The sequence below is a fragment of the Alosa pseudoharengus genome, unplaced genomic scaffold, assembly GCF_046254945.1.
Source record: "Alosa pseudoharengus isolate Yale_2024_CS ecotype anadromous, Long Island Sound unplaced genomic scaffold, YU_APseudo_1.1 YU_APseudo_1.1_scf_10, whole genome shotgun sequence".
Lineage (NCBI taxonomy): Eukaryota > Metazoa > Chordata > Actinopteri > Clupeiformes > Clupeidae > Alosa > Alosa pseudoharengus.
Genome location: NW_027468565.1, coordinates 35124128 through 35194291, shown reverse-complemented (window position 1 = coordinate 35194291; position 70164 = coordinate 35124128). Strand labels below are relative to the sequence as shown.

Below are 70164 nucleotides of genomic sequence, written 5' to 3'. Positions count from 1 at the left end.
ACAAATGATAGGCTACTCGTGGTAATGTGGAAAACATTTGTTTTCTTGCAGATCTATTGGTCCCGTGTATCTGTGCTGACCGCTGTTTGTTTTAGGCTTGTTTTGTTGCATTGATTTTATTTGCGAACTGCTCAAGGGGTTTGGTGTAACTTTTCTAGCTGGCCAGCTACGTATGGGAAGTTAAGAGTGATTCGCGGGTTGGCTGGCTAGTTAAGATTTCCTTCTTTTTGTTTGTTTGTTTGTTTTTGTGTTTATGCCCATGTAACAGCCAGCCACTAATCAGCCAGGGGAAAGGGGTGTGTTACAATTAGTAAGCTCTTCATTCACTGCGTGCTGTGGGGTTTCCCGTGATGAATTGAAGTGTGTTGTGCGAGCGTTGTGCAATATCTTAGGACACATTGTGTGTGACTACAATCACTTTACTATGTTTGCTTATTATTAGTAGAGCTGTGGTGACTGTAATAGTTTTCTTTTGCTCTGCGGCTGAGTAACAGCAATGGGCTGTGTTTTGGGTTATCAATGTTTGTCCTTATGGAGTTTTATGTCGTCCATGTCTGTCATATCGTTGTGCTAAATTATGAGAAATAAAAGTATTTCTTTTTATATGAGATATGCACTGATATCTAGTCCGTTTTTCCGGGAAAATAGATTATGTAACTATCAGAGCTCCCCTGCGCTCTAGGTTGAAACCCAGGGGTGGCGTAGTCTCTCTCACTCTCTCTCCTTAGAGGGTGCCACACAGATACCTCAATCTCTAGCTCGTATATGCACTTAGGGCGCGTGGAAAGCCCACCACAACCGATGAGAACAATATTGCTGGGAACTGGTTGTGGACAGGGGAGAACACCAGAAGTTCTTAACCGCATTTCACCCTCCTCACTCAGCATACATGACATGGATCCTGAATCCAACATGCCCTTCAACGAAACAAGGCAGCTGACTACAACTGGAGTGTAAAAGAGGTCACTGGCGCCCACAAGCCGCTGTGAATTGAGGTAAATGGCTGTAGTGTTGGCTGGCAAAAGAGTGCAACTATTTACATAAACAGATTCAAATGGTGGAATATCCCTTTAAAGCGCAAAACTGCCTTTCGCGGGAGCTGAAAATGGCACATTGCGTTTTTCGTGTCATGTATATGCATTCATGGGAGGATCCAGGGAAAAGTGGGAATTTAGCGTAAAGAGATGGGAGGGGAAGCGCAAAGAGCACCTAATTATGTATTCCGCGGTATGTACAAAGACTGCTTGTGAAAGCGCACGTCTATTCTGTGCCTAAGTACTTCCTTTTACCTTGTAAAAGCAGGTGTTAATCCAAATTGCAGTTCAATGTGTCAATAAGAGAACCTTTCAAAGAAAACAGAATCGCTATTTAGAGCACCAGTTTTGTATTGTACTATCAAAAGCAACCTTAACATTCATTGGCCTTTCGAATGTCTTACTTTCACTTTCACGTCATTCACTTAAACTTTTTTACTTACTAGATTTGACCAATCTTCCATAGCCTATGTGCACAAGTAGTTTGAGTAGAACTACTGATCTTCATTATCTCCCTGCTTGTTGCCATCTTATTATGTATGGTATTATTTCATGATCGCTAAACGTTTGATTCTTTTAATGTTGTCATCAGTTAACTTCATTCACCTGCGCTATGTAGGCTCTGCCGTTCAGTTGTGGACATTCATAAATTGCGGTAATGGGCGGAGAAAGGCACAGTTTTGAGCAGCCAGGTTAGCACTTCGGACTTGTAACCGGAGGGTTGCCGGTTCGAACCCCGACCAGTAGGCACGGCTGAAGTGCCCTTGAGCAAGGCACCTAACCCCTCACTGCTCCCCGAGCACCGCTGTTGTTGCAGGCAGCTCACTGCGCCGGGATTAGTGTGTGCTTCACCTCACTGTGTGTGTGCTGTGTGTGTTTCACTAATTCACGGATTGGGATAAATGCAGAGACCAAATTTCCCTCACGGGATCAAGAGTATATATATATACATATACTTACTTACTTATACTTACTTATACTTATTAGAGAAACATAGAACCAAGTCAGCTAAAACGAAAAAAAAAAAACTAAGATGCATATGTTCTGATTCCACTCAGAATTATTTTATTTTACAACTATTTTACACACAAATAAGGACCTACCCGTATTGAGATACAAGTTATGGTGACCCACTGGTTGTTTCTGGAGGGAAATTTCAAAATGGCAATGGGAGAAGCAGAAGGCTCACATTGATGACATCAAGGCTGTGATTGGTTAAAGAGTTGTTGGTCCAGGACCGTCTTTAGTATGTTGGTCCAGGAACAACTCTTACTTGAAATCACGATCACCGTAAGCCTTTCATAGAGCTGAATTGTATCGTTCGCTTGTTTCATTACTAGTTTGCGCTCTGCCTAGATTCATATTGAGGTAACATAATCTATTAGCCGCTGGGCTATCGTTTATCACCGTGATGGATACTCCATGCTGTAGCCTAATATGTGCTTGGCGCCGCTGGAGGTAGAGGACGGCCAGTTGGAATGTTCGTCCTGCCTTAGCGTGGAACACCTCAGGGCAGCCTTCTCAGACCCTGGCGTGAACTGTGCGGTTCTACCTCTGGCTGTGCGGGAGCACCGGCTCACAAACTTTATAGTGAATGACGCTATGCGTCCACTGGTTGGAACTTCGGCTCCCAGCAAAGTTTCCAAGCTCACAGCTAGGGATAGCAATGCAGAGCACCCTCCAAAGAAAAGAGTGAAGGCAAACGCTGAATCAGTCCTCAATAAAAGGGTGGATGATCTCTCCACAGCAGTAACACGCATCAAGGCACTACTGCTGCAGCTCCAGGCCCAGCTGGATTGCTCACAGCCCACTTTACCGCCATCTGGTGTCTCTCCCCCTAGCGAGGAGCTCATAGATAGATAGATAGATAGATAGATAGATACTTGATAGAGGATGATGCGGTGTCTACAGCAGCCCTTTTTGTTTTTTTCGCCCCTGCCCTTCAAAACAGTCCGAGTCCACCACTGCCCAACAGGGTAAGTCTTTATTCAACTTTGACACACACATAAATCGTCAGCATCATGATATGCTCATTCACTATATGCAACACCCAATTGGGTACGTGTAAACACGGTGTAAGAACCCTCCAGGAAGAGCCTGCCATGTAGATTAGATTAGATTGAACTTTGTCATTGTGCAGAGTACAAGTAGGCCATTCAAGCCAGTTTTAAAAAAATCACAGAAATCCCACTAACCAATCACAACCATTCATCCGGCAAGGAGTGAGCTTTATATGATGAAAGACAGTGGAGGATGGTTGCCACTGCTTTTGTACAAAATTCAAGGTCAGCTTGGACAGATAGCCTACGTCTCTGCAAATGGTGCTTGATGGGGACCCAGTTCTTATCGCATAAGATATCTTATACCACTGAGTTTCATCATAAAGTGCAAAGTACATGGTACAACCTTAATAGGACAATGATGACACTGCAGAGTAACCTAACGTTGATGATAAACCATAACATCAAACATTAATTTAACAACAGCTGTGTAGTAGGGGTGTAGCCGGGGTAATTATGCTTCCCTGAATTTCCCCATCTTTCCCACAGGTTCTGTGCATGTTTATACTGTTATACTGTTTTAGACTTGATTTAGATTTAGTGTTATTTAGTATAATTTGTATTTTAGTATATTCTTCTTGGGGATTAGTGTGTGCTTCACCTCACTGTGTGTACACTGTGTGCTGTGTGTGTTTCACTAATTCACGGATTGGGATAAATGCAGAGACCAAATTTCCCTCACGGAATCAAAAGAGTATATATACTTTTTTTATACTCTTTATCTTCTACTGTCCTTATGTGTTGTGAGTTGTGTTTTTTATATTATATACTTTTATTACTTTTTCTGCTGTTAGTGCATGTTGTCTGTATGCCACTTGAGACCTTGAATTTTCCCTTGGGGATCAATAAAGTATCTAAGTATCTATCTATCTGTTTTGCAGTTTCCCACGCCTCTGGGGTCATACTGTAGATATTAGAAAGCTAGATACCGCATTGGGCTCCAGAACGTATGTAAATAGCGCCGCCATCTTGGTGGGGGCAACAATCCCTGGAGGCCAATGGAGAAGCATGTGACTCTGATTGGAAATCAGACAGGTGTCTCTGATTGCCGGCAAGTGTTGCCATGGACAGTAAACGTGTTGCCCCAAGCAATATGGCAGCCGCGGACACTGCGGTATCTCTAATATCTATGTCTGGGCTACAGTAGGTAGTTAGTTCCCACGCTGGGGACCCCTTAAGTTCTATTTCAGGCCTCTTGACCACCAGAGGCGGCATAGCTTTTGAATCATACCCTTACGCGTAGCGTGGATCGAGTCTTCATACCAACAAAGTCGTGTGACGTACCTCATGCTTAAGTAGCCGTGTTGCACGTCACACGTCCTCTTATTCTTCTCGTGTTCTGGATCGATTTCTGCAGATTCCTGGGCTAGAGTTATCACAGTTCAAGGCTGGGACACACCAACCCGACGGGCCGAGCTCCGGCAGAAAGATAAGATAATCCTTTAATTGTCTCCCAAAGAAGAAATTTGCATTGTTACAGCGTCCAAGACAGTGAAGGAAAAAGACTTACAGACAACCCCCCCCCCCCCACATACATCGTTAGTAAGACATGCAACAAATACACATTCCTTGGGCATGCTCCTACCATACCTATGTACCTATACCTACATGTGTTCGAGCACATGTGGGGAAAGCACAACCACTGTGTACAGCCATTTATCACAGTAACAGTCTCATCATCCCACAATGGGATAACCTGTTATAACCCAACACGGATAACCTGTTCTAATGGGAAACCACAGTTCTTAAGAATAGTTACATTGTCCTGTAATGTATAAAAACTGTACAAAAAAGTAGTCAGTAATCTGTAAGCAATCAGGCAAGCCTGATGCTTTTTCTCTACGAAACTCCCCCTTGCTCGTTCTGAAGCTCTTTTCCTTTTCTTTGCATCTTCCGTCAAGGGTTTTCGCTGCTTCTTCGCCGGCTCTGCCATTATACACACGTTTGCAACAATCTCTAGCGTTTCGTTAGCCTGCCTCTGTGCTGTAAACTGATCCTGCTTCGGTCGGCGGGTAGGATACACCGAACTTGCAAGTGGGATATTCTTCCTACAGGCAGTAGGGGCGGGCGAGAGAGCCTTCATTCGCCCCGTAATGAGTCATTTAACCATATACCGACTTACGAAGATGATTAATTAACACGAAAACGTTGCCTGGTGTCCCTTTAATAGGGGTGGTGCTTATTGTACAATCTAACTGCAGTAGGTAGGAAGGACCGACAATGTCTCTCCTTTATACACACAGGGTGTAGCAGCCTGTCACTGAAACAACTGTTCAGTGTTGTCAGAGTGACATGCATTCAGGGGCGCAGCTACCCATTTTTTGAGGGGTATGCAACAACAAATTGCCCCCCCCCCCCCAAAAAAAAATAAAATAAAAAAACCACAAACAACTAAAGTAAACTTAGTGCAAATTATTATTTTTTAAGAAATTCTGCCAATTTGAACTTGAAGTATTGTTAAATGGTGCATTGTCACTTTAAAACTTTAAGAGAGTCTAAACGGTTCTCATAACGTCCTTTTGCCAGCTGTTGCTCACAAAGGATAACGCTGAACTCTAGCCTTTGTTTGCCACATTATCAGCACAATATTAAGCTATTAATATTAGGATTGTTAGGAAATGGAAACATGTAATGAGTTGTTGCTAGCGTGACATTTCTGTTTGCAGTTTTCCATTAAAAGTTCAATATGAGCAAAGAGCATGGTAGCCACCTAGCTATCTTAATGGAATAGGTTATGTTTCAATCGTCACATGCTTAGCAAACGCTAGTCTGTTAACATGAATATTTGCAAGCCTCCAAGCACAGACGTCACACTTTAAATCCTACCTGTTGCTTTTCACCATCCACTTATTTAACTACTGTCGCATCCCTTGACATCCCATCTCATTTTTCTCTTTCTTTTTCTATGTTTAGCCCCCGACAGCTTTTTTTGCTGTATCCATCTTTTTCCATAGACGAAAACTGCTCTCTCAGCGCTCACGGCGTCCCCACTCCCTTTTTATGTCAAAATTCTATGATGGAATCTTATGAGATAGGACGCCTACTCTAGCCTGTTAGTCCCTAAAATGTTACCAAGACCGTTCCCTGTGGCGCCCCAGTACTAGAGACAACAGTGTCTGACACACAGTCCTTTGTCCTCACATATTGGTAGTCCAAAATCCAGTGTGTCAGGCCTTATGGTATTGAAAGCACTGGAGAAATCAAAAAACATGATTCTCACAGTGCTCCCAGGCTTGTCCAGGTGAGAAAAAGATTGGTGCAGGATGTGGATGAGAGCATCCTCGACTCCAATGCCAGGCTGGTAAGCAAACTGCAGTGGGTCTAAAGTTGCTTTCACCACGGGGCGGAGCTGGGCAAGGACCAGCCTCTCAAGGGTCTTCATGAGGTGAGATGTCAGTACAACTAGTCTATAGTGGTTAAGTTCTTTGGGATGTGGGATTTTTGGCACTGGAACTACACATGATGTCTTCCAGAGCTGCGGGACTTTCCCCAGTTCCAGGCTCATGTTGAATAGGTGCCCCACTATCCTGCCCAGTTGATCCGCACAGGTCTTTAGGAGCCTGGGGCTAATGCCATCCGGGCCACCACCTTTCCACACTTCGCTACCTGTCCTGGTGTGCAAGACCAAGTGGAGCTGGAAAGTTGCATATTGGGGGCTATTGGTAAGAGGTAGAGGGGGCAATGCAATAATAATAATAACTTGGACTTATATAGCGGCTTTCATGGTACCCAAGGTCACTTAACAATGGAGGGGGGGTGTTAGGGGTCAAAGGACTTGAAAAGAAGATGTTTTGAGGTGCTTTTTGAACATGGGCAGGGACGGGGCAGAGCGGACATGGAGTGGTAGACTGTTCCAGAGTGTGGGAGCGTTGACAGAGAAAGCCCTGCCCCCAAAAGTCCGCAACCTGGTGCGGGGGGTGGCCAGCAGGTCCTTGTCAGAGGACCGCAGGGAGCGTGACTGAGTGTAGGGGTGGAGGAGATCTGTGAGGTATTGTGGTGAGGGTCCATGGAGAGATTTGTAGGTGAGCAGGAGGATCTTGTAGGCGATGCGTGACTTGACTGGCAACCAGTGGAGCTGTTGGAGAATGGGAGTCAAGGCCGTAGCCATGATGTCAACATTGGGGGGGACCAAATCTGTGGTACGGTGTGAATTTCAATAACAGAATTTCAATACATTTCCTGCCATGCAAAAATATTATTAAAATCACAAACAAGTCATTAGTTAAGTCAGTCAATTAGGATATACCAAACTTTTGGCGGACATAGGCATGGATGGATTATGAACCCCTGGGCATAGATGCAAAAAAACCCTCCCCTGTTAAGATAGGGGGGCCCGGGGGCATACTTCCCCGGAAGACTTAAAAAAAAAAAAAGACCCTTTATATTGAGTTGTGAGTTTTGTGGAAATAGAAGAAAAGGGCGGAGAAGCAACTTCACACAGTCTTAGGCTTCAGGGCCCCCTGAGCTCTTGGTCCCAGTAGGCCCATTCAATAATCCATCCCTGGATATAGACCTGTGGTATGACTCCATTTGTCTCCAAAATTAATATTTTAAAAGAAAATACAAACTAGAGTATCTTTGATAACCTCTATATTACACTGAATGCTTACTCATAGGTTTGGACCTAGCCCAATCATATTTTGTATTTTGATTTTATTATTCTGGCGGCTAATCACACAATTTTAAGGTTGTTTGAAAGGGATGGGATTCAATATAGGCTAGTAAGACAGGTCTCTTTTCTGTCTGACTCACCTCAAGTTACCCTATGCATTATAGGCTGGTTTCTGACAGAAATTATGTTTTGTATTAAAATGTAGAAACACAGCCTTTATTTGGTGAATGGAGGTGGAAATTCCTTTCTTTGGTTAATGTCCGCGATTCACATTAACTGTAGGCTATCACCGACATTGTAAAAGTTTTTTCAACTTTTGTGCCGTCGCCACATTTGAGTGCTACGTTTTGCCTGCATGGATGCGCGATTGAGTGTGCATCTAAATGTAACATGCAAGATACAACAGCCATTTCTAAGAGGCTTATAAACCTGCTCATTTCTGACATTAGGCCTACTACTAGCATATGAATGCATTATTTATGTTGTAAGACATGTGAAAGAAATGAATGACACAGGCACGCACAAATTCAAATGAAAGGACACTACGTTTCACTTTCGCTATCATTGCGAGAAAATAGGCTACAATATGGAAAATGCTTCAAAGTTACCTTTGAGTCTGATCAGCTTCAAAAATTAATGGGGTTTCCTTAGACAGTGCTACACCTTTCCAACAAGTTTTGTGAGAATTGTACCGGTATCTTTTGCGATATTGTTGACAGCCTGCACCGCAGTAGGGTGCAAGAAGCTTTTGATAGCGCACGCCTCAAATGATAAACGCAAAACCTCCAGGACAAACCACTCACAGTGTACTCTCTGAAACTATGAATAGGTCACTAATTAGTGTGTTATTTACGTTTGATTGCATTTCAGATGGCGGGACTTGTTGGTTTCCTGTAATAGCCTATAGCGTTTTTTTCTTTATTTTTTTGTATGTCCGAATATTGGGGGGGACATTTTGGTCACATCTGAATATTGGGGGGGGGGACACGTCCCCCCCAAAGTGTATGGTGACTACGGCCCTGATGGGAGTGATATGCTGCCAGGGCTTTGTGTGGGTTAAAACCCTGGCAGCTGAGTTCTGGACATACTGGAGTCTGCTAAGGGCCTTGGTGGGCAGTCCAGACAGGACACCATTGCAGTAGTCCAAACGGGAGGTGATGAAGGCGTGGTGAGTATCTCAGTTACTGAAGGTGTGAGTGAAGGCCGGAGTCGTGAGATGCTTCTGAGGTGGTAGAAGGCAGACATGGTGACATTGTTGATGTGAGACCGGAAGGAGAGAGTGGAGTCCAGAATAACACCCAGGTTGCGCACCTCAGTAGATGGGGAAATGGAGCAGCCATCCACAACCAGGGCCAGGTCTCCAATTTTCCTGAGCAGTGGTGCAGGGGCCACCACCATGAGCTGTCTTATTACTGTTGAGTTTGAGTAGGTTTGTGGTCATCCATGATTTCAGTTCCTGCAAACAGTTGACAAGTTGTATGGGTGGGAGATGGGAGGAGGGGTTTGTGCTGATATAAAGCTGAGTGTCATCGGCATAGCAGTGGAAGTTGAGTCCATGTTTAGGGATAATGTGACCCAGGGGTAACATGTAGATGGTGAATAGCAGAGGACCAAGCACAGAGCCCTGGGGCACGCCATGGCTGACGAGTGCTGGATCAGAGTTGGAGCCATTAAGGGTGATGAACTGTTTCCGGCCTGTAAGGTAGGACCAGAACCAGGACAGTACTGTGCCACTGAGTCCGATGAGCTCAGAGAGGCGACGGAGGAGGATGGTGTGGGAAACTGTATCAAAAGCTGCAGAAAGAAATGCAGGGGGCCCTCTGGGGAGTGACTGAGAAATAGCGGTCTGTATGTGGGAGGGGGTGGAAGATATAGTAGTAGAGGACATGGGAGGCTGCTCAAATCTGTTAAAAAAACATATTGAAGTCATTTGCCCACTTCTGCCCCCCCATGTCCAAGGAGACTGCCTTGCCGTGCCCTGACATGGTTTTGAGGCCCTTCCAAACTCCACTGATGTTCTCCTGTAGGAGCTGCTCCTCCATCTTCTTCCTAGTTGTTCTTCCCCTGTCGTATCTCCCTCTGCACAGTTCTGAGCTCATCCTTATTTCCTGTCCTAAAGGCCCTCTTTTTTTCTTCAAGGAGAGCATTAAAGTGTAAGCTCAGTGTAAATTGACTCATAGTCCTGTTGTTCAAGCTCATCGCATGCAGCCCATAGGAAAAAGAATGAGACAATTTGGGACAACATAGGCCAGGTTTATAAAAAGGCAATGCAGCGTTTAAATCTACTTAGGAAGTTGAACTCATATGGGGTCAGCAAGGACATTTTAGAGATTGTGTATAGGAGCTGATTGAGAGTGTGCCGACATTTGATATGTATACTTGGTTTGGAAACCTGGGGAACAAGCTATCCAGAATTGTTAAGCTGGGCAGTAAAATAGTTGGTAAAGGCCAGACATATATACTACACACATTAGACGTAAGGCCCAGCACATTGTGTTTGACACAGTGCATCCTCTGTTTACAGAATTCAGGAAATTGCCATCAGGAAGGAGGTACTTTTAGGAGTTTGCATCCATCTCACCTCTCCACTACAATTCCCCATCCCCACAGCTTGGATTGGTCTCCAGCTCACTCATACCATTCCTGAGTTGAGGGGAAACTGACCACACCTTTAGAGTGAGCTACCTGACGCTGTGCATGTTTAAAATAGTGCACACTGGAAGTTGTGCACATTTGGATCAGTGACGAATACAAATCCCATGACCTAATCATCTCTATTATGATTGCATGATCTTGCAATTGTAAACACATAAAAGTTTATGGTTTCTGTGTAAATTGGTTTTGTATGGCTGCTAATGACTAGCCTGGGTGCCATTCCGAACTTAGTGACTAGAATTGAGTATGACTACGTCAGGCTAGCTAATGACTGCTCCATTCTGTATTATTGTGATGATGCAATAATGGGATAATAAATCTCTTTCCGTGTCCAACGGCTTTCAGAGCCGCTCGTTTTCCTCCATAGACAGCAAAATAAACTATTTTGTCTGCTATTCAGAGCAGCCTTTAAGAAAACTGCCATTCTACTACTCCCTTGTTGCCTCAACCTAATAAAATCCTATTTTACGCAGAAGCCTGGACGTTACCCTGAGCTTTCCCCCTTTTTTCTAATAGGACACTGAAGAGAATGACAGGAAATGGGAGAGAAAGAATGTGATGGGATCGGGAATTGACCACATGTTGTATTTACCCGTGGACACTTGGACCCGACTGTGGTACGGACACCCCGCCACCTGCGCCCCAACTCCCTCCACAATCCTTTTTTTTACACTTTTTTTGCACAGCTGTGGTGCATCCTTTCCTTTTAACCTTGGATTAAATAGATGTGCACACACCCTGTCTACGAGATGCTCTGTGCAGACACCACAGAAGGCATTACGTAACACATACAAGTTTACTTATTGTTATTTATTGTGCAAGATTCGTCTTCAGGCAGAGAAATGGACGACTGAGAGAGAGCTGACCAGAGTCACTCTAAGCATTCAAGTCTTCAACAGGACGTCTCCACACAAACACACACATACATACATACATCCCCCACATACAGTCTATGTACAGCAATGCACATGCACAGAGAAAGACACTAGAAGCTGAAGCTTTAAAAAAAAAAAAAAAAAAAAAAAAAAAAAAAACCCTTGGTGTGAATAAAATCAGTTTCAAACTGATTCTGTGGCACCTAGACTAAAAGACACAATAAAAAAACAAATCCAGCATTTACACACCATTTGAAGGATGTCAGTAGTACAGCAGACCTGTGCTTGCATGCATGTCTGGGGTTATATGGAGGTGAGATATCAGTCGAAGGGGATGGTCAGAGAAAATGGTGTGTTTGAGAGGACAGTGAACAATATGGCTTCTTCAAAAATATGTGTGGTTCATTTTGAGATGACTGGCTGGCACACACACACAGGCCAGGGTTGTTACTGGTCAGTGGGTTACAATATGTAGTATAGTGGGCTACATAGTGACCCCTCCCACCACCACCACATTAGGACTACTGGCACTGTGCTAAACTGTACCATTTCAGACTCACACACTGACACAGACAGACAGTTCATCAAGTACCTTTCAACCCCCCCAGAAAAACACAGAGTTCTTAAGCCCCTCACAGCTGAGACTGACAAGCCACTACAGCTGAGAGAGTGTGCGGGCATTGAAAACACTGCTCAAGGAAAGGAGGGCTCTTCACCATCAAAACACCCTCACCCCCCACCGAGATCCCACAAGCTTCTAGAGCCTCAGAAGGATTCTCATCCTGACAAGAGGCATGTCGACTCTGCCGAGCCGGTTCTGTCCCCTTACAGCAGGGGTCTGGACTGCTCAAAGACGGCTCTTCACCTTGACGGCAGGGTCACCCCTGACACACACATACAGACAGACACACACACACACACACACAGCCCTGCTGCTGTGGGCAGAAAGGCCACACACACACACACACACACACACACACACACACACACACACACAACCCTGGTGCTGTGAGCAAAGGGGTTGCACAAGTGTGGTAATGTGGCTGGACACAAGTGACCCGGTGTGTGTGTGGCTCTTTGGGAGGCGGCCACTGCAGGGAAACTCATGACCTTTCCAAGCGCAGTTTGGCCCCTGGAAGGAAACTTGATGAATAGATTCATACGCTAGAGCTTTGTCTTGATTGTCCGTGAGCAACACGCTAGCTAAACAAATCATAATTGGATTCAAACAACAAAGGCTAGACAGACTTACTTTGGCCAAAGCATATCCTGTTGCAGACACACACGTCTGTACATCCATTCACACACACACGTCTGTACATCCATTCACACACACACACACATACACCTCTTCCTACACCCTAGCTGCCTCTTCCAGTGGAATGTACATTTTGAGAAAAAAACAGGTCCTCAGCATGCAGAAACAAAGGAACCCAGAGCAAGTGTGTGCGAGTGAGTTTATGCGGGCGTGTCTTCATTGGATTGTGTATTAGCAGTCTGTGGTTGTGTAGAAGATGCCTCCAGTTCTGTTTCTCGGGTGAAGATGACCGCATCACCACTGACGTTGATCAGACACTGCGCCTGAAGAAAACAAGAGCACACACACACAATTACAGTGTATTTAATGTATCTATGCAGCACTTATAACACTGAATTTATCCCTGGCCGCTAAACAAAGCCTAGAGCCTGATCCCTGGTCTGGAGCAAGAAGGCATATTCCCTTCTAACAGGAAGACACCTTGAGCAGAACCCAGATCATTAGAGGTGTGTGTGTGTGTGTGTGTGTGTGTGTGGCCTGCTGGCCATTCTGGTGCCCTAAGCAGAATTGCTTTGTGGTGCCACCATCATGATTGTGATAACGGCCCCCGAGGAGTCCTGTTATACGGAATTAATGGACAAGGAGGAGGCAAAAAACGTTCCTCCGCCCGAGTCCATTAATTCCGTATAACAGCACACCTCGAAGGCAATAGTCGGTTGCCACTATAGGCAATAGTCATGCCTTTACAGTATAGCACGCAAAAAAAAAAACAAGCGGTTCCGTTTAAAAAGAAGCTGACTTGTTCAGTTTGTTGTACAACTTTCTTTGGCCCTAACAGTGATAGCGGTGGACAGTTAGCTTGTTTACAGTTGATTTCATTGTTGCGAAGCCTGCTTCCAGGTTCCATTTCCCTGCTTCCATTTGTTCACGTCGCTATAAGGTTTTACGGTAGAGCTAAAATGTAGCCTACCTCATTAGGCTACTCGTTACTCAATGTGTAGGCTAAGCTCCTTATCGTTCTTGGCAGATGTAACCGAATATGAATGTGAAAGACTTGCCTTTCAGGGCACAAACGGTCAAAAGCACAAAGTTTTAGAAATATCCTGGCGTCTATTTACAGACTAGGAGAAGTTTTCCATTGTCGTAGCAGTAGCACATTTTAAAAGTGGGCCTATAGCCTACACAATCTGTGTACATAGAACTTCTTCTCCCTTTACTTCCCCCGAATACATTAATTATATGCTATAGTGACACCTTATGACCGTCACAGATATTAACTAGGGGGCAGAAAAAGACACTCACTCGGTTGATAAAACTGGACATAGTAGGCCTAAGTCATCCGTTTCAAAGTCACGCTATTGTAAGGCTAATAATAGCTGTGTCCTCACACTATCGCACGTGACAATTTATTAAAAAGGTGATTTTCTCCTCTTCTGGCGTATCGCGACAGGAGAACCATGCCAACTTTGGATGCGGTTATCTTAGCAATACTTTTTGCAATACCCTTGATATACATATAGTTTGAAAGCTTAGTCAATGACCGTTCATGTGAGCACATTAACTTAATTTTGTAAATTTTACCAAAACCACTGGTTTCGCCTTGCAGGGTCACATTTAAACTATTTGACTACACTTCTCTTTAATGTCATTACATTGGTGGTGTACGTCTAATTGACTGCCTGCCCCTTTAAGGACGCGAGATAGCCTAATTACATTTCTGAGTGGATTGGAAGGCTTGCATCTCACTGTGTTCGGCTACGAGTGTAAATCACTTTTTGCATAGTGCATTACGATATGTGGATGCAATTAGGAATGTCTTCTATGTCATTAGTTAAAATAAATGTTAAAAAACAACTCAAATTAAATAATTCTTGGATCATAGAAGAGGTAAATGTCTTGCCATTTTATTAACTGTGATTTTGGTAGCACTACTCAAACTAAGCCCACAAGCTAGCAAACATGACATAAGCTACTGTAAAAGGACATCTCCAGGTAAACGTTTGCCAATCGGTTGCATAGCCTACTCAAATGTCTTAAGGCCTTAATTAACTTACTTTCATAGCCTAGGTAGGTTAGCAACACCAGGTTGAGAACTGCAAGTAAGCAGATCATTAACGTTAGCCTTTTATTTATCGTCATCAAAACTGCAGAGGAACGAACACGTTTTTCGCAAATTTGACCAATCATCGTAGTTTCCCCGTGAAATTTCACCTACCACAACAGTCCCTCGCGCAGAATATTGAGCCAGATGCCACACTTAGTTCTGCAGACACCAAAGACTGCTAATCGATGCCTTGCTAAGTGATGAAAACAATCGTCTTCGTGAACAGCTGTGCACTAGGCTACTTTGTTTGTTAGCTTTTTAAAAAGAGAGAATACGCTCATCCCTATACATAATGCAAGTGGTAAATTAATGTAATTATAGTTCGCCTTTTATTTGTGGATTTATTTAATGTAGACTATTTAGTGTTATTTCTTCCCCAAGCTCATAAAATAAATTTGGGTCGCACATAAATTGAAGGGTCGGTCGGAAACCGGAACCCAAGAATTTTTTTTTTATGCCCAGGTAGCCTATGTGGCAAGTTCATGTTGCATCGATTGAAGTCATTTAGCCAATGATGTCTTTGAAAAATAATGAGTTCAATATCGGTGTTAGCCTTCTCATTATATTTTTTAAAAATATATTTTATTTATTTTAACTGACCTGCCTGGAAATGACCCAAATATTATTAAAAATATGTTTTGTTTGACCGTGGTGACCACGGGTGTTCGTATGTTTGTGTGAGCCTGAGGCTGGCCATATGTTATGTTAACACAGCATTGCAATCTTTCTACTGACAAACTAATACATCTGGTAGATTGGGGACTCACTATATGTGTGTGTGTGTGTGTGTGTGTGTGTGTGTGTGTGTGTGTGTGTGTGTGTGTGTGTGTGTGTGTGTGTGTGTGTGTGTGTGTGTGTGTGCTGACCTGGTTCTTGTTTGGGTTCTCCATGAACACACACTCCTTCATGCTGTAGGACACCACGGCGTTCCCCCCCAGTGCCGCCACATGAGCACGGACCATGGCAAACACCTCCGCTATGAACGAGTGCAGAAACCCACTCACGCCGCCCTCCTACACACACACACACACACACACATGCACAACACACACACAGGCCAAACAAACAAAACACACATAAACATAACAAGCACAGATCATCAGTGGTAAAATAGTGTAGTTCAAAACGATGGTTACGTATGTAACCGCTGTTCTATGAATTTGAGAATTGGAGAAATGAAATAGAACTGAATGTAATATTTGAAATTGAATTCATTTGCTCTGATACATCAATGATCCTCTCTGAAAATCCCACTCTGCACTTTCACTTCTCACAATTCAGTTGTGAATGATTTGGTAACAAACAGGAATTCAGACTGTAATTTTTTGGCAAAACACCAGCAGCAGCCAATTGAAACCATTTGAAACTACAGGCTGTTTCCGGTGCGTAAAATTGGTGGGAATTTTCTTTTTAGCTTTCGCAATGCCTACTGGACTGTCGGAATTCTTTATTTCATTTTTCTGCTTGTTTGTGAGTTTTGTTCAGTCTATGGTTTTGTTACATGTGTCTTTTTTATTTGTTTAATTTGTTTAAAATTAATAGTGTACATATTTGGTTAAAATCGAATCGATTTTAGTTTTCGAAACTTGTGTTGGTTGGTCCAATCGTGTGTGTGTGTGTGTGTGCGTGTGTGTGCTGACCTCTCTGAGGGAGGTGGTCTCCCTGATGAAGAACATGTTGATGATGCCCAGGTACTTGACAATCTTGGCTCCGGGGATGAAGGACAGTGGAGTCATTTTCACCACGGCAACGGTGCTTCCAGGAAATGAGCGAGTAGAGCGCAGTGAGCGCGAGCGGCCATCAGGCAGCGGACTTGCCCTTTCCGCCGACGAGGCTAGAGAAGAGAGAGAAGCAGGGACAGAGACAGAGGAGGGGAGGAGGAGAGGATGCAGAGAGAGAGAGAGAAAGAGAGAGGAGGGAGGGGGGGCAAGAAGAGTTGGAGGGGAGGATGGGGGGGAAGAGAGGGATAACAAGAGGGTGAGAGAAGAGATAGAATAGAGAGTGATAGGAGAGAGGCAGGAGGAGAGAGAAAGAGAGAAGGATAAAGACAGAGATAGAGAGAGGAGAGAAAAGAAATGAGGGGGGGGGGGTGGCAGAGAGGAAAACAGGGGGGGGGGGGGGATAGCGGACACAGCCTTCAGAGGCGCTACACACAACCAGCTGTAAGGGACATACAGTGTGTGTGTTACACAGACAGAAACTCAGCTAGCAAACAAACCAAAGTGTGTGCCTATGGCTATGAAGGAAGGGTTGTATACATGCCTCTGTGTGTGTGTGTGTGTTATGTGTCTGTGAGAGTGCTTCTGTGTGTATACGGACGTGTGTTAGAGAGAGAGAGAGAGAGAGAGAGAGAGAGACCGTGTGTGTGTGTGTGTGTGTGTGAGCATGAATAAATGCATCCGTTTTTAGGAAAGCTAATTAATGCCCGCTAGAAGCACAGGTGGCCATGCAGCGCAGCTCAGTGCATGCGAACACACACACACACTCTCACACAGAGCCAGGAGGAGAGAAAAAAGAAACGAGATTAGTGAGAGATAGAAAGAGACACACAGTCACAGAGACAGCTAGAGCAAAAAAAGTGCAAAGCAGAGTGACTGATTGGGTGACAAGATGGAAAGACAGTAAGACAGAGAGAGAGAGAGAGAGAGAGAGAGAGACAGACGGACAGGGCAGACAAGAGGACAGTCCGATACACTCTGTCTGTGAGGGGAGGGGAGGGGAGGCAGACAGGCCTTTGCAGCGCTTCAGTACAAATTACGCCCAGCCAGAAAAATGTCACAGCTTGCTGTATCCACTCAGACACACGCACGCAGGCGCACACACATATGCACGCACACACACACACACACGCACACGCACACGCACACACACACACTTGAGTGTTTGCTGTTGTTAGCTGGACACCCTGATGTCTGATGCGTTGTGACTGTGTAAACTTAATGTCCGTGCTCTCTATAAAATGAAGACACTACGACAATGCTACATTTTGGGCTGACAACTAACACAACAATTGTTCTGTCTGATAACACCCTAAAAAATAAATACTAATATTATCCTCAAGACTAATATAACTTAGTTTACACTTATTATAACTAATAAAACTGTTAGAGATGCACAGATATGGAATTTTAGTGCCGATAACAATAACCGATATTTGTTGGTTTGTTGTATCCGATACCGATATGATAACCGATAATATTACTCTTGAAAAAAAATGTGAAAAAAGTGATTTGGGGAAAGCATTTAATAAGCATAATTTTATTGCAGTAATTTTACCTACCACCAAATGATGGACAGAACTCATAATAGTCCTCAATAGTACGGCAGTCAACAAAATAACAGTAGCCTAGCCTTACAGTATGTGTGGCTCCTTTAAGTGAACCTGACGTCAGTGAATTGCGAGTGAGTGGCTAGAGAGTTTGAATCGTTTTCATTTAGGACTAAACGCTCATAAACGGCTCAGCTTGGAATAAGCTACAGTATAGCGACCAAATCAGAGTTTAGGGAAACTTAGGTTTAGTTTCAACTGCGGGTAACTGAATAAAGCTGCAACTCCTCAGACTGTATCTTATGTCCGTCTACTCTGTTGCGCACAACCTGCTGCAGCAGAAATGAAAGGCGTTAGCCCCGAAGGTTTTAATAACTTATTATGGTGACCTGTCTGGAACTGAAGCACGAATGGTTAGCATATTTCTAGGTAATAATACAAAACCCAAGCTAAAGTAATGCAAATATAATACTAAAACACAACTTAGAACTAGGCCTACTTATGTACTCATCCCACTAACAAGTTTGTTTATTTGTTTCCCCGACCAGCGCGGTAAAGTGCAAACACACCAGCACAAGACGGCTCTAGATAGGGCTGAGCTCCGCTCTGGTAAGGTTAAATGGCGGATCATTCACGAGAGGATTTTGAGTTGCACAGATTCCCAAATGAACGCATATCCACAGATTTTGTTAGAGTGGTGAAATACATTCACACCGCTGACATTATATTGAGGAGAAAGTATAGCCAACCAAGCTCAAGTAGCTCAGTGTAGCCAGACGGACCTTACGTAGGCCTAAATTAGGACTATCGGAGCAAATATCGGAGCAAATTATCGGCCAGAATTCTCGGACCGATAATAATATTTTAATTTTTTCACTTATCGGCCAATAATATATCGGCCGCCGATATATCGTGCATCCCTAAAAACTGTTGACTGTTATTTTTAACTATTGTATTGTTTTTATTTGTAAGTCACTTTTGACAAAAGGGTCTGCCCAATCCCATAATTATAATATCTAATATTCTAAATGAATGACTGATTCATGCAGAGCCCACACTAGTAATGTGGATAGATCTGAGTGTGGCTACAGTAACAAAAAGGAATGAGGAAAGTTGAATCAGAACTGCAGTAGGTATTCAACCAAACAGGCCCTCGGGGCGAACAATGTGCTTGGCAGATACCTCCATTCACTGCGCTATGGAATAAGGGGGCTCTGTGGGATCAACACACAGGCTGCATTACGACGACTCCTGTTTCCACAGGCTTACAATCACCCTTCATTACCCTGGAAAATCTAGGAGTTCTCGCAAGAGCACAATTTGGATTGTCTCTGCAAGACACTCTGGCAATAAGTAATGATGCACGTTACTTTTGCCACTTGTATCGCGGGGAGCCAATCACATCGGTGTATCTGATATAGGCGGGCCAAAGGCGAGCTAAACAGATGACAGTCACAGTGTTATCCAATTGTGTCAAAGTCCGGAATCAGTCAGTAAACATTGGTCGTATAGTCTTATCCAATTGCGTGCAGTGAGATTTTCAAATGCATGCTTGGTGCTGCCCCTTGAGTTGGGCCATTACATTATTCGTGGCCAGACCCTTAATCTTTCTAGATTACCAGGGTCTGGAATCTCCAGGCTAACCCTTTATATCGACATGCACAAATGGCTGCCTTCTGCGGAGTTGCTCCACAAGCATGGCTTTGGGTTCAGTTAATGCCAATTCAGCAGTGTCACCCACTAAATGCTACACAATGTCTGACCATTTATTGAACTGACAAACATGCTGAATAACAAGTTTGTTTCGTTCTCATTGTGTCACGCGGCATATAGACTCCACATGTAGATTTGCTCCGTTTAGCCAATTGGAAACAAACCTACACAAATCATAATGTCCGAAGCATACCAGGATAAAGGTAAGAATTCCCCAAAATATCAGACGTAATTGCGCACACTTTAAATCGATTAGTTTAGACCCTCATTTCTCCAATTCTACTTCTTCCTCCCACCTGCTATAGAACACTCAGACACCATGTTCAAAACATGTAGCCTAACTTGCTAAACGACACGGTAACAATTTTAAAGCAACACCAAAGAGTTTTTTGTACCTTAAAATAATGTTTCCAAAATCGTTTCAGTGGTTCATCAACTCGTAACAGGGTGAACGGCAATTCTGCATTCGTTTCGCGGCCCTCTATCGGCTATAACCGCACTATGTAAGAGATCGGGTAGCGGATCTGTAGTTCGATGGAGTGAGACATAAGAAACTACAAATTTGACTTGCATCTGATGTCGCAATACATCGTACTTTTTTTATAAGTCATGCAAAATATTCTACCTTGTCTGTGGACATCGTTATTTGCAAAGCCGGTGCTGGATAAACAAATAGCGTGCGTGCGACAGAGGGAAAGTTCTTTGGTGTTGCTTTAAATCCTGGCCACACCTAAAGGGAATGCAAATTACTGCCGAGTCATGAGCTACCTCATCTCTACAGTATCCAGAGAACTTTGGTAAGAATCATAAGTCCCATTCAGACTGCAAGCAACTAGGGACAAGTGCCCATGGAATAAATTGCAGTACACAGGGAAACCAAATCCTCGACCAATCTGGTGATGAATATGGACAATATTATAAAGCTTGCCTTGTCATGATCTCATAACTGCTTATTATGATGTGTTATTTACGATAGTCTCATTTCAATTGTACAGCCAAATGATCCACAGACTAGAAAATCTGGGAAGGTCATTACATTCATAGCTTTGGCGATGAATAGACCTCATTATAAGACAGCCAGGACAGCTGGGTGTGGTAACAATGGAGTGGGGCTGGGCACTGGTGTGGGTGAAAGTGATGGAGCAATGCACAGGGCTACGGTTGAGAGGAAAAACACTCAGCAAGTTATCAAAGAGACCTACACGCCAAAAAGTCGTTTTACTTTAGTAGTGTAAGCTCTATTTTAAATATGGCTGAGGGGTAAAACACTCAGGGAGTTTTCAAAGATAACGGCTTGAACATGCAAAGAAGTTGTTTTGCTCTGGGCCTGTTTGCCAGAGACCTGTACAAGCAGTACAAGCTGGAAGGGCCTTCTGCCATCAGGACTGAAGTACGTCCTACACTAGGTGGTTGGAAAGCCTGTGGCATTAACGGTAAAAGGCTCTGCTGACAGAAGCTGCTAAGCATGCAAAACTCCCTGATTGATTGACAGCGTCGTCCGCATACGAAGAGAGCAGTGGAACAGCAGGAAGATCGGAGAAGGAGCAGGTGCCATCATGCCAGGTGCAGCTGTGCTCCTTTAAAACTGGGATCTCAATGCTACAGTCCTGTTGCAGTATGTTTGGAGACTAGGATCTCAATGCTACAGTCCGGTTGCAGTATGTTTGGAGACTAGGATCTCAATGCTACAGTCCCGTTGCAGTATGTTTGGAGACTGGGATCTCAATGCTACAGTCCCGCTGCAGTATGTTTGGAGCATGAAGAATGGAGAAGAGTGGAGGGAGCAGGAACCAGCACAGATGGAATCATAGGAGCTCTGCCGAACGGCACCGTGGGACAATCAAGTTAATTGTTGCAGAATGGCAAGTTACGGTACTTGCTGTATACTGCATGTTATGAACGAGCTACAACATAAATATTTGGCGGCAGGCAGTCCAAATTATGTCTGTTTTATGCATATTTAGTAAAGACAGGGACATTTTGAAGGAGCCACTGTAGACTGTTTTTTTTTTATTTGCTTTGAGTTTAATTTTAAACTTTCTGTTTAAACTTTCTGTCAGGAGGAAAGCCACCATTCATCATTTTAGACCTACATATTATCCAAACACAAACATCACAAATGAATGAGCGATTTGTTGACTCGTTTAAGTCATGTAACAGCAAATTCCTGAGCAACTTTTTTTTTACCAGTCCACCCCTGCCCTCTACCCAATCAGTGCACTGTTTATGAGGTCCGCTGGCCAATCAGTGCACTGTTTATGAGGTCCGCTGGCCAATCAGTGCACTGTTTGTGGGGTCCGCTGGCTTTACACCAATCAACACATGCACAGGAAATGGCATATTCAACCCAGCCCAACCAAACCAAAACAAGCTCAAAGCAAAGAGACATCTTAATGAAATCTCAGTCAATAGAAAGATCTTTTAGAGCCACTAAAATGAAATAATTCTAAAGAGATGAAAAACAGAATATGGCTATGAAGACTATGTGTTTAAAAGTCTTTAGGATTAATTTAATGCACTTAAGTATGGATTAATTTCCTGAACAGTGGACCGTGAGAACGTATTTCACTTTAGAATTACATCATTATTGTAGCTCTAGGGGGGTTTATATTTGTGTTCTGACTACAAAAGCTCTACAAATCATCCTCAAAACTGCATGGCAAAAGATTCTGAATTAACCCACGACGCACACAGTGTTGTACTAACCCAGTGGATTAGACCAAACATCCACTCCTTCACATGCACTTTCACAACAATGAGAATATAGAATACCAGCAAAAGTTGATGCCTACTCACTGTCCAAATCACAAAAAGCTGATAAAATCAAGACTCTTTTCATGTCTCAAGATGCGTCAGGACTAGGCAACACTCCAGTGTTGTTGTAACTTTGCTGATAGAATATCACACAGGATGTGTCATATTCACAGCATATTCCATTATATTGCATTCCTGTGCAGTTTATGTAAGTCATTTTAGATAGCAGCATCTGCAGGAATCAAGACTAGAGTTGTAGTTGTAGTAAGTGGCAGTAGGTAGGCATGCTAACGCACCAGGCAACATCTCAGTCATGCTAACGTTCTGATGAGAGTGCCCATGCATTCCCATTCACAAGTGGATCTATTCACCCTCAACACTCCCACACCACAACACACACCACCCAAAATCAAACCTACACACACCACCCAAAATCAAACCTACACACACACACACACACACACACACACACACTCACTACGCCAGCAGAAGTCACACGCTTTCTTCAGTCTTCCAAACATGCATACCAGACCTACCTTTACACACTGATACTCAAAAGTCTCTCGTATACACACACGCACACACACACACACACACACACACAAATATACACAGCTCCCCCCACCTGAATACATACACAACTGTATGTTTGAAAACTTCTCTGTTCCAATTCCGAGCCCATCAATGTCCTGATGTGGCTCACTGTGGGGGTTGTGTGTATGAATGTGTGTGTGTGTGTGTAAGGCTACAGGGATGACACACTTCTGTCCAGCTGCCACAATAGAATGCTAGGCAACACCTTCAAAATGAAAATCAAATGGCTATTGATACCATCACACACACACACACACACACACACACACAATGAGTAACTGCTAGATGTAATAAAGGTCAAGGCCTTGTGACATGTGTGTAAGAACCCACACATGGACACTGTGAAGACTATGACACATTCCAGTGCCCCTGCGTGCTGTTCCGGAGAGTCCCACTGGAGTTAAAAGCTGCACCAAACAGTGAGGGCTCAACACCACCATCTAGTTGAGACCTTATGAGTGCATGGTCTAATCTGTATGCCTGGTCAGATGGGTAATGTGAACTGGAATTAGGAGGTCAATTCAACAGTATCCTGCACTGTTGTACATTTTGTAGCAAGTACTCACTGTAGCAGTACATGTGTGTGTGTGGGGTTGGACTTCTGCATCAGCCGTGAAGGTGTTGCACAGCACCCTGTTCTGGAAGGTGGATCTACTTATCACAATCTCCACCAACCAATCACACTGTCATAACCTGCATGTGCCACAAAAAGGCATCGAGACTCCAGTCCCAGCAGCAGAGGAGAGAAAGAGTGCGATAATCAGTGTGTGCTTGTGTGTGTGTGTGTGTGTGTAAGACAGAGGGACAGCATGTGTGCTAAGAATAGATTAGTGAGTACATGTGTGGGAGTGTGCAGACATGAGAGTGATGGGGGTGAACTGACGAATGAATAGGATATACGAGAACCAATTGTTAAATCGAGAGAGAGTGAGTGACATTGAGTGCTCCCACACATCTTCGTGCTCATGGTGTGAGCTCTGTGTGTGTGTGTGTGTGTGTGTGTGTGTGTGTGTGTGTGTGTGTGTGTGTGTGTGTGTGTGTGTTTGTGTGTTTAACTACAGTGCTCCTACTTGTCTTTATTGATCCGCGTCTTATGGTGTGAGCTTTCAGTCTAAGCTGCTCTATCCACGAGCTGCATCTGTCTGCAAAGGAACTGTAATCAACTGAGGGAGCTGGAAAAACACACACGCACGCACGCACGCACACATACATACACACGCACACACACATACACACACACACGCGCACGCACAGAGGCCCACACACACAGGGAGACAAACAGAAGAGAATAGGACAGGACAGACGACAGAGGAACAGGAAGAGAACAGAAAAAACACAGGAGGGTAAAATGGCTGCCGCCGCTCTCAAGCCCAAACTACCTCCAAATAAACACACCAGCGTCTCTATGGAAACGCACCGTACCACACCAGCTCGCACCGGACACACTTACCTCTAGCCAGGCCACCAGCCGAGCCGTCTGAGGGCCCTGTGGAACACACACACACACACACAATAAAGTGCAAAAACAAGATCAGCTCAAGGTATTATGGACAAGAAGGAAAACGGCTGTCAACCCAGGTAACATATGGTGATGGTGATGGGTAAAAGAATATGCGTTACATCTGTGTGTGTGTGTGTCAATATGTGTGTACTGTGCTGTAGGGATTTGTATAACTCTGTGTGTGAGTCTGTTACCTGAGTTCTTGGCGGAGCTGAGGGGCTGAGGGTTCTCTGCACTGAGCTCCAGAGGAAACTGAAGCTGATCCTCATTTTCAGTAATGACTGTTGGAGCAAGAGCAGCGCACACACACATGCACACACACACACACCCAAACACACCCACCCACAACCACGCACAAACACACAAAGTAAACACCTCAACCTCAATGTAAACCTCATTTACTCTGGATCTCCCAAAAAGCTTAACGAGTTCTCCCAGCCCGAGAACAGACACACAACCAAACACACAGCATTACCTTTCATTGGAGCGCGATCATCACCAGACTTGTTGCTGTCCTGAATCTGATCTTTGTGAAAGCTCATTGCTACAGCAGTCACAGCAACCTGCCAACAACAACCAATCAACACTCAGATCTGGCCCCCCTAACTTCTCATAAACAACCAATCAACACTCAAATCTCACACACAACTTGCCATACACAGCCATTAAAGACTGAGATGTCACCCACAACCAGGGGCCTATTGCACAAAACTAGGATAAGGGATTAAGCCGGGATATCTTGGTTATCCTGGCTCAATTTATCCGTGATCTGGTAGCACAAAAGGGGGATAGTGGGCAGCAGAATATGTTATGGTATACTGTAAGTCACCATGGCGATTTATTCTGTGGAGCTAGCCTGCTCCAGACCAGGCTAAGTTCAAGGATCTATTTAATCTCATCCCTTATCTCAGTCAGCAGTCACCACAAACGGAAATCAATAGTTATTCCACTGCCCACTACACATTGTTATCACATATAACTAGACCCACTGTCATTATTTAAACCTTTGTGATCATTAATTAACTTTTACAGGATCGGTTTCACCTGGCTTGATGAATCCGTGTCGGCTCATCCTGGCTTGCTCGTTGTGCAACCAATTAAGCCTGTACGCTCTTGTTTTGGATTCATTGAGCGCAGTTCAGTAACTTATCCCGGATGTCTTAATTCTGCTTTTGTGCAATAGGCCCCAGACAGCAAAATTCATGTACAACATATACATATATTGTTGTCATGGTCACCAAAGCACAACATGCACAGATACAAACACAGACACACATAGCACAGGCTGCTGGCATCTGCAGGCCTTTGTTCCCAGACCTGAATAAGTTCGTCTTCTGGTACGGCAACGGTGAAGTTGAGATGGCACAGACAGCAGGGAACCATCGAGCGCAGCTTGAAGTAGAGACTCTACAGGGAGGCATCCGCACAAACAGTTCAAAACAAAATCAAAGCACCTCTAAAAGAGACACAAAGTTGGAGAGATCGGTGGAGATGTAAAGAGCGCTCACTCACCTTGAGCAAATTCTCACACAACTCACTGAAGATTTTGTTGAGTCCCTGATTGGTCAGGTTGACATTGCTCAGGCGGAACACCCTCACGGAGGAAAACATCTATGAAGGGCAGGAATGTGTTTACATTTCAGTTATACAGTAAAACACTATGACAACAAGGCAACATTTGCTGAACACAGTTCCAGTTGGTTAAGTCCCGTAGGTGACCATGTGAGAGAGAGTGCAGTAGAGTGGAGGGAGAGGGGCTTGTGCTTGTGTTTGTAGGGTGTGTTGTCCAGTGTGTGAGGACCTCACCTGGAGTCCTGACGTCCAGTTGTATATCCCAGGCATGATCTCTGTGTTACAACTGAAGAATCCTGAGAGAGAACACAAACACTTACTGAAACATGGATGAAACCAGAGAACACTGCCACGCCTGCAGCACTGTCAACTAACGATGCCTTTTCATATACTAGTTGTTTAGGAGATTAAACAGAATTTCTTATCTCTAACAACTGGAACTTGACAAAGTCGCTTCCTGCATACAATTAGGACTCATTTGAATAGCACACAAACATGACAAGTGAACTTTTCTGATAACTGAACCGGCAACCCGGTTACAAGCCCGAAGACCTAACCAGTAGGCCACTGCTGCCTCCATTGAGAGAGAGTGTGTGTGTGTGTTTGTTTGTGTCCACATGTGTGTGTGTGTTTGTGTGTGTCCACATGTGTGTGTGTGTGAGTGTGAGTGTGTGTGCACATGCGTGTGTGTGTGAGTGTGAGTGTGTGTGCACATGCGTGTGTGTGTACCTGGAGGAGTATGGGCATCAGTCAGGAGGGAGTGGATGTCTTCCACAGCATCAGTGTCATCAATCTACACAAACACACACCAAAAATGTTACACACAAAGTTCTTGATGACACACACAAACATTAAAGAAAGGTGTGGAAAAACTGACCAATGCATGCACACACACGCACACACACCTCAAGGACGAAGGCATCCTTCTTGCCGTGGGACAGGTCGATCTCGGACAGCTCGTCTGAGCTCTCGGAATGCGAGCGGAAGAGGCGGGACCTCTGGCGAGGCTCAGGGATGGGAGAACCAATCAGCTCCTCAACAACCTCCTGCAATGCACGCCCACACACACACGCGAGACACTTTCAGATGCACCCAACGGGACAGGCACATAGCCACATCAGCGGGCACCTCAAATGGACATGGTACAGGGACAACAGGCAACGTTATCCACCTGTAGAGAACCCACTGCCTTCAAGTAACACAGATTTGAGGTTTCCATAAATCTGATTCCAATCTCTTGCCAGTCACTTTCAGATAATCTGATTGGCATTTTGCTTGTATGCCAGAGACAGAGAGAGACTCAACAGTGGATTGATGTCAGTGTTACTGGTTTCTCCTCAAGTTGTATGTATGAATGCTTGTGTGTATGTGTGTATAGCATAATCCATCACGGATGGGTTGCTCTCACAGATGAGGTTATTCTTCTGTGTGTGTGTGTGTGTGTGTGTGTGTGTGTGTGTGTGTGTGTGTGCATATAGGTCTAACTCACAGGGGGGTTGATGTGGTAGAGCTCTCGGTTCTTGTTGATGGTGTCATTGATCTTGCGCTGCATGTTGGAAACGTGCTGCTCGTAGCTCAGGTCTCCTGGGGCCTTCCCTGCTATCTGGATCCCTCCTGGACACGGCAGTGCCGACAAATACACACCTGTCGCCGACTGCAGTCCACACACACACACACACACACAGACAGACACATGAGCGTAAAACACACGCATACATTGAGCATACATTAGGAATGGGTTTTTCCTTTGTAAAACAAAATATGAAGAGAAAAATAAGGTACACAGAATCCCACCAGAGTACCTTTTCGAAGACGTGTACAAACTCATACAAGCACACATACAGTACACTCTTGCAGACGTGTACAGACACTCATACAAGCACACATACACTCTTGAAGACGTGTACAGAGACACTCATACAAGCACACGTACACTCTTGAAGACATGTACAAACACTCATACAAGCACACATACACTCTTGAAGACGTGTACAAACACTAATACAAGCACACATACACTCTTGCAGCCGTCCTTGGCATGAAGGCCTCGTGCACAAGACCAATAAAACTAAACAAATGCACACTCACACACACACACTTCACATGCATAATAACCTTGTTCCACTGCACATTACAGCCATTGAACAACCAAACAAGTGCATTAATGCGCACACACACACATACTCTCACTCACACTCTCAATCTCTCTCAGATATGAAGGTTTGCAAAGTGATTTCAAAACACCAAAATACAGAATTTTATTTAGATGGCGTGGCTACCGTACACCACGTTCCAAATTATTATGCAAATTACATTTCTCAGATTTTCCTAAATAGTTGATGCCAATGACAGTCAGTATAATTTTCAAGTCATCAACCGTTAGAGTATAATTTGAATTTTATTGAACAAACCTCCCAATGATAACAGTATTTTTTTTTTAAATAAAAAACTCAAAATGCACTGTTCCAAATTTCTGCTTCCAAATTGCTCCCTGTAGCAGCAACTGGAATCCATGTATTTCCACGGAATTATTTTTGGAATCTAATCCCTTATCATACCTGTTCATTCGTACTAGTCGCTCGACTTATCGTGATGGTGGCGAACGGTAAACTTCCTGAAGGTACTGTCTGTATAAATCGTCTTGTAAATAAACTAGCAGTGCTTTTTCAAAGTTCTCAATGTTTCGTTTTAAATGCCAGGGCCCTCAGAAGTCTACCAATGAAGTGTGGAGCTTCTTTGAGTTTCGTAAATGGTGTAAAACAGTGATTTATTTGCTAGGCCTATGCCCGAGGCACCCCCTTTGAAAACCTGTTGGTAGCATCGGCTAACTAGCGCCAGATGGAGTGCAGGGGACAAGCCGAGATGAGCAATGAGACAAAAGTTCACACTCGGTATTATGTTTCAACACACTTTAGGTCAATATCACACCAAACTTCTCCTTTAACATAGGACCCCTTCATTGATATCACCTTCACAATTCTTGCATCCATTGAACTTGAACTTCTTGGAGAGTTCTGCTTTCATGTCTTTGCAGGATGTCAGAATAGCCTCCCAGAGCTGCTCAGGGCTCCAGAGTGCGACCAATTTGGTCGCATATGCGACCTAATTTTTCAGAAGTGCGACTAAAAAAAATCGGAGGTCGCACCAGTGCGACCAGCTATTCGAGAGAGGAAAAAGTGTCCGCATTGAAACTCTACCTTTGCTTCAATAACAGACACATATTTGGCCAATATCGTGGTTTAAACAAATCACAGATAGTGAAGGGCGGGACCTCCCCTCTGATTGGCGGTGGCAGTGCCTGTGTGTAAATTTGAAAATGTGTGTGCTGCAGAGAGAGAGAGGGAGGTCAGAGACCCGTCAGATAAACAGAGTGGATGTAGTTGCATACAGTGTGGTCACATAGGCCGAGATAAATGTCCCCTCTCCCCTCTGCCTTTCAGCGGCTGGCAGCAGCAAACCGATCAGACGAGCCCGAGATGATGATCAAGTTTATCGTTGCCTACGATAGGCCTAGTGAAACTTCCCTTAACCAAGTTCAGTCCGAAATAATTATTCACCAGAAAAATAGTTTAAACGTAAAGCCGACGTACAGGAATGCTACTTGCGCCAAATTTATAGGAGTCATTGCAGATGAAAAGACGTCTTAAAATTGTGAACAATGCATACAAGGCCTTCACGAACGACAGAGATACAGATATCGCCGAAAAGGAGTGTGTCATTGACCGCAGTTACATGCAGGGAGTAACCCGGTTTTCAACAGCAATATTCATTTTGCGCGCGAGTTGTGTAAACTCATTCTGATGGCATCAATCAATTTAATCCGGTATTTGGAGCAAACCGAACATCGCTGCTACATTTAAAGCCCGAATATTCCCTGCATGTATACAGTGGTCATTGTGTACGGTGAATTGAATGGACACATTTAGATCGAGCATGGCAAGTCATTGCAATAGCCTATAATAATAGGCCTACCATTTCGTTCCTGCATTAACCATGTTCTTATTGAAAATTTAAAAATACTAAAATTAAAAAGTAAATTGCATTGTGGCGCTGTCAAATGATTATTGCAATCATCATTGCAAAATCACATAAAAATCTCTTTAAATTGTGCTCAAATACATTTCTATGGAAGATGCTAGCATGGCGAGCTGGTTTAGCCAAGGCCTAAAGATCATGAAGGATAGTATGTAAAACATTGAGCCATGAGATGTGCAGTTTGAAGCCCTTAAAAGACGTGCACTGTTAATTTACTCACTGTTATTTTTATTTAATACATCTTGAGATGTTTTAAGTTTAAATTTCAGCTCAGTGAAGCACTTTAAGCACCAACACTTTAAGTTACTTTTCTTGTAGAATTGTAAATCATAAGTCATAGGACAACCTATATAGGACAGTAATTAAGGAAAAAAAGTGAACCTGCTGCGGTGTTAAATGCAATGTGGTTGAACATTTGGGTGCACCTAACTTTTGTGCTGGTGCACCTAAGAAAAAAAGTTAGGCGCACCAGTGCAACCAGTGCAAAAAGTTAGTCTGGAGCCCTGCTGCTGCTTGGATGTGAACTATAAGTATAAGTATATACACTCTTTTGATTCCGTGAGGGAAATTTGGTCTCTGCATTTATCCCAATCCGTGAATTAGTGAAACACACACAGCACACAGTGAACACACAGTGAGGTGAAGCACACACTAATCCCGGCGCAGTGAGCTGCCTGCATCAACAGCGGCGCTCGGGGAGCAGTGAGGGGTTAGGTGCCTTGCTCAAGCGCACTTCAGCCGTGCCTACTGTTCGGGGTTCGAACCAGCAACCCTCCGGTTACAGGTCCAAAGTGCTAACCAGTAGGCTACGGCTGCCCCACCCTCATAGATCTTTTGCTTGACGATGCTCCAAAGGTTCTCAATAGGGTTGAGGTCAGGGGAAGATGGGGGCCACACCATGAGTTTCTCTCCTTTTATGCCCATAGCAGCCAATGACCCAGAGTTATTCTTTGCAGCTACGGAAGGCATGGTTCTTTTTTTTGCACCACGGAAGAAAGTGGTCAGTCAGAAACTCTACATACTTTGCCCAGAGAATGTCTAATAAGGAGAGAACCTTCACTCTCGGAACTCTTCCGGTGTGGTACTGCATCTAGGGGCGCTCACGGGCGAGTCCAGAATGAATGGAGGTCTATGGAGCTGTACCCCTCAAAATCCACTTTTCTCGGGATATAATTTTTTTTCAAGTAATTTGAATATTGTATTCGAAAGGGGAGGCAAAGACAATACACTTGGTGGAGTATTATATTTTTTAAAGTCACTTAATTGTTCTAAAAAGCCTTTCAAACGTGCCAATGACGTCATTCATTAGCATGATCATAGCATAGCATAGCATCGATGCTAGCGTGTTATGGGCAACAACGACCTAACCTGTAAGAAAACGAAAGGACATGACTCCCGGATTATTTCACTTTTGATTGAAAATCCATATCCATTTTGCGAAAAATAAAATAAAATCTGAGGGTTTCAGTTGTTAAATAGGTGAAAACAACAAATGTAGCCATGTAGCTCCATAGGACCCCATGTATTTTGGACTCGCCCGCGATCGCCATCTAGGTGAACTCTGGTGAACTGCAGCCAAATTCGGTTTGTATGGGATTAATAGAGAGTGGGGAGGCTCTCCTTAGAAGGGCTCTGCTTTGCCGAGGTCATTTTCACCGACAGGGACCCTAAAGGGGCCTACCAGCTCTCTCCCCATGATTCCGGCCCAAACCATGACTCCACCACCTCCTTGCTGACGTCTCAGCTTTGTTGGGACACGGTGGCCATTCACCAACCATCCATTACTCCATCCATCTGGACCATCTAGGGTTGCACGCAGGCTTGGAATTTCACCATTCTGGGGGCAAGGCCACTTGGCCTTCAGTTGGGCATATTTGGTGGGGGGCACAAAGGCCACATGTCAGGGCACCAAGGCCAAAGTTAACTATACAGTAGTAGGCTATAAAAATTATAAAAGTTGTATTTAGCCTATTCACTGCAGTAGACCTGCATCACTGTATGAAACATTACAAAAACATGAAACATGACCTATTACATATAACTGTAAATCATCTGATCATCTAATAAAAACAGATATCTAGGCTATATATAAAATGTATTTTATATTTGGCCTGCTATTAAAATTCATGTATTGAACAATTTAATTTTAAGCACAGCTCAGCTTTAAGAAACTCAAATAGCCTAGATGCATGCTTAGCATTTTGTGATCATAAAGGCTACTTTCACAAACTCTTAGTCAGCTGTCCTCTGATTTACCAATATCTAGGCAATATTTGTAACATTTATTTTGTATTTGGCCCGTTATGAAATCATGTGGAACAATTTAAACACATTATAAAACTTAAAGCCCAAATTTGGAGACATCCATGCATGTCGAAATTTACTGCAAATTCAACTGGATTACTCTGGAACGGCTAACTATACAGGGGACTGCTTTACACCTTTGTGTTCGGTAAGGTCTGCTGTTTATTGTGATATGTGGTTTGTCATGTGTTAAAAGAAGGGTTCGTGAAGTATTCAGATGAATGGGTAGGGAGATCATGGACGCAAAAGCTTCAGTAGAATGTATGATTAAATGGAATTATATTATTTACTTTTCTCGCGAACCGTTCAATACAGCAATTATCGGCTAACCTCGTTTAAAAGCTGAGAAAAAGCTCTTTCATGTGATACTTGTGATGTCTGTGTGATGAATAGGCTACTTCGCGAGTAGTTCAACTGAGAAGAATGGGTGAATTTGGACACACTTTCTTTCTTGCGCTGTCACTTTCTCCACTGCGTAAAAGACTAAATTAATTTGCGCTGTGAATGCTAAGATTATTTTGACCACAGGCTAAATAAAAATTGCTATTAGTAGGACACAAAGCAGAATATTGAAAGAAGGGGGCACCAAGGCCACCATGGCCTGTAAACCTATGATTTTCAAAGGGGCTTCACGGCCAACGCAAGGGGCTACGACGGCCATGGCCGTCGTGGCAGCCGTGAAATTCCTACCCTGGTTGCACGGCTCTCATCCGTAAACAAAACTGTTTGAAAATTAGTCTTCATGTATTCCTGAGCCGATTGCAACCATTTCTGCTTGTGAGCATTGTTTAGGGGTGGCCGAATAGTAGACACAATACCATCCATGAGTTTAATTGAAAAACAAAAAAAAATATGACACTTAAATCCAATTTGCATTTGCAATAATTTGGAACACGGTGCATTTTGTAGTTTATTTTGATACACTTAAAAAATGAGGGAATTGGATATTTTATTTTAAAATACATTTTGATGCATTTTGCCAATCCCATAGACCTCTGAAGTTCGCCTACAAAAAGCTGCCATCTTTGACATCCGGTATCTGGCGATTTGTCCTATGGGAAAATAACATGGGGATTTTGAATTATCGCACCTGTTAAACTCTCACGGTGATGAAAAAGTCTGAAATGCAGACGTTTTCCTGAACACACTTTTGTCCTCTGCCTTCGAGTGGATACTGTGATCTCCGGTACGTAAAGGCAAGATTTTGCTAGGCAAGGCAATTTTTGCTACACCAGAGCTAACTTGCAATGCAACTTGCATTAACAAACTAGATCAGTGGTTCTCAAACTTTTTCTTTCATTCCCCACTTTGATCAAGGGGGCATTCTCGAGCCCCACCTGTCCCTCATCGCTCTAAGAAAGTGGTAGGTCAAGCTTAAAATTGTCAAATTTATTGAAACTAGATGTACCGCAGAGCGGTACAAAATATGACCGCCGCCCAGTCCAGCACATTTTTTCCACAAAAATAAATCACGCTGAAAGGCCTATATGATTCGAACTGTCTCACTAAATTGCATTATCCACACTCAATTCTCACTGGTATCTGCTAGACAACAAGTACCAAAACATGATTAGTTCATAGATTTCACATGTAAAATTCATTTTATACAACCCCACCCCCATCTTGCTTGTTTATAATTCTGAGAAATTCTTGAATTGTGTGCATGTGTGCGTGTACACGTTTATGTTTATGTGTGTGGGTGTGTGTGTGTGTGTGTGCGTGCTTGCCTGCGTATGTGTGTTTGTGCATGTGCATGCATGCGTACATATGTCTACTGTGTGAGTATGTGTCATACGTATGATTACTGTGAATGTATGTGTGTGCGTGTGTATCTGTTTATGCACATGTGTGCACATGGAATGGGTTAACATGACCCCTAGAGGCAAACATACAGAAAAAAATTGGTCATCCTAGGCCCTACGGTTCTCAAGATATTTACAGAAAACTGTGTCTGCCCTACCCTCCTTTCGGGGGGTCCAGTACAGCGGGGGGGCTACAGATCAAAACGAAAAACGATGGTTCCATGCTATCCATGTGGGGTTACATGCCCACCAAGTTTCGTGTACCCCGGTCTTTCAGTGTCCCGGGTATCCTTGTTGGTGTACGGTCACTAAATGTACACATAAATTATTTTATTGTAAGGCCCCCCATGAACGAAAGTTCACAAAACTTGGCATGCATTCGGAGGGTGTCATAATGATCCTACACTTTCAATTTTGTGCAGTTTTGACCATGTCAGCCAGAGATATTGTGATGAAAACACCTAATTTTTTGCTTTTTAATTTTTAACTAGGTGGCGCTATACATAAAATAAGTGGTAATGGGATGGGTTGACATGCCCCCTTAAGACCAACATACAAAAAAAGGTGGACCTCCTAGGCCCTACGGTTCTCGAGATATTCACAGAAAACAGTCTCCGGCCACCTACAGGCCAGTTGGTGTATAGTAACATAAATTCATTTATTTTGTGGCCCCCCATTAACGGAATTCCACGAAACTTGGTGTGCATTCAGAGGGTGTCATAATGATCCTACACTTCCAATTTCGTGCAGTTTTGACTATGTTAGGTCACAGATACCTGCGATTTCAACACCTCATTTTTACTTTTTTGTGTTTAACTAGGTGGCGCTATACATGAAATGAGTGGTTATGGAATTGGTTGACATGACCCCTTGAGATCAACACAAAAAAAAATGGTCCTCCTAAACCTTACGGTTCTCGAGATATTCACAGAAAACTGTGTCTGCCCTACCCTCCTTTCGGGGGTGCAGTCCAGCGGGGGGGCTACAGATCAAAACGAAAAACGATGGTTCCATGCTATCCATATGCCCACCAAGTTTCGTCTACCCCGGTCTTTCAGTGTCCCGGGAATCATTGACGGAAATTTGGACATGCGGTCATAATAATAACAAGTTCTAAATATATCCTCTTCAACAGAGTTCAAATCAGCTGGTGCTGCAGATATAATAATAAATAAATACATAACACACATATTTCTGTTTTCCAGCAACATATTAGGAAGCATAGGCCATGTTACAGCATTGTACAATATATTCAATGAAATACCAACATGCTGCATTAAATGGATCCATAATCCAGTCATACTAAGCACTGCTGGTTGGGAAATATTTTTTAAAAATAAAATTTGCAGGGATGTGATGTAGGCCTACTGTTTAATACATGGGATCACAAGAGTGCCTCCCAATCAGACGTTTCAGCGATTTCGCTCAGAAATCTCAAAGGCATAATACTGTCGTGATCGAGGCGCCTGTCCCATACTCAAATTTTTTTGGTGAATGCAGTTATCTTATTTGCTAGGTGAGGTAAGTGCTTATCTTTGCCTTGTAACTGGACATTTAACTCAAATGTATCGCTAAGATATATCAAATATATCGCTAAGATAGGCCAGCTTCGTCAAGAAATGTTCATTAGTGAACGTGTTTGCAGATTCAAACATGCGCTCTTCCTCCAAGAAGAGGCGACTCGGAGCTCAAACACGCGCGACAGCACTTTACCTCGGGAAAGCCACCTTGCCTCGCTGTGAAACAGTACAGCCTTTTGGTCAGCTACCATCTCTTCGCAAAGTGCGGAGAATAGACGCGCTTTTAAGGGCCGGGTTTTGATGAAATTTACCACTCTCACAACAACGTTCAAAATCTCATGTAGGTCGGGACTAACTAAGCTGCCTTGACACGAGCGCTTCCCTGTGAATAACACAGTGCGTCCATTGCGCATCGGGTGCTACCTGGGCCCAGGCTACAGATAAAACAGTAGCCTGGGCCCAACGTTTTTTTTAAAAAATCCTGTTTTTCACGTCAGTTCGCGCCCCACCTGGCATGTCTCTGCGACCCAGTAGTGGGTCGGGACCCACAGTTTGAGAAACGCTGCCATAGGTAGTTGGCTTCAATTAACAACCAGATCTCCTTATATGGGCAAAGATGGCCGTTTTGGTTCTATGCTGTTTTGGTCTATAGCCCAGTAACGTTTTAACAACATGACAATACACACACACAGACAAATAAAAAAAAACAGTCAAAACATGTTCCCACATTCACGGTGAGCAGTATGTGGTGAACAATACAGATGTATCTAAACAGGATGTGGTGACTGACTAGTACATTCCGAGACACATTAGACAGACACACACACACACACACAGACACACACACACACACACACACACACACACACACACACACGTACACACAAAGCCAATCTGACAAGCCAGTATGCAGGCCCCATAGGGCTTTCATTGGACGTAAGCACATACACACACATAGTTAGCACCTGAGTCACTGAATTGATGCAGGAAGCTAGCATCCGTCCAGCAAGATCCTACGCGGTCACCTGTCTGTTCAGTTTTTGTTTTAGCAATCCTTTTTTCTTGTAGTTTAATGTGTAGTGTTAGTTTCCCAGGTATCCCCATATGCAGTGTGATGGGGAGAGGGCAACGGCGCAACTAGATGCATAGGGGGCAAAGCAAACAAAAAAAAACAAAAAAAACAAAACAACCCCACTTGCCATTGAGCCGCGCTTGCTGTTGTAAGCTATCCCTGCGGTTTGAAACTCTTTTAGAACACTCTGCTGCAGCAAGTTGCTGATTTCAAGTGGGGTAGTTGCACCTTTGGTCTGAACTGAGCGATTAAAGCTATGCCACCATAAGTGTTCTAATCTGTAAAAATTACAGACAGCCTACGCGCGCACACACACACAGACACACACTGAGCGTTGGTTAAAGCTATGCGGCCAGTGTTCTAATCTGTAAAAATGTCAGACAGCCTGCGCGCGCACACACACACACACACACAGAGCGTTGGTTAAAGCTATGGGGCTAGTATTCTGATTTGTAAAAATGACTAACCTCTAATGAGTCAAGTGTATTAACAGAGTGATGTCTAGTTCAACAAGGCATTTCAAATCCACGCTCTATAAGGTTAGTATCTTAACACACTCTATAAGGTTAGTATTGAGAGAAAGTGGAATAGAACATTATGCTTAATATTCCAATATGTGGTTTAATGTTCTGCATTATGTCCAATATTCCAATATGTGGTTTAATGTTCTGCATTTCTCATAAGTGGGTCACTTTGATACTAAAAGTATGATTCTATGTAATGACTATATGATATCTGTACTGTCCCTGTGTATATCTGTGTGTGACTGTATTTAAAGATAAGCGGGAATATTATGACTTTGCAGTGTTTCACTGTTCTGCATGGCTGCGTCAGTAGCTATCTGCTCCAGATTGCCAGGTTGCCACTAATCAGAGTCTGATTAAGAGTAGTCTGATAACATAGACAGCTAGCTCTTGCAGTGAATCAAGTTATGATTAAAGATAGCTTTTTCTTTCATGGAGGATGAGAGGTTGTTGATGTTGACTTCACTACACTGAACTAATTTTGAACTAATAGGTTCATCTGTTTATTAACAACACACCCAATGCAGTTGTTATATTGCTATTTTTCATGACTTATGAAGAAATCAGTTAAATCATGTATCTAGTCATGTACCTGCTTATTTGGATCTGACTAACTTTAATGAAACAATTGTATAATCATTTATATTTTATATAGTGACACTATTTAATGAAATGTTCCAGCCATAAAGGCTGCAAAAGGGGGACTGAGAGAAAGTGGAATAGAACATTATGTCCAATATTCCAATATGTGGTTTTAATGTTCTGCATTTCTCATTAGTGGGTCACTTTGATACTAAAAGTATGATTCTATGTAATGACTGTATGATATCTGTACTGTCCCTGTGTATATCTGTGTGTGACTGTATTTAGAGATAAGCGGGAATATTATGACTTTGCAGTGTTTCACTTCAGGTTCACATACACACCCCCCCCACACACACAAACACACACACTGACTCACCGCCAGGCCAACGAGCATGTTCTCTCCGACACTGATCTGGATACGCAGGCCGAAGAGAGCGTTCATGCCGCGCAGCTTGAGCTTGTTGAGCAGCTGAGTGTGCAGCTCGTACTCCATGAAGGGCAGCAGGCTGCTGATGCACGTGGCATTGCCCTCGCCTTGACCCTTCTTCTTCAGACGGCACAACCTAACACACACACAGAGAGACAACGTCAGTGTATGTGTGTGTGGTGTGTATGTGTACCTAGCATGTATGAGGCAGTTCTTCCCAGTGATGCTGGCATCCCTGGGCAGGTCTACGCCCTTGTGTGTGTGTGTACCTGGCTTGTATGAGGCAGCCCTTGCCGAGAATGCTGGCCTCCGTGGGTAGGTCTATGGTGGTGAAGAGCACATCCGGCACCTTGGCCCTGCGGCAGCAGTAGCAACAAGACAGCTGGGCTGGAAACGGCATGTTGAGCTCATCGTAGGGAATGTGACAGAAGCCGCAGCCAGGGGGAGCCAGATCCTCGCACCTGCCATACACACACAGACAACGACCAATTTAGATCAACACGTATACATGGATTTCTATGCAACGTCACGAAAACATGCGTGCGCAACTTAGAGGCAGAAAGCACCATAGAACAGCATAGAGCAGTGCTGTCCATTAAAAAAATAAAATTAGTTTTTGTGCTGAAAACTGCACCAATTCGAAATCACAATGGTTAGAGAATGTTCAATATGTTCAATATCCCTAACGGAATGCATTTCTTCCCCAAAAAAATGACAAAATACGATGTTATATTAATAATGCAAATGAACGGCAAACTCTGAAATATAGTCTGAAATGAGATCATTGGTATACAAAAAATTCAGATTCAGAAACAGCGTTGTGGACGGCCACCAAGCGTCTTCTGCCCCACGGCCGCACGCACATCTAGTTTTGTTGGTAAACGGGAAACCCGTGTATACACACACACAAGCATTCAGAGTCATTCACACAAACTCAGATAATCTTCCATTGAATTACCCCCACCCCCCACCTATAAATCAGTACTCTATCAGTACTACCATAATGAAAACTAACAGACACCAAATAGTACACACAGAGCACGCATTAACATCTAGTTCAGTGCACTGCACTGTTAGATCAGGCATTTCCTGAAAATGCTTTTAAAGATACTTCATAAAAAGAAGTTATTGCTCAAACCTCCACACATCTCTTAACATTCCTGTCTTCTGATGAGGGAAAAACATATGCAGTGTCTTCAGAACGAGCTAGGTTTGCACCTAAACAGCTGCAGTCTACAACCTCACCCCTGCATTCGATGTTTGTTTTCATATTTTAGTTTAGAAGCTACTCTAACCTCTAGTGAGTTAAGTGTATTTACAAGTGTCTAGTTCAAAAAGGCATTTCAAATCCACACTCTATACTGTTAGTACCTTAACACGCTGGCTTGGCAGAAACAGCCAGACTAACACAAACACACAAACATAAAAAAACACACAAACCGCTGGCCAGATTGGTAGTGTTTAGTTGAGTTTAGTTGGGAACTCTGAAGGGAAAAGAAGGGTATGTATGTGTGTGTGTGTGTGTGTGTGTGTGTGTGTGTGTGTGTGTGTGTGTGTGTGTAACCTACCCTAGTGAGGCTGAACTACCCAAATCAAACTCGACCTTGTCTGACCCGGAGGGAAAGAGGGGCAGTTGCCGTGACAACCTGTGTTCTGTGAGCGCGTCCAGACAACCATCCTGTAGGAACCGGCAGTTCAGCACTGCAGCCGTACCCACCGCCGACAAAATACACACCTCCTCGCTGAAGAAAAACACACACACACAGGTCAAAGTTGGAGATACAACAATCACATAAACACTAAGGTATGTGAGTGAGTGTGTGTGCTTTTGAGCATGTTTGTATGTGTGTGTGTTGAATATGAGTCTGTGTGTCAGAGAGTATTATACTGTGTGTGTGTGTGTGTGTGTGTGTGAGTGTGTGTGTGTGTGTGTTTGAGTGTGTGTGTGTGTGTTTGAGTGTGTGTGTGTGTGTTTGAGTGTGTTTGAGTGTGTGTGTGTGTGTGTGTGTGTACCAGATGCTTGTGGACTCGCTGTACCCCACTACCGCGTGGCATCCAAGCGCTTTGCCGTGAGACTTGATCTCCTGGCGAAGCTCCTCCCACCATGCATCACGTGTCTCTGGTTCATCTACAGCAGACACACCCAAAAATACACATGTGCGCACACACACACACACACACACACACACACACACACACACACACACACACACACACACACACACACACACACACACACACACACATAAAAGCATGCACCATCACACACATAAATATGGACAAACCAGCATTAGAAACTTACAATGGGTTGGCAAACATTTACTCATCACTTATCACTCATATATATAAATATATACACGCACCCCCCCCCCCCCCACCCACCCATCCATACAGACAGACACACACACACAAGTCAGACATACACACATAGTTGAAATAGTTATGTGTGTAGTCTGCATGGTGGCAGTCAACCAAACAAACACGCACAGGCACACACACACACACACACACTGTTCATGAGACAGTGGGCTCCGTGCTGACTCGGGTAAAGGAGGGTGACGATGAGGATGGAGCATTAGTGATGTCATCGCCTTTGGCTGCCCCACCCACATCATTAATAATTCATGAGTGAACTATCATGCAGACTGCAGAGTGGGACCGCCCCAACAGAGAGCCGGGAGGAACAATATATATATAGAGAGAGAGGGAGAGACAGACAGGCAGAAAGAGAGAGATATAGATAGAGACAGAGAGAGAGAGGGAGAGACAGACAGGCAGAAAGAGAGAGATATAGATAGAGAGACAGAGAGAGAAAGAGAGAGACAGACAGACAGAAAGAGAGAGATATAGATAGAGAGACAGAGAGAGAGGGAGAGACAGACAGGCAGAAAGAGAGAGATATAGATAGAGAGACAGAGAGAGAGGGAGAGACAGACAGGCAGAAAGAGAGAGATATAGATAGAGAGACAGAGAGAGAAAGAGAGAGACAGACAGGCAGACAGACACAGGTAGATGCTAAGAAAAAGGGGGAGAGCTCCATGTTAGGGGTAGGTAATTCATCTCTCAAACACTAGCATGCAGGCACATGTCCTCCTGTGACTGGTTTATTTGCTTGTTTGTTTTTAATTAGTTAAATATTCAAACATTCCTCAGCTAATCCACCAGGAGGATGATGGCATGTCATGAGACTTTCCTGGGAAACTCACTTTTATCTGTGCACGGACGCTTCTACAAGTGCTCACCAACTTGACTTGCTGTCATTAGCGGTTTAACTCACTTTTATCTGTGCACGGACGCTTCTACAAGTGCTCACAAACTCGACTTGCTGTCATTAGCGGTTTAACTCACTTTTATCTGTGCACGGACGCTTCTACAAGTGCTCACCAACTCGACTTGCTGTCATTAGCGGTTTAACTCACTTTTATCTGTGCACGGACGCTTCTACAAGTGCTCACAAACTCGACTTGCTGTCATTAGCGGTTTAACTCACTTTTATCTGTGCACGGACGCTTCTACAAGTGCTCACCAACTCGACTTGCTGTCATTAGCGGTTTAACTCACTTTTATCTGTGCACGGACGCTTCTACAAGTGCTCACCAACTCGACTTGCTGTCATTAGCGGTTTAACTCACTTTTATCTGTGCACGGACGCTTCCACAAGTGCTCACAAACTTGACTTGCTGTCATTAGCGCTTGCTGTTAGTCTGCTGCCAGTGAGTCTTACTGTAGTCTGCTGCTGCATTAGCACGGTGGCAGCTTCTCACTCTGTACAGTACGCATGGTTTGCTCAGTATTTATAGGTCAATACGCTGAGGTTTTATAGCTAATTCTTTTCTTATACGAGCTACAGTGTGCTACTGTGAAGTGTGTAATGTATACTGCTCAAAAAAATTAAGGGAACACTTCAATCATACACTGGATCAGTACTCTGACACTGTTTGGTTCTGAGCACAAGTAAAACTTTTGAGGCAAGTGTTTTATTTTGCAAGAACTGTCAGACATTCTGTGAATGTAGTTTGAGAATGGAGAAAAGGGTGGAAGGTTTCAAAAAATGTGCTTTAACAATTGTGGAAAACTGTAAGTGTTCCCTTAATTTTTTTTAAGCTGTGTACTATGGTCACGTCTCATTTCTCTCTCTACCCGACCACCCTCCAACCTCTCCATTTATCTTCAGCTCATTCTTGCAGCACACAGCATTGTGACTACCACAATAGAATTACCACAATCTACTCTAAACACCTGGTCAAGTCTGATGACCAGTCATTGCATCTATGAAACAATAAAAACACCAACCTAAAGAGACAGCTCACTGTGACGAGTAGCGTTGTGCACTACACTAGGAGCACAACATTTGCTCAAATCAAACCAGTCCCACACACACCCCTGCCTGCATTGTAAGCCCCCTCCCCAACCCTGTCAATCATGGACCAGACATGCCCCTTTGTCATTTCAAACGCACAAACACACACACACAATATGACAGTGCAGAAATTCCTCCTTTGTGAGTTGAGGTTTGGCCATAGCCCTAGTACTATACCAAATGTATAGTACTTCTTTACCAGTGCTATACCAAACATCAACACTAGAGGACCCCCTTCTCAAGCTCCAATCCCTCTGAAGAGGACAGACAGCCCATTCCACACAGCAAACAGCACTTTGTGCAGAAAGAGAAAACAGAGCATAAACTAACTTCCAATTTCTCCCTACCTCTCTCTCTCTCTCTACTAATTTCCCTCCTGAAAATCACACGTCTATTGGCTTAGCAACAATAGCCACAAAGGGGTGGAGTCAGAGCTGTCTATCTGGAGACAGAGGCAGGGCAAGGAAATGCCCTACTTCTATCCCCCCTTTTGATTGGTCACACAGCTAATCATGTGATCAGGGTTTGGAAAAAGGGGGGAATTGGGGTGAGGTTGCAGGAACAGCCAAAGCAGAGATAGAGCAGCCAGACAGCGCATGCTGCACACACACACACACACACACACACTATTCTCTCCTCTCCCACACACTCAGCCACCAACACACACACAAACATTCACACCAGCAAAGGGTATGGCAGCTCACTGAACAAAATGCTGAGGAAAAACTTGAGCTACACTTGTCTTCAAATTTGCGGTGATGCACCTCAATCTGTGTGTGTGTGTGTGTGTGTGTGAGTGAGTTGGATGTGTGGCTTACTTCTAGTGAAAATATGGAACACACAGCATGTGTGTGTACATGTGTCTCTGGAGAGTGTCCTTCACTGAGCTGCCATAGTTTCAGAAGGATAACGTTATGCCACAATGTGTCTTAGTTAGGTACCTGCAGGGCAACTATTCCAGTCTAGCAGTTTGTAAGATCTGCCGCTACCCAACGCTGCGATCACAACCCAACATTAGTAGACCGGTTAGAGGAGCAGAGAGAGAGAGAGAGAAGAAAACAAAGAGAGAAAGAGAACAGAAAAAATAGAGAAAAAGAACAGAGAAAAACAACAGACGACAAACAAGATCACAACACTGGACGACACCACTCCACAGGAACTGCAAAGACAGACAAGAGAGTTAATATCACAGAGGGCACTACAGGAGAGCAGGAGAGAAAGAGAGAATGAGAGAGAGCAAGGGAGAAGGGGTAGAAAGAGTGAGAGGGAAGGAGACAGAGAAAAAGGGTGTGTGGGGGGGGGTGTTAAACTAGGTGGGGCATTGAGATAGCAGCAGAAAGAGGAATGAACAGGGACAGAGCAAGAGAGAGAGGGAGATAGAGAGAGATGTAGACGGAGAGATAGAGAGGGGAAATCATAGAGGCAAAAAGAGAAATAGAGACAGAGCATGCAGCAGCGCTCTACAGTGTACAGCATTTCGTCTAGATCAGTACAGCAAGAGATCGACCGGCACGCGAGCGCGCACACACACACACATCCTCAAAATGGGTTGTGTTCCACTGACGTTCTTTGGTTCGTTTGTGTTAGCTAGCATCATGTTAGCTTGGTTTCAGTCAGTTAGCATGGGCCAAGTTAGCTAGTTAGCTAGCAGGACTTGGCAAAAAGGCAAGGGGCACAGCAGACTGTAGTGCTGAGACTACCAATAAATGACTTGGCAGTAAGTTTCACAATTGATGACAGTGAAATAATCACTGGCAGATTGGGCCTAGATTATGGCCCATTTATGATTGGATGTTTCACTCAGTCAAGTTCACCTTAGAGCTACTGAAGATGAATGTAGCTTAAATATATTTCTTCCGAAAAAAACTTTACTTGATTGATGTCAGATGAACACAAACCACAAACACACACACACACACACACACACAAACTCACAAATTCTGCAGAACTCCACCCCAACCCCATACCTCTAGCCAAAATGTGCGACTGTGTAAACATCAACACAGGTGCCAACATCCAGAAGACTTGCCAACATGAGTTCTTCTAACATCAACAGAAGTCCAATCCAAGACTACTGCAAACCAGACACAACCAAAGTCCTTATGGATTCCAACATGATCTCTTCCTCAAAAAATGTCCTCACTACGATCCTTACTAAATCTTTAACAAACTAAACACCTGAGCCTATCTAGATTTAAAACCAGTGGTTTTGAATACTGTCTAATACACCTGTGCAAGAGACTCTATTTTAGCAAGAGGACAAGAGTTTGAAAATCAAAAATGAACAATCTAAAATCAACACACCCAGAGTTCACAGCTCAGGGACATCAATAAATTATTTGAATGACAAACACCTAACATGGACAATGGTGTGTAATGGATTCTTGATTCTACTGGAAGTGAAACCAACACAGTAACCCCATCTGGTTGTCATTCCCCTGGCCCATAGCCACAGTCTTAACCCAAATCCAAAACATTAAACGTTGTCCATTCCCATACTCATAATCTTTACCTTTGTCCAAATAGACAAACCAAAAATTTGTCAACACTTACCCATACCCAAGTTCATAGCCTTTTCCCAACTCTAAAACCTTGACCTTCATCTATGCAAGCCCATAACCATCGCCTTAGGGTTACATTTATAACCACTACACTGGTATCTATTGTGGCTCATTTCCATTAAGGACTGGGGCTGGCCCAAGGCTTTACAGTGCTACACTCATGCTCATGAGCCCCCATGTTCATGCCCCCAGAGTGTAGCGCTGCAGCCTGGAAGCTCTAGCCGTTGGCTCCAGCAACTCGAGCTAGGTAAAACCAATTGTTTTCGGGGTTTTTTTTCATACTGTAACAACAGTACTCGGTGACCTCGAGAAACAGAGATCCATGTGAAAAATTGCCGGAATTGTCCAATAAACACAGGTGTATAGCCTTGGTGTTGTTTCCATATGGAGTAGTAATATCGGGGAAATTAGCTAACAATGCTAGAAACTTCAAAACGGTGCTTGGCAACGACGATTTAAACAAGTTACAAAATTGTAAGAAGCAGTAAGTATACTTAATTATTTTGCTAAATTGTTATATATCTGTAGATAGTTTTCTTTCCAGAAATGTAAGCAAAGTCACTTCTGTTGCTAGGCAACCCTAAACAATTGCTCCAGGTCTGTTTTTACATTTCTCCAGTTTTATTGTTGCATCGTATTCTATTCCAAAAGTCTTCGGTTCAGCCCCGATGTGGCCCTGCCTTACTATACTCCGTCCCTCACTAAAAGGGACATCCAATGGGTTCACCCTGGTTTGGGCTAAGGTCTGCCCTGTCAATCTGAGGACAGAGGTCAAGCAATTCCTGCTAGTTGTTTACACTTGATAGGCAACAGAGAGAGTTATGGGATACCATACCGTTGATCTTATGTTATAGTTGGGAACTTCTGTCTACAAGATACTTGTGATACAGCTGAACAGAAGAGCAGAAGAAACATCCTTGATCCATTTAAGTGCCAAGACAGTTGCATTTGGTGTTTGGAGTGATGTAATTCACTGTATGGCAAGTTAAATAGTGCCTCTATGCCTCTTTTACACAGAATACATATCCATTGGTCCTTGATACTGGCATTAATACTTAAAAAAATGCACATTTGAGACAGCCAACCTAATTTTTTATTAAATTACCTGTATGAAAGGCTTGTACGTGTGTGTGTGTGTGTGTGTGTGTGTGTGTGTGTGTGTGTATGTATGTGTGTGTGTGTGTGTGTGTGTGTGTGTGGCCTAGTTGGACTAAAAGGTGTAAGAAAAATTTGACACAATAAACCCATTGCACACCATGGTTTTTAGCTGACTTCAGACTTTATATTTGAGAGAAAGAATGATTTGCTCACTTTCTGTAGTCTTTTCTGACATGAATCAGACTTCACTATGCTAAATCAGACTTCACTATGCTAAATCAGACTTCACTATGCTAAATCAGACTTCACTATGCTAAATTTGACCACATTTGATTACCTAAATGTGAATGTTCATTTATACACATGCACACATTCACACGTATACACCTACACACACTTGCATATGAGAAGCTAACCTTTCCAGTATTTTAATAGTAACTTATAGCTAGCTATAGATTCTGTCACTTCCAAATCTACCCCAATACAGATGATGTCAGTCACAACTATATAGTAATGCTGACAACATACACACCTATACACTACAACTGACTGACAACATTGCTGGCCCTACAACAAAACTGACTATAAACAATTAAAAACAGCTAACAGCTATCCAAGCAGCTAACCATAATAAAAAAAATCCACACAAGGGTCCACACAAATAACACATCCTACCTCTAAATTCTGAGAAGACTTTATACTACTGATAATACAGACTGAATATGATAACTGACCAATAACACAGCTATACAGCTGATTAATACATCTGAAACAGCCCTGAGGAGGCTCTGAAGAAGACAGGCACTCTTTGGTAGCAGCCGAATGGTTGAATGTGTGTGATCCCATTCTGTGTGTTTGTGTGTGTGTGTGTGTGTGTGTGTAGATGTGACTATGTATGTCTGCATGTGACTGCAATGCATTATTATGGGTGTAAATTCATGTGTGTATGTGTGTGCATATGAAAGAGGCGAGTGAATGTAAATAAGTGAAGTGAAACTCACCAGGGTTGTGTATCCGGTCAAGCAGCTTGACAGAGCGGGCGCTGACCACACCACCAACGTGCAACAAGAAGCCAGGAGGGAAAGACGTAAGGGTGAAAAAAGGGAACTCCTGGGGGAGACAAGTACATGGAAGGTCAATCCAAGGTCAAGGTCAACTGTGGTCAAGGTCGCACAGCCTAGGAAATCAATTTCATTGAGAAACAGAAACTTACAACAACACACACTTCATTGATTTTAAAACATGAACTCTGCATAAAAAATAAAAAAAAATCATGAGCATAGAACCACTACACCACTTTACAGGTAGGAGTGCTGTTGTGAGAGGTTTTGCTTTTCATAAACTGTGTTATCATCCTTTTCCTTTCAACCCATTTAATTTTTGCTACTAGCCACTTAACAGGCAAAGGTTCCAGAGAGGAAACTGCCTTCATCTTGCATGCAATGCATCAGACAACAATCACATATTCTTACAGGGGCATCAAGCATCCTACAAAATATTTCATTTGAATGCTATTATCCTCACATTCCTTCTTGTCAGAAAGAGGACTGACTACAGTGACCAGTGATGCTGTAGTGTGATTCATCTATAACATTTCAATATGTAGGCTATATGGTTAAATAAAGCAGTTGTATTTTTGTAGATATGACAGGTAATAATCTACAGTTTTTAGTCACTCTTTAGATATAGCCATTCAGTTTTGACAAGTTAGCACTTGGCAGATACCGATTTAACATTTACATTATAATTTCATTAGTGAAACCACAGCAGGTGATGTGTAGCCATGTTAGCATTCCCCTTTTGTCATCATCGGTTAGCATTCAAACTGCTTCTCAGGTGCATCAGGTAGCATTCAGACAGTGAAGGAATCATCTTCACCAACAGAGGGAGAGAAAACCAAACCGCATTCACCATGCCAGGGATACACGTCAGGAGATGAGAATGACAGACCAGAAACAGGGAAAGGAAACAGTTCAGCAATAGTCCACAAGGTCTATGCTAGCTATCTGTTAGCATGATGCTATCTTACATGAGCAACATGGGGATTGTTTTTTGGTGAGTTCTAGGCAGTTGGTCAGAGCTGTAAAATCTGTTAAGATACCTGAGTGTTTTAATGTATAGGATATGTAAAACAGTCAAAATGTACGTCTAGAAATAGCAACAGAACATAAAGAAATAACCATTTTGATGTAACACTTGAGCTCTGTGTCCACTAATGTTAGCATGCTAACCAGCAAGCTTCACAGCCTCTCCTTATACCACTTTGTACCTCAAGAGGCATTGTATCAAATATATACAGGTCAATGGAGGAGTGTCGTCTTGGATGTAATTACTGACGATATCTGATGATTCAGATTAATATAATTTCAATGGTAACAAGAGTGTCAATGGAAGCTTAGAATACATTAAAAGCTAGTTATATGATAAACTGACTGTCCTGTGATATCTTACTGAAGAATGAACAAGACACTGAGTGGCCTGAGTGGCCTAGTGTTGGACATCTAGGTCAACACAGACACATGCTAAATCTCCAGACTGACAAACGTGATAGAGATGCTGTGAAGTGAACAGACCCGCAATCGCAACACAGAAGAGACTCTCTGAGAGGGACATCAGACACACAACAAACAGAACGAAATGACAGGTGACATCGGAAACACAAGAAAAGGTCAAAGGTCACCAAGCGGTTTGTCCACATACCCTCGTACCCACAAACCCACCAGAGGTGGGGACACCCTATGTCAGCAGAATGAGAGGATGAAGAGGCATGTTATTCACTCCTTCTGATGGGGCAATTCTGACATTATTTATACTGCACTAAATGTTGTTAGTCACCTACACTATCCTCTATTGGATTTCATGCAAGTGATATTGATACTTCATTGAATTTTGTAATCACAATCACACTCCACTTGCTCTACAGTATCACTCCAAATGTCCAAATCACAAAAATTGTGCAATTAATTGCACACATGAAGTACTTTACATCCATACCTAACATTCATTCTCATCGCTGACCCTCCAAGTGTCCAACTCATGCAATACTATTACAATAGGGTTGTAATAGTAATTCCTGAATGTTTTCTATTGTTTCTATGTTTTTGTAATATCTGAATCAATGATATAGATCAGTGGTGCCCAAACTTTTTCTTCAGAGGGCCAGCACGCTATGCCTGGCTCTAAGATAGGGCCAGAGACTCGGAGTATGTCAGTCCGAAAGTAGCTTAGTGCTGTGACAGCAGTCTACCTTAGTTGAATATTTATCCATCACATTTAATCATAGGCTATTGTAATCTAATACCATTGGTAGCTGTGCCATCATGCCATATCAATATAAAATGTAGTTTAACATGGAAATAGCTCAAATTAAATAATACTGATAAAATACTTTAGCATTTCCAAAAGTATATTTTATTCAAAATTGGTGAACTCTGAACTCTGTGGGCTGTATTTTGCACACTGGCGTATGGCGTAAAACTCGTTTTCCACCCGCGCAAAGTTTAATTCGGTATTTTGCACGTTTATTTTTTAAACAATGCGCCCAGGGGTGTGGCAATTAACAACCTAGGGAGGGCCCTGGCGCATTGTCTAAAAATCGCTATTGTACACCTGGTCAGAAGTCTATGGCGAGGTGTTTATATGTTATTTTAAGAGCGCATTGCCAACAGTCATATTGGCAGGTGCACGCACCATCCTTCTATCATTCATGAACGCACACCAGCGCACGACACGTCCATGCAAAGCATTACAAATTGCACGATTACAATGGGAAACATAATTAGAATAAAGATATTATGAAATACTGTACATCTCATGATGAGTAGTAATTCACCATCATTTGCAAATTGGTAATGACGGTTAAAAGTGATTAGGGGAGAGGCGAGAGACATGTATGGAGCACAGCTGAAGACGCACTGTCACGAGATATAAGCAACTCCTCTGCAGGATAAATGTTGTTTTGTTCAGTCATTTGAGCAATATTTGGGTGTGTTGCTTTTTTCAGCCTATGTTTTCGATGGTAACCCATTGTCAGTCAATAGTGAAAGTAATTGCATATAACTGTCTTGTCGTTAACTGACACCTTGGTGAAGTTAGTTTCACTTTGCCAATGAGTTAAAATAATAGACGAGTGCAAATGCGTGAAGGCTATGCTAGGTTTTAGTAAAGCATGGTTTAGTGAAATTCCATACAGTCTCGCAAGCAGCCTCCTTCAAATGCGCCGTTGAATGGCAAAATACCGATGCATTTATTTGACATATCGCGCTTTGTGCCGTTAAAGGGAATGACAGATGTCATTCTCATTGGTTTGAAATGATGTTACGCCCCAAACACACCCATATGACTGATTAAAAGACCTAGGAACACCTTGTTGCGCCATGCGCTCGATGTCTGATAACGAAACCCCTCCCAATGTGGACTGGACATCCTACTAAATTTGAATAAGCTTTTGACAAGTGACGATGCACTTTAGAATGTCATGATAGGGCCCTGTGTCTTTGCATACACAGGTCAAGTTGTGAACAAGCAATATCCTACAAATAATTTAAAGTTCTCAAACTATGACAGTTTTATGCTATGGTCACTAAGTACCCTTTTAAATACAATAGCCATCAGAGGAAAAAAATGTGTCATTTGTAGTGATACAATCTGTCACATCTGGTAGGCTGCTACGTTGTTTGCAGTTAGGCCTACATTTCTTTCCGTTTTCAATGGCAAACTCGAAACAACGCCAAAACAACCACCAGTGGACAAAAAAAAGTATTACATGTGTACTGTTAAGACTCGCCATAGAGAATTAATGGGGGAAATTACGGAGGTTATACTGTAGTTTGACAGTGTCATACTCCTGTGCGTGCTCAATGCTATATACCACGGATGTGTTTTGGGGGGCCACCCAAAATGAGGTGGTGGGCCTTAGTTTGGAGTTCACTGATATAGATAAACCAAAGCACAATGTACTTGGCCCAAAACTAAGATTAGCAATGACGTCAATCCTCAAGGCCTGGACAACCTGTTCTGATATGTGTGCTTAGTGTATTCCTGTTTAGTGTTTTGTGTGTGTGGGTGTGTAACTTACCCGCTGCTCCAGAGCTGTTTGGGTCTGCTGCCTCAGCAGAGTCTTGAGAGGCCCAGCCTCCTTCCCTCCACTTCCCCCACTGCCCATTCCTGAGAGAGAAACACAACCTCACTTCTCAATTCACTACCTCAAAAACGTATCACAACCTCACTGGTTCATTCATTAACGCACAACCTCACTTTTCTCATAACTACCTTACTGCTTCATTTACTAGGGCAGAAAGTCACTGCCTAGGTCACTCATCCTAATACATAACCTCATTGCTTATTTCTCAAATTCTTCAACCCCAGCCCTCTATCCACTATTGTACAACCTCCCTTCTGCTATAACTTATGAGTGATATTGACAATTTATTAATTACGGTATATACAGTATTTATTTATACTAACAAAGTTCAGTTCTCACTAACCATAGTTCAGATACCATATACAAATCAAACAACTGCATGCATTGCAACTGTATTTTTCCACTGCAAAAGCTGTGATGTAGGATGGTATTAAAGAAGGTCTCTTTCAAAATTAGCTTCTCATATTCAGACTCACAATCTAATTGTTTTAACTTCCATGGTAGCAGGTGATATTGTCCAAGCAATACAAATGTGTCTGGAACAGTAGATGTTACAACAGTTAACTACAGCCCTTCAGTCTTAGTTCAAAAATACTTCTATACCTCACAACACAACGACACAAGCAAACTCTTGAGCTTAAGTATGTACCTCTTTTTCATAACTATGAATGGCTCATGGCTGACAAGGCTACACATCGCTAACTGAATTGTAAAATAGTCCCTCCTGTTCCAGCGCTGGGTGACTAGCAATCAGGACGCTTTTCCCAAATTGTTCTTCCACTAGCCATGGATAGAAGGGGAGGGTTTTTAAACTGGACATGCCTCCTGGAAGTCAAAGGCTAGGGGGTCACACAGTATACTCCTGTGGCAACTGTGGGGTTAATCTTTGTGTGGGCCATAGTGTGAAGGTCGTCCCTTTAGGACAACCTACAGTAGGTCCAAAGATTGTGGCTGCATAAAACAAATGCTTTTATAAACATAAAAAAGCTGTGGCAAACCAAATTAAAAACAAGGTGGGGTTACTGATCTGGTGCTACACACACACACACACACACAAAAACACACACACATTCAACATAATTAACTAATGGGTGAAGATGAGTTTAGTCCCATGAAAGTCTGGGTGTGGTAGGTAATTGCGAGTGTGGGTGTGGTAGGTTATTGCGAGTGTGGGTGTGGTAGGTTATTGCGAGTGTGGGTGTGGTAGGTTATTGCTGGGGGGTGGGTGGGGATGTGGGGCATATCACAGTGAGTGTGTCCTACCAGAGGCTGCCAGAAGCAAGTTCTCACTGAAAGAGACACTCTTTCTCAGCGTGGCTGCTTCTGATTGGGCCACAAGTGAGGGGGGAGGAGTTGAGCTCCTGGGGGTTCCCTCTGATCCTGAGGGGCGGGGTTTGAGTGGGGAAAGGGGAGGGGCCGAGACTGAGGAGAGGGTGGGAGAGCTGGGAGAGAGGAAGAAAGTGGCACGAGACTGACGGACTTCTGAAGGGATGACAACAACACGAGGTGGACACGATGGGGACAGAAAACACCGGAAGGGGGGAAACAGAAATGAGCCAGAGTGAGAGGGGGAAGGTGGGTAGTCAAGAATGCATAGAGGACAGAGAGGAATCAAATACAAAACACAAAATGGACATACAAAACAAGAAAAGGAGCAGGAAAATGATGGAACAGTCTTGAAAAGAGAAGATCAGAGATGAAGAGAAGGGAGACCTCTGCAGTGGACCACTGGCAGGAGAATACATTAATAAACTAAGATTACAAGGCATAGGGCTTACATGATGATAATAATTCAATCTTAAAGGAACCGTATGTAAGAAATTAATTATGTATTTCAATTAATCATAAAATGGCCCTGATATGTCACTAGACATTAAGAAATCATGTTCATTTCAAATACTTATATCAATGAGTAGTCCAGCCAGGATATTGTCATTTAAAAAGTGAAGTTGCAGCCCTCAACTGATGTTGATGTTGTGTTTTGTCATGTCATGTTGTGTTTTGGCCTGATGCCCCACCCTCTACCTATCTACTAATCACAAAGTCAGTAGTGTCTCGGCATCTGGGTTGGCAACCTCGAGTCAGGGGGGAGGGGGAGGGGATACACCGCTCTACAGTAATTTGAAAGTGATTGCGGTACCAGTTTTGGCCACAATCTTACATATGGTTCCTTTAACTTGTGATTTAATCATGCATTCCAGCCTGTGGTCCACTAGGGAGTTTGATTATTGGTGGGTAAACCCCCAGTGACCAATCAGGGCGAGATGAGGGCTTCAGCACACTGGCCCTGATATTCTACTACCACACACACAATGATCCTGATACTCTGCTCTGCTCTTTAGAGGACATGGGTGAGGACTGGAGCTGGACAAAAAACATATTTGTAAAAACGCATAGGTAAACGTGTATGCGTGTATGTGTGTGTGTGTGTGTGTGTGTGTGTGTCGCAGGAACAAACACAACAACAGAATTTCTGAAATGAAAAAAATACTTGGTCACAAAACACAAAATAATACACATAATAAAACAAGGAGAAAATTGGCAGTATTTCCCTCAGTATTCCCAGATACCATTTTATTATACACTTTTGCAGCTATCTGGGGACTCTCAGGGAAATAGTCAATAACATTAGGCAGGAATCACTTTGACCAGCGGCAAGTGGTAGATTTCCTATTTTCCACTGTGGTTTGGCAGCGGAACAGGCAACGTGAACGTTAACCGTTCGTGTAACTTAGGAATGAGATAGAACTTCTTTTGAAATATAATAGAGTCCCGAAGTGTGACGTAGCATTTCCATGATGGCAGAATCACTGGATCTAAACAAGCTTTCGAAGTGGCATAAATAGCATTGAATGTAGACATGTGACATAATTTTTAGCTAATAAAAATAAATATATCCATTTAAACGTGTTTTACCTGCTAGGCAGCAGCTTAGCCACATAACACGGATTCCCTGGCAGGTGTAATAGAAAGAAACAAAATTCCAGTGGATATTTCACGTCTTCTCAAAGACTGGTGGCTGTTAAGAGCAACGTTTTTTGCCAAAAAATAAAGCCAAAACATGTCCGTGAATTTAAGGATTTTAACCGCATGCTGTGAAGTTACATGCAGGTCTCTTTCACGGAGGAAACCCATGCTAAAATAAAACTCTGTAGTCACAAATTTGATCGTGTTGGTATGAATATATGTTGTAGTATGTGATTCCTACAGTGTAAAAAAAATATACTAACGTCTTAGAAACGTTGTAAAATTATTGAAATAGATTAAGAAAGCCACAGCTATGGTGATTTCTAATGGTAGATTGATTTGTTTAGATCCAGTGATATCGCTGCCTTGACAACGCTACGTCATGGCTTCGATACTCTATGGTGTGAGCGCTGCGTAATGCTTTACCACTGTCGCTTAATTATTTCCAATGTGATCCCCTCCTCAAGCCAAAAATGTTTAATTTGAAATTAATTTCAAATTAAACCAATGGGCAGGACAACTGGGTCAAACAACTAGATAGGAACCCAAGATTGGGACTAAACCAAGTAAGGGTGGGATTACAATTGAAAACCTATAATATGGGGACAAAAGGTCTGAATGTAGACAAAATAAGTTTTGGGTGGTTATTGGTTATGTGTAAAGGGACTTTGGGCTGTATTTTGGGCACCAGCGCATGGCGTAAAACCCGTTTTTCACCCGCGCAAAGTTTAATTCGGTATTTTGCACGTTTATTTTTTAAACATTGCACCTAGGGCTGTGGCAATTAACACCTAGGGAGGGGCCTGGCGCGTTGTCTAAAAATCGCTATCGTACACCACCTAAACCTGGTCAGAAGTCAATGGCGAGTTTTTCATATGCTATTTTAAGAGCGCATGTCAACAGTCATATTGGCAGGTGCACGCACCATCCTTCTATCATTCATGAACGCACACCAGCGCACGTCCATGCAAAGCATTACAAATTGCACGATTACAATGGGAAACATAATTAGAATAAAGATATTACGAAATACTGTACATCTCATGATGAGTAGTTATTCACCATCATTTGCAAATTGGTAATGACTGGTAAAAGTTATTAGAGGAGAGGCGAGAGACATGTATGGAGCACAGCTGAAGACGTCACGATATATAAGCAACTCCTCTGCAGGATAAATGTTGTTTTGTTCAGTCATTTGAGCAATATTAGGGTAAGTGTTGCTTTTTCCAGCCAATGTTTTCGGTGGTAACCCATTGTCAGTCAATAGTGAAAGTAACTGCATATAACTGTCTTGTCGTTGACTGACTCCTTGGTGAAGTTAGTTTCACTTTGCCAATGAGTTCAAATAATAGACGAGTGCAAATGCGTGAAGGCTATGCTAGGTTTTAGTAAAGCATGGTTTAAGAATGACTATTCCATACGGTCTCGCAAGCAGCCTCCTTCATCAGATGTCATTCTCATTGGTTTAAAATGATGTTACGCCCCAAACACACCCATATGACTGATTAAAAAACCTAGGAACACCTTGTTGCGCCATGCGTTCCACGTTTGATAACGAAACCCCTCCCAATGTGAACTGGACATTCTACTAAATTTGAATAGACTTTTGACGAGTGACGATGCACTTTAGAATGTCATGATAGGGCCCTTTGACTGCACAAATGACCTCACCTGTGCAGATGTGTAAGGCTTGATTGATTGAAAATAGGTCAATGTGTTGGTGTTGAAAGAGGTAGTTTGATATTTGGGGTTTCGGTAGGGATAGTAGGAAGAGTTGAGAATAGATGGATTTGGGTGGATAAGGGAGTGAGAGTAGATGTGGACGATTTCTGCAAGTAGTGCTTGTTAATAGTGCCTGGGGTTGTTGATGTTGAAGATACATCTTAAGGGTTTGGTTGAGAAAGATTATAAAGATTATGATGTGGTGTGGTCTGAGGGTAGATGTGGTGATAATGATGATGTGGTATGGTGTGAGGGTAGATGTGGTGATGTTAAATGGCATTAGTCAAAGGTGTTTAGGGGTGAGGTTTTAGATTAGATGTTAAGGGTTACTAGTAGATGTTGGGGGCCTTGGGTGAAAGTTTGGGGGATGGAATGATAATAGATGTTGAGGGGAGATCGTAAACATTAGGGACTTCAGTCTGAGGTTGATGGTTTAGAATAGATGTTAGGATTTGGATCGAAGTTGGTGGTTTACAGTTAAGGCATAATGATACATTTTGAGGGGAAATGATAGATGTTATTAGGTTTGGGTTGAGATTGGGGAGCTTGGATGATAGTAGATGTCGAGGGGCAATGGTAGATGACGGGAGGAATATGGAGTAGATCATGAGGGGTAACAGAAGTCAGAGTAGAGAAGTCAGGGGTCGAGTAACGGTCCGGCCTTACCAGTCTTGGGTGTGAGGCTGATGTCTGTGTCGGAGGAGGAGGACTGGCGGCTGTAGGACTTGGAGGGGGAGAAGGAGAAGGCCGGGGCCCTCAGGGGGGTGGAGGGTCCGGAGGAGAGGGGGTTAGAGGGGCACTCTTCCCCAAACACAGGCCTGCCAGAGAACCAGGGAACACACACACACACACACACCGTCACTCACGCTCACAGACGCACGCCCACACACACACACCGTTCCTCACGTTCAAAGACGCACGCCCACACACACCGTTCCTCACGTTCACAGATGAACGCACACGCATGCACACTCACAGTCGCACACAAACACTCCATCACTCACAAACATGTACCACTCACTCAGGCTCTCTCACACACACACACACACACACGCACACCCACCATCACTCATACTCACATCTGCACACACCATCACTTAAGCTCACGTACGCATGTGTAAGCACACGCACACCGACATGTTAACACTTGAACACTCTCCATCTCTTATGCACATACTGTACATACATGTGTGTTTACACACACACATATACACACACAAGCACACTCATCAACCCCATCATTCATGCTCAAACACAAACAAACTCACACACACACACACACACACAGACACAGCAGGGAAGCCAGAAGGAAGGGAGGATGTTTGTGTGTGTGTGTGTGTGTGTGTGTATGTGTCTGGGTGTAATGAAGGAAGAGAGGGGACTGCATGACTGAAGGATGGGAAATAAAACAAAATCACAGAACAAGAGAAATGAAAAAGGTGCCACTCAAACGGAGGGTGAGCGAGGCCAAAGGAGAAAAGAAAAGAACAGAGAGTAAAGGAAATGAAATGAGAGAAATGAAGAAGCATTTGTTTCAGCTAACCAAAGCAGAACGCTCAGGTAAACAAAGCAGAGGCGGACCCCAATTTCTTGTGTGTGAGTAAACAACTATATCCATCTGTTTGGCTGCTTGGTCTCCACAAACATTCACAGTCAGAGAAATGGGCGTGCGGCAGAGGTACTGATCCACAAGCGTGACTTGAGCTGTTGCCATGGTTACAAGTGAACAACATGGGATCTCTGCTAATACTACCACTGAACATGAGGTAGTTAGTGGAAGCATCAACCATCTGTATACATGAAAACCCACCACATGGTTAAAACCTAGCGGCTGGTTAGATTAAGCCTGCTAGTGTGGAGAGGGAGATTTGAGTTTAGTTGGTCACACTGTATTTGGACAGTTTGCCCACAGCCTAACTACAGATGCTCCAATAATCAACAAATTATCTGTTGCCACTTCGTTAACTACAATTTATGGTTAAGGTTGGGGTTGGATTTGGTTAAGCATTAACTTAAGGTGATGTTCAGTAATTGTTCAACAACAATTTTGTAATTTAGATGATCTGTTAAGTCTTTGTGGGCAGACTATCCAAGTACAGTTACTTAGTAAACGAACAAAAGAGCCACCAAATTCCTGTGAGCTCTTAATGGATAAAGCCCCCCTATCAGTTTTAGGGGCGGGGCCTAGCTGTCATGGGGCGTGGCAGGGAGGATGCTTTGGCAGCTGAAGGGAGTTGATTGGCTGGAGCTGGTGATATCCTTCCCCATCCAATGGCAGGGGAGGTGATCGTGGAGGGGGGGTGGGGGTGTTGGATTGGGGGGTTGGGGGGTCTGGAGCAGGAGGGTACCTGCCTACACTGTCTGGCAGCGGGGGCCTGAGAGAGGGGGGTGTTGGCGCAGCGGGGGCGAGGGGCCGCCCGGGGGAGGCGCCCGGAGCCCGGCGTACCGGAGAAGAGCAGCGTGGGATAGGACACACTGAAGCCCTGCGCCAGACGGGACGCCGCGCCGTGCACCGGGCTGCTGTGGCTGGAGCGACAGCCCGACACACACGTCACACACGCCGCTGGAGATCTGGAACACACACACACACAGGCATGCGTGCACAAGCACACTCACAGCTGTTAGACACACTTTCTTACTGGAATGCAACCACTTTAGGCCGTGGCTGCTCAAAATTAAAGACTGAAACACACGCGCGCGCACACACACAGAGACAGACAGAGAGACACATCACAACCATAGGATCCACAGCACAAGACACAAACATTAAGAAAACAGCAATAACAACACTTACAAATTCACACAACAAACACCCACTCACTATGAACTTTTAGATTTTAGTATGACATGGTTAATTATTGAGGACTGTTGTGAATATGGGGTGAAAATGGATTCAGTATTTGATGCATTTCTAAAGTTTTGAATCGTCAGGTGAAACTTAACCTGACATAATGAGGCCATTTTTATATCATGACACTACATTAAGAGCTGTGTGTGAGAGAGAGAGAGAGATAGAGAGAGAGAGTTCAGCATTATAGCTGCTATAACTATCGAGCTGTTTGTGTCGGCCTCGGTGCTCACTGCTGACTTTAACCAGTAAGTTTGTCTGCCTCAGGGTGTCGTTTCTGGCTGGCCTCCAATTTTCCAACGCAACTAAGCTCTCCACCTTTTAATGAGTGGGATGAGCTGAAAGAGGCTGTTGTGTTTCATCATAATAGACATAATAGAAAAGTAAACAACACCAAAGATTGTACTGAAGAGCTGGTATAGACTTAAAAACAGGACAAACGTGTGTCCTACTATTGTAGGTCTTAACAAGGTCTGGAGGACGAAACATAATTTTTATTGAAGAACATATGGAGCCAGAGAGTGTGGCACTTTCATCATAACAGTCATAACAGCCAATCATGACATTTCAGAAAAATGCATGATGTTTTCAGGTAAGACAATTACCCACGATGACAAAAAATATTAGATGTATATTACAACAAAAATATTAGAGGTATACTAGATTTCATATGGACTTTTATACCACTGCCTGGTTGAATTTCCTATTGTGATGCACTCTTCAGAATTAATATCTTCAGTTATTTTTTTTCCAGATATCTGCACACCTATGAAGTAGGTCCAGCTCTTTGGCCACATTACGCTTGTATATCTATTCACCAAACTCAACAAATTTGGAGTAAGGACAGAGATTTTACAAAGCTAGGCTCAACAGAAAATGGGATATGCCAGCTTGGCAACGAGATAGATGGAACCATTCATATAGACCTATAGATGGAACCATTAATATCTATACATGGAACTAATGACCGGGCTTTGGCCATAGCAGCCATGCATGGACTAGTAACGGCAGTTTGTCCTGTAAGTTGAGAAATTAGTCGATGTGTGGTGGAATGAAGTAGCTCTACAAATAAGACAGTTTTAGCTGTTAACACAGGAATTATCAGCAAATTAAGACTATGCAAGTGCGGCAACAGTGGTATAAAAAGAATAATGGACTCCATGGCATTTGGGAATCAGAAGTTAATGCAATTAAAGGCGTAGCCGCAATTCCACCTTGAAAGTGCATTAACTTCTGAAAACCGCGTTGTCCATTATCCCTTACATAATATACCTATTCATAATAATATACCTATTAGCTACCTGGATAATTATAGTCTCACTGACTTAACTGAACATAATCTCTACAACAACCATACAGATACACAGATAAAAACGACAGCAAAACAAACTATTCACGTTAAAACACACACACACACACACACACACACACACACACACACACACACACAGCTATGTACAATGTACACACACACACACACACACAGTGCCCGGTGTGCTTGCAAATGACACAGCCAGACTACATACACAACAAAATACATACAGTACACACACACAATCACTCAATCACTCATATACAAACACACTACACACACCGGCTTCAGTAATCCAAATCACAGGTTCTCTAAGGCAGCCGTGCATGAAGGCAGGAAGAAAGCGACATGCAAGAGAAGGAAAGGGACAGAAAGACATAAAGAAAGAAAGAGAGAGAGAAGGAGAAGAGAGAGAAAGAGAGGTGCATGCAGGGGCAGGAGCAGGATTGAGTGGGGTGTGTTTGTGTATGAAAAGACTACTCTACGACGGGTATAAGCACACACACACAGACGCGCTCAATCATCATCGAATACAAACTATAACACAATCAACAGAGTGTACTTAAAACAATACATCTTTACACTAATAGGAAGCTATAAAAAGAGGCTACACACACACACACACACACACACGCACATCTCTCAAATACACATACAGTACATACACACATCTAAATTCCAAAAGTCACAAACTAACAAATGTATACAGAGGGTATTTTTTCTCCTTCGTGCACTGGGCTATCATACAGCTTGAAAGTGTGTGTGTGTGTGTGTGTGTGTGTGTGTGTGTGTGTGTGTGTGTGTGTGTGTGTGTGTGTGGGCTGCACTCACTCCTTGATGTCTTTGGACGGCGAGGAGTTGGCGGTGTGCTGGGCATTGCTGGGGGGGTTGATGAGCTTCTCGAGGGTGCAGGCGGTGCCGATAGCCCTGACAACCAGGCCGCTCTCACCCTCCAGGTCGAAGCACTGCAGGTAACCCACCACCGCATTCCCCCCCATCTCCAGAATCTTGAGCCCAATCTTACGTTGGAGCTCACCTGCACCACAAACACACACACACACACACACCATATGAGACACACACACACACACACACACACACACACACACACACAGAAACACACACACACACACACACAGAAACACACACACACACACACAGAAACACATGTGCACATTGACACACAAGCATAATGCCCATCTGAAAATAATGACTTTAGACTGGTGGCATTGACATCAATAGTCATGAAGTGCTTCGAAAAATACATGGTGTCTGTGCTCAAGCTAGGGGTCAATCCGGCACTTGACCCATATCAGTTTGTGTATAGACATAGCAGGTCAACGGACGACGCCATAGCCAGCGTCACCCACCTCACCATCAACACTAAAGCTTGCTTTGCTAAAACGTGTGTGTGTTTCCCAAGCAGAGTATAGCCTACACACATCTGCACTCACCTAGAATTTGAACTCGTAGGCAACGACAGAACAAAGACTTAGTTATTTACTTTTACCATTGACTGAGAAGGAGTTATTTGAAAACATAGCCAGAAAAAGCAACACTTCCCCCAATATTATTTAAATGACTGAGTACAAATCCTAAGAACATCCACCCAGACAGATCAGTCATGTTGCCTGCGCCTCATTGCTAAGGTATCGCCAATTGCTACATTTCGTGATTTTCAAAATAGCTGTGATTTACATGTGCCTTTCTCTTTAGACCAGATTTTTCTTGGTCAGTGGTATTATCATTTTTAGTGGCATTAAAATAGCAGTTTTTGAAAATGCACCTGACCACACCTATTTTGTAAATTGACACGTATGTGGGTGTGCAAAGTTCATTTGATAACTTGTCAACTCCTGCACTTGCCAAAATAATGATCACTGCATTGGGTGTAAGCTAGGAACAAGACCTGCATCACACCTGGCGCTACGATGTGTCCAATGTAAGATAGGGCCCTTAAGCTCTTAACAGAGATTAATGGCAAGTGAAAGTCTGTGTGTGTGTGTCTGTGTGTGTGTGTGTGTGTGTGTGTGTGTGTGTGTGTGTGTGATAATGTGTGTGTACCTGACATGAGTGAGATGAGTCTTTGGCGGGCTTCGTTGGATGCTCGTGGTGTTCGGATGCGGTCGATCCACTGGTACTCTGGATCTTCATTCACCACAAGCTCTTCCACAAAGCCATGGACCATCACAGCCCGATAGCACCGCGGGATAGACGCAGCTGTGTGTGTGGGCGTAACACAGAGAGTTGTAAACAAACACAAACACACACAAATAAAACATCATCACGGAAGTCGGCTCATCAAAGCATGTGAACAATGCAGTTATTGCTTAAGCATAACAGTCACCATACACACATACGCACACACACAAAAACTACATCACTTAGGTCTTAGCTCATCAAAGCATGATAACCAAGCAGTCATGGATTAATCATAACCCCCGCCTTTCTCTCACACACTAACAAACACATGGGTAAAGATACTCACTGCAGAAAAACTTGACACCACACGAAGACTGTCTGAAGCGGTTGAGATCATTAAAGAGATCCACCTTCACAAGGACGTTAATCTCACCACGGATACCTGAAACATAGCAATACAATGGTAGAGTTGATCACATACACACTTACCGCTGTAAACAGAGGATTGGCAGCTATGCATTTGTGAGATTGCAACACTGTCTGTGTTTAGCCTGTGCATGAACATGTGCTGCTGTGAGTGGGTGGGTGTGTGGTATGGGGGTTACTGTAGGTTCATCCTGAAATTTCACCCGAAGGCCGAATATCCCTGACTTTCTGTGAGTACCATGTATGTGTGAGTACCGTGTATGTGTGAGTACCGTATATGGTGTCAAATATAGGGAACCACTCAGAGACTACTGTGTTTGTCAATGTGAGTATGTGAGAGATGATTGTGTGTATGTGAGTATGTGACAGATGACTGACTGTGTGTGTGTGTGTGTGTGTGTGTGTGTGTGAATGTGTGTGTGTGTGTGTGTGTGTACCGTGTATAGTGTCATAAATAGGAAACCATCCAGATATAACTGTGGCAGCCTCGCTACAGAGCAAAGGGTCGATGTCGATGTAGACTTTGCCGATGGCATCGTTGGCACTGTAGGTGTCATGATCCAACACCGTGATCTGCAATGGTTCATCCTGCAAGTCCTCATCATCCACCTATTCAATACACACAGCTACAATTAGACTCTCACACACACAATACAAGCATATCTAGAGAACACCCATGTTGCAGATATTGCCAAATAAAATCCTGCTTAAAGGATAATTCCGGTGATTAGCACTTTGAGTCCCTTTTCTGGTTTGTTTTGGATAAACTAGAGTGGTGGACACCGAAGTTTTGATGATGGGGTCCTGTCTCGACTTTCTGGCTCGTTTTGAATCGCCTTTGACTGTTTCAGAGTGGCTGGCTATGGGCATGCACAAACATGTCCTTAAAACAACCCTTTCAATTCAATTCAATTCAACTCTATCCAAACCCCAACTATAGACAGAGGCAGTGCATGCTGGGAATAGTATACATAGCGTATGCTGGGAATAGTATACATAGGAAAGTGTATGAGGCACGCCCCTCTCCCCTGCTGGTTTTGACAAAAGTGTTCACTTGAATGTTGCTTTTGCAAGCTGTTTACTCTCAAAAGAACATAAAGACAACACAGACAAAACACAACACACACAAACACATACAAACATACAGACACACAAACACACTCACCTCAAATTTAAACCACTCAGAGTTCCACTGAGGGTTAAGGGACTTGGGATAGACGTCTGTTTTAAAAGTTGTGTTTCCAAATTTGACCTAAAAGAAGAGGAGTGCAAAATCAGCATGTGGATTTACAAGTGACTCCAGCGGTTTCTACATGTAGGCCTAAACAATACAAAACTGCAATATGATCTGAATATTTTTTATTTCAAACAGCATGAGAGCACACAGAGAATGATTGAATTTAAAGCATAAACCATCAATAAGCACATTTTAGCACAGGATGCAGCTTAACATATTTCCCAACAAAGTGCAGGCACACACAAATGTCAAATGACAGCTACAGCACAACTTTTCTTAAAATGCTACAAAAAGGAACGCACATTTGCATTAAGTGTATGTCAGAACATGCATGTCATGAGTTTGTAGGATTACACGCTAAGACGCAATCACTGACCTCAACAAAAGCATCGGTGAGATCACTCGCTCGGTCCATGACGGGCAGGTGGCGACCCGCCACAATCTTGGCCTTAAGTTTGCCTGGCATGATTCTGCTGCTGCGTTTATCTGGTGTAAAATAGTTCCGTCAGAAGCAAATTACACTTGTAACAAAATCTTCACACTGAAGAGCAGACAGACAAAGATTCTAGTACTAGGGAGCAGGCAATGACATCCGTGATTGACATAAAGTTACCTGCGAGACAGGTGGATTTGACAGTTCGACAGCGTGCTCTGGAGAAACTACACTTGGTGGGGCGTAGCTCGTATGTTAGCTAGTGAGCTCAGTAAATGAGCAATCTGTGTTTAATGTAGGTTTTGCTAGCATAAAGTAAACACTTAAAGATCTATTAACTAGTAGGCCTACTAGAGAATTGACCGATATGCATAGTTTTACTTCCCACACAATTACTTATGGACACATTGGACACATTTCAGCAATCTGAAATAATAGCATACAGTGTGGCAAAACATGCTAATCGCCAATCTAAAAAATGGCGAGTTGTCCATGTTGACAGGTTGACGACAGCGCTTGCTAGTCGCTGGTTTGCTGGCCACACATTGATGGGATAGCATCTTGTTAGCAAGCTAGCCATAACTGGCAAGTGCCTGGCTTAACACCATTAGCTACTTGCTTAACTTTTAATGTAATCGATGGCTACTTAACAGGCTACTTAGAGCCACTGTGACATAACAGTTGATGATCGGACAGATGTCAGCCGGGTTTAGTGCAATACACAGTTATCATTTGGTAAATTAGTGGGAGGACATAGTGTTCGCTAGCTATCGATTGTTCCCATGTACTCAGGACGCTCTATGATACCTGTTTAAGGATAGCAGCTAGCACATTAACGTTAGCAATAGCTAATCATGTCATGGCATAGTTTACTATTAGCACTACATCACGCTACTGCTAGTTACCGCCAAGGGACAGATTGTTCACACATAACATTTCATGTAGTATACATGATATCAGGATCACTGTTAACGAGCTACTCACCAGAGCCACAACGTTATAAAGCAGAGCTGCAAAAAGACGCAGCGTTTAATCTAGCGATCCATTGATTTGACCTCCCTTGGATGCCCATAACGTGTGTCGAAGGGTGACTATCCTCTCCTTAACATGATTTTAGTCTCAAATCGGTGTAGAGCCTTCTCAGTAGTTTCTGCAAAACATAAACGTCACGTCAGTTTCCATGTATTATGAGAATATAATTAATCATAAGTGTATGACTGGTTAGCTGGCTAATGAGAACAGTAGCCTACCGTTGTCAGGATGACTGCAGTAGTAACATCTAACGTCGGCGTAAATAATGCGGCAGACCAACGTGAAGTGAGCAATGTAGGATTACTTCCGGAACATGTTAATTCGGTAACATAGCCGAATGTATATTCGATATTCTAGGCTACGATATTCCACGATATTCCAGTAGTCTAAAAAATGTTTGAGTGAAGAAGTAGGCTAGGCCTACATGTTTTAGTCTATTATGCCATTATATTTTAGGCAGCCTACAGCTGTTTTGTGTGCCCTATCTTGGTGAGTGCTGAAAAAGCCTTTAAGAAAGGTAGCCTATTAGTCTGAGCGAATTAGCCTAGAAAAGGGTTAAAGGTGGAAGTAAATACACAGGGTTCCTACGCAGTATGGAAAACCTGGAAAAGTATGGAATTTGATTTTAGTAATTTCCAGGTCTGGATAAGTATGGAAAAAAGAAACAAGGGTATGGAGAAATATTTGTGTTTCCAGACTATTGCATCTACAGTACTAATCACTTCACTCAGGTCATAACGAACCATTCCCTGTTGTGTAGCTTAACTGTCAGTCCACATCATCAAGATACAATTGAATGGGGGTCCTCAGAAAAAAAATTCTCCCACAAGGGGACCCTGGTACCAAAACCAAATTGAGAACCCCTGTTCTATGCAAGTGCCCTACACCATTGTGCACTGGTATGTTTGCGTAGCTCTGTTATTTTTGGCTAAAACATTGGTAGACTTTTTTGATTTTGTAAAAAATACCAAGACATGGATACTGCATTATCTGATAAACTGTTATTGCAAACAAATAATATTGTTTATGGTGATTTCTGAGACCTCTGCCAGCAGTGCACTATAGTCTCCAACATATGTAGGCTATGCTTAGAGAACTAAAAATGTGAGTGCACCTTCATTTCCCCCAATGAAAAGTATCCAAGGGCTACCAAGTTAATAACATCATTATACAGCTCTTCACAATGCTAGTAGAACGCTCCATTGACAATGAATATGGTCAGAAAAATGTACCGTGGCCCCAGCAGTGGCGCAACTGGCTGGGGCACCTGCACCGTACGCCGGCGACCTGGGTTCGATTCCCGTCCCGTGGTCCCTTCCGGATCCCACCCCGACTCTCTCTCCCACTTACTTCCTGTCACTCTCCACTATCCTGTTGCATTAAAGACATAACAGCCCCAAAAAAATACTTTAAAACTAAAAAAAATGTACCGAGAAGTTTGAAAATTTGAGTATGGAAAAAGTATGGAATTTTGAAATGGAAAATGTGTAGGAACCCTGAATACAGCAAAAGCATATTTGGTATCATTTGAATCGTAATTTTCTGTAGATTAAGAATTTGTGGTGCCTACAGCGCAGATTTGTACCGAAAAAAATATATAGGGCTTTGAATGGAGCATGGCACAATGGTTTTTGGGCCAAAAACGTATGTTAGTACATCTTGATATTAGCTGATATCTCTTAAGCCAATTGAAATATATTCATCAAACTTGGTCTACTTACCCACTACAAGTTGTCAAAGAGCTGGCAAGACAATTTAGGTCTTGAGGTCAAAAGTCAAGGTTACAAGGGGTCACACAAATAACTCACATGCAGTATTTGGTTCATATCTCCAAAGCAGACTGATGGATCTTCATTAACTCTAGTACATTTATTGTCTATACAAGTTAGATGAACTTAGGGACTCAGGGCCATGGGGTCAAAGGTTAAGGTCAGTTTCATCCCCTGACATACAAGGTTATAGACGGTGGAGACATGCTAATCAACATCCCATGTTCAATTCAATTATTGTAAATATAATGAACTTTTTTTATGTTGCACAACATAGACTTGGTTGTTTTTGACATGGGGAGTCCCTATCTACAGCACAATGAGTTTAATACCCCTCCTTTGTATATAAGAATCAAGTATCTGATTGCAATTACTGTAGGCAAATGTGCTTAGCAGTTACATAAGTGAAATACTTCCACTAGCATAGTCATGACCTGACCAATATCTCTTTCAATATTGCCCATGCAGTCCTTTCCACAGTACAAGCAGTGCTACTTCCAGCTGTAAATTATAGCTTACTCTGCTGTTGTGACTTTCCATAAGTTAGTATGACTGTTAACTGTGGCCCTTGCTATTCTTCCCTTCATGGACAAGGTGTTGTCCACTTTCTCCTGGCAATTTCTGTGACCCTGAAGACTAGCATTGTCTTCCAGTTTTGATGTTAGTAATGTGGCATGTAGGGGTGGGCAAAAAATAATATCTAAATATTTTGGAAGATTTTGACGGTAGATATCAATAATATAATTAAATACGAATTTGTTACAAGCCACCTTATAATTTCCTACAAAGCACATTAAGGGACACAAAGTATTAGGATAGCAGTTCATTTTCTAAATTTTGTTTCTGAAAGATGAGACTGTTGTAAGAAGCAATATTTTCCCCTGGGATGAATATCAGTGTTTAGTTGTGCTCAGTACTGTCTTGATTCATTATTTTCCATTTCACTGCAATGTATGATGAGACTGACTCTCGCCAGATGAATTTCGTTCCACATAGCTCCACTAATCCATCTGGGATCGATCCAGTGGAGTGGTGTTTCAGAAGGCTGGGCCTTATCAAAAATCCTTGCATATGATTGGATAAGCCACTTGTCCGTCCTCTATTAACATGCAACTTCAACCACTCACATTGAAGCCAACCCGTGACACTGAGAACAGTCTCACAGTCGCTTCTACGCTACGTCACATCTATGAAACTCCCGCCCTGCGTACTGATTGGCTCTACCATAAAATCTGGTGCCGAAATCACTCTCAACGGAAGCAATCCCAGATGGATGTGAGTGGAGTAAACATTGGTCTAGTGTTGTCCAATTGCGTGCAGTGAGATTTTCAAATGCATGCTTGGTGCCGCCTCTCGAGTTGGGCCATTACATTGTTCGTGGCCAGACCCTTAATCTTTCTAGATTACCAGGGTCTGGATTTTCCAGGCTAGAAAATGTCCACTTCCAAATCCAATTGTCCAATTAACAATTACCACTTGACTATTTAGTAATTTAGCACTCTAGAACAAGGCGTCCGAAGGAGACAATGTAGATAGAAGATTTTCCGAAGACTGTTGATCTTTATTCACCGTATTGCAATGATAGTACAGCCCAACCAAAGTCCAGACCAACCATCAAAGCAATAGGGAGGAGATGTCATCAGATGGGGCCCCTGACAAGACCCCTACGGATGGCTATACTGTTCACTATATTTTATACTCCTCAGCCCTTGAGAAGTGCCACCCTCTCACGCCATCTCCATCAACACCCTTCACCAATCAGTATCAAGCAGGGTCGCTTACATTGGTGGAGACCATCTTCCCATCATGCATAAAACTATATGCAAACCTATGTAATGCATAGGTAACATAATGTAAAAATAGTGTAACCCTAAGTTTTTCTGGTTCCTTCCAGTTTGGTGAAATAAGGCCTTCTTATGTTATTCTCTTCCTAGCTGGACAAGCCTTAACTCATAAGGCACAGTGGCCTCCTCATCCCTGTCCTGTCCAGTCAACACCCCCTCTCCCTCAACACCCTTCACCAATCAGTACCAAGCAGGGTCGCTTAGATTGGTGGAAAACATCTTCCCATCATGCATAAAACTATATGCAAACCTATGTAATGCATAGGTAACATAAGTAAAATAGTGTAGCCCTAAGTTTTTCTGTTTCCTTCCAGTTTGGTGAAATAAGGCCTTATCTTATTCTCTTCCTAGCTAGACAGGCCCTAACTCATAAGGCACAGTGGCCTCCTCATCCCTGTCCTGTCCAGTTCTCACCAGCTTGATAACAACCCCTCTCCCTTAACCATGTAAGGATTGAGATCCTCTCATCCTGGTACCCCCAGTACTTTATGAAACCCATGATTACATCCCTTCACATCCTGAAAACCCACCATAATACCTATCAGTCCGCTGCTGCCGTTGCTTATATGCCTACTACCAACTTCAGGGAACAAAGTATAACTATTGCAATGCGATGCAAGGGTAGTTTTTATTTCTAACAGTATTCTATCAACATAGACATTTACATCAATTGTCTGGCGTTATAATTTAAGTTGAAGGTAGCTGTTGAAGGAGAAATTTTGGATTACTAACATTTTTATAAAAATAGAAGTGATTATTAATAATTGTATATGTATTAGAAGTGAATACTAATCTACATTTATTACATAGAAGTGATTAACATTTCATTTTTTATATTCTGTATATGCTTTCTATACATTCAATACTGTGCATCAACTTTGCTTTGTCTGTCATTGGCTCTCTCCATGTCATGATTTTCAAATAAAGGTCATGCGACCCCCTTTGTCACGAGTTAAGGGTATTCTGCCTGAGGCAGTAATATTAGGAATATCCCGACAGGA

At 43.1% G+C, this 70164-nt stretch overlaps 1 protein-coding gene across 4 annotated transcripts; it reads right to left on the bottom strand.

Moving 5' to 3' along the window:
- Positions 1 to 11156: 11156 nt before the first annotated feature.
- Positions 11157 to 65840, bottom strand: c2cd5 (C2 calcium dependent domain containing 5). 4 transcript variants are annotated; one of them, XM_076270950.1, is made up of 30 exons: positions 65769 to 65840; positions 65503 to 65668; positions 64462 to 64571; positions 64014 to 64100; positions 63286 to 63457; positions 62769 to 62864; positions 62345 to 62500; positions 61112 to 61316; positions 58473 to 58691; positions 56787 to 56938; positions 52695 to 52910; positions 51366 to 51454; positions 47290 to 47398; positions 40283 to 40397; positions 39838 to 40011; positions 38539 to 38730; positions 38219 to 38405; positions 27490 to 27654; positions 26906 to 27046; positions 26730 to 26793; positions 26235 to 26296; positions 25941 to 26039; positions 25746 to 25835; positions 24904 to 24991; positions 24623 to 24709; positions 24378 to 24413; positions 23998 to 24099; positions 16239 to 16432; positions 15465 to 15611; positions 11157 to 12817 (listed from the first exon to the last, which is right to left on the bottom strand). In XM_076270950.1, the coding sequence occupies exons 3-30, from the start codon at positions 64549 to 64551 to the stop codon at positions 12695 to 12697; spliced, it is 3657 nt and encodes a 1218-aa protein (XP_076127065.1). In that variant the 5' UTR covers positions 64552 to 64571; positions 65503 to 65668; positions 65769 to 65840; the 3' UTR covers positions 11157 to 12694. The 4 variants fall into 4 exon arrangements, with proteins under 4 accessions (XP_076127065.1, XP_076127037.1, XP_076127046.1 ...); XM_076270922.1 differs by lacking the exons at positions 52695 to 52910; positions 58473 to 58691; XM_076270931.1 differs by lacking the exons at positions 23998 to 24099; positions 52695 to 52910; positions 58473 to 58691.
- Positions 65841 to 70164: the final 4324 nt, after the last annotated feature.

Coding starts and splice junctions, on each gene's coding strand:
- c2cd5 (XM_076270950.1), bottom strand. CDS start 64,551: ATGCCAGGCAAACTTAAGGCCAAGATTGTGGCGGGTCGCCACCTGCCC. Junction 58,692..61,111: donor CCGTCCAAAGACATCAAGGA/GTGAGTGCAGCC, acceptor TGTGTGTTCCAG/ATCTCCAGCGGCGTGTGTGA. Junction 24,710..24,903: donor TGATCGCGCTCCAATGAAAG/GTAATGCTGTGT, acceptor TTGCTCCAACAG/TCATTACTGAAAATGAGGAT.